At 49.2% G+C, this 71,009-nt stretch overlaps 3 protein-coding genes across 5 annotated transcripts; 1 reads left to right on the forward strand and 2 right to left on the reverse strand.

Moving 5' to 3' along the window:
- Nucleotides 1-371: 371 nt before the first annotated feature.
- On the reverse strand, nt 372-33,199 carry LOC131212207 (MICAL-like protein 1). Of its 2 annotated transcripts, XM_058205981.1 has the most exons (11): nt 33,161-33,199; nt 32,559-32,651; nt 26,107-26,304; nt 11,190-11,351; nt 9,816-10,000; nt 8,964-9,025; nt 1,820-4,572; nt 1,604-1,739; nt 1,465-1,536; nt 1,194-1,397; nt 372-1,105 (listed from the first exon to the last, which is right to left on the reverse strand). In XM_058205981.1, exons 4-11 carry the CDS (start codon nt 11,339-11,341, stop codon nt 1,040-1,042), a joined length of 3,630 nt encoding a protein of 1,209 aa, XP_058061964.1. In that variant the 5' UTR covers nt 11,342-11,351; nt 26,107-26,304; nt 32,559-32,651; nt 33,161-33,199; the 3' UTR covers nt 372-1,039. The 2 variants fall into 2 exon arrangements, with proteins under 2 accessions (XP_058061964.1, XP_058061965.1); XM_058205982.1 differs by lacking the exons at nt 8,964-9,025; nt 9,816-10,000; nt 11,190-11,351; ... (1 more) ...; nt 32,559-32,651; nt 33,161-33,199 and adding an exon at nt 5,400-6,224.
- A 615-nt stretch (nt 33,200-33,814) lies between these two features.
- On the forward strand, nt 33,815-36,684 carry LOC131211978 (protein-lysine N-methyltransferase EEF2KMT). The gene is made up of 4 exons (XM_058205680.1): nt 33,815-34,099; nt 34,390-34,826; nt 35,033-35,867; nt 35,943-36,684. The coding sequence occupies exons 2-4, from the start codon at nt 34,683-34,685 to the stop codon at nt 36,047-36,049; spliced, it is 1,086 nt and encodes a 361-aa protein (XP_058061663.1). The 5' UTR covers nt 33,815-34,099; nt 34,390-34,682; the 3' UTR covers nt 36,050-36,684.
- LOC131211977 (transcription initiation factor TFIID subunit 6) lies at nt 36,639-39,035 on the reverse strand. 2 transcript variants are annotated; one of them, XM_058205679.1, is made up of 3 exons: nt 38,144-39,035; nt 37,227-38,076; nt 36,639-37,094 (listed from the first exon to the last, which is right to left on the reverse strand). In XM_058205679.1, exons 1-3 carry the CDS (start codon nt 39,002-39,004, stop codon nt 36,772-36,774), a joined length of 2,034 nt encoding a protein of 677 aa, XP_058061662.1. In that variant the 5' UTR covers nt 39,005-39,035; the 3' UTR covers nt 36,639-36,771. The 2 variants fall into 2 exon arrangements, with proteins under 2 accessions (XP_058061662.1, XP_058061661.1); XM_058205678.1 differs by having other exon boundaries at nt 36,639-37,106.
- Between the last annotated feature and the right edge of the window lie 31,974 nt (nt 39,036-71,009).

Below are 71,009 nucleotides of genomic sequence, written 5' to 3' on the forward strand. Positions count from 1 at the left end.
CCGACGCGCTGCGGTTGGGTTTTTGTTGATTTAGAAAGGCGCAACCATAGCAAAAGTACATTGACGAGCGGCAGATGATGGAAAACGCGTACCTAATGCCACCCTGCGTGTTAGACGGTGATGTGTTTGACTCAACGACGAATTAGATTCGGTTGGTATATCAATGGCACGGGTTGGTGCAAATCCTAGGGGAATTGTGCAGATCGACCTACACTGCAAGAAATAATGTTGAAGCTGTTATTCCGATCGATAGCAATCGCATTATCGTTCTCAATAAATCCTGATGTGTATATTTGTTAGAAATCCACTCGTTTCAATCCCGGTGTCATCAGTCAAAAGAATGTTGAACACTGTTTTCTGCATCGGTAAGTCTGCTCTAATCTATAAGCTCTATTATCAATTTATTCCGTATCTTACTTGACAAAAAAAAAAATTCATACCCAATATACTTCTACTCACATGCCTTCCGTTAGAAAGTGCACTTTGCTTGTAACCTCTGTTGGTCGTTCAACAAACCCCTACGATTAGCGTAACAACTGCTAAGTGCAACCGGTAAATCTCAACATACACAACGAGAGCCGGTCGGAACACGACCAACTGCGAAGGAACTACTCACGACGTGGATTGATTGGCAAATGAACAGTAACGTAACGATTACAATGGTGGACTGGCTGGACCAAATGTTCAGCGGCGTGTATGCGTGCTGCCAACAACGGTATGAAACAACGATGATTTAAATGCGATAATTGAAATGAGTTTAACAACTAGAGTCACCGTGCGGGAGCGACGTAGCGACAATACGAGAATTATTAAAGGTTTCTCTGAAATTCATTTGAACGACGATCAATTTCTACTTCTCCGGCTGATACACGATACTTCTTCAGAAGAAGTCCCTACTGTATGTCTATTAAAAACAAAAACCATGCTTTCGTTACCGCATCTGGCAACGATGGACGGACAGAGCACAGGTTAACGCACAAGGGAATGTGTTGTGGCGGCCGCTCGGCTCGACTCGACGGGCTACGGCGGGCTATGGGGTTTAAAAGAGGAATTTTCTCTTCTTTTTTTTCTCCTTGGTCGAACCGCTCTCCGTTTCATCGGCATCCTGATAGGAAAACCACGCAAAATGCGACAGGAAACCGAGTGATTAGATTGTTGGATCATATCCCGTTAGCCGACGTGTCTCTACTCACCTTCTCTGAGTCAATTTTTTTCGATTTCACCAACTTTTTCGCTTCCTTCAGCTTCTTTTTCTCCTTCTTCGAAAGCTTCACCGTTGAATCCTGCTTCTCGGAGTCAGTGAGCGGCAACGTGGTAGCGGTGCAGCCCGTGGAGTCTTTCTTACCATGCTTTGACTGTTGGCTGGCCGCTCGTTCTTCGATGCTCTGCTTAATTGACTGCAATCGAAGGCGAAATGTGTGAATAGACGATAATTGGACGCACCCCGAACAACGGCTCTATTACCAAGTCTTCTTCTGCTTCACGAATACGATCCATCTCCAAGCATTCGACGACTTCATTACGCAATTGGACAATCTGGAGAAAAGGTAAAACAGTCCCCGTGAGTCATTACGGCGTCAGTCAATGCCTTAATCATACGCACCTCAACTAATCGGGCAATCAATGCTTCCTCTTTCTCCTTATCCGAATCGGTCTTGTTACGTTCCGGTTGCGCCATCAGCAGTCTAATTTCGTACTCCAAATCGGCTTGCTCCTGCTCCAGGCGATGCATTCGCCGTCTAAAGGTGTAAGTAATGGAAAGTATGTGAGCCGTGATCACCAAAAAGCGAAACTCTTATGGCCCAAAACCGATACTCACAAGTACATTAGCTCTGCCTGACGCCGGAACAATTCGTTCTTCTCGTTCACCAGCTCGAAAAGCTGCATGATCAAATCTTCCACTTCCTTCGAGTTCACCTGCAACCGTATGTCGAGGTCTATGTCCGCCTCGACGCCCTCACACCGCTCCCGGATCATCTTCTCCAGCACAATCCCCTGCTTCTCGAGGCCCTGCTGCTGCGTTTCGATGATCTGAAGCTCCTGGTGTATCTCCTTCAGGGGTAACATTTTAATGGGCTTGCGCTCGGGCAGTGGTAATGCCATCGGTAACGCCGGCGCCGGCCCCTTACGTCTTTTCCACTTTCCCTGCGAGGACTTGTTGGACAGAACGGACAGACCGTTACCGAAGCCATTCCCCTCAGCGATCGGTGAGCTCTGCGATTGGCGGTTCCGGTTCTGGGCCTCCTTGTTGTCTTTCATCTTTTCCCACTGCCGCTCGCTGGTGACGCTGGCCGTTGTTGTGCTGTCATCTAGTGGCGCTTCCGACCCATCATCATCCAGAGCCAATGGAACAATCAGCCGCCGGTAGACGACGGACTCGTTGCTTGTTGCGCGGCTCATCGATTCGGATCCCTCGGGTCGATCGTTACCAATCAGACTGGCATCGAGAGTGAGTAATCGTTGGCTGGCTGGCGCTTGCAGAGACGCCTGCTCTGGCTTAGGTGTCGACGTGAACGCAGGAGGAGGTGCCGGTGCATTTCGCTTCTTACGCGGCGTCGTTAGCGTTCCCTTGCCCGCGAGGCTGGCGGTGATTATGGCACCAGCGGTAGCAGTGGGAGCGCTTTCACCCGATGGCTTTGGCACGGGAATATCCGGTGCCTTTGACTTTCGGCGCCGAGGCACCGTCATCGAGGATGGACCACTGTCCAAGCTGGAGGCTAGCGAAACATTCGAACTGCTGAGCCTGCTGCTCGACATCAGTGAATTGTCCTGCGAGCTGATCGAATCGTTGTACGCATGGCCCGGCTTCCGTGGCGTCGGAACGGGCGTTCGACGGGGCGAGGGTTTCGACACGACTGGCACTATTTCGGCTTCCTGTTCCGTCGTCCCTGCGTCATCGTCATCCTCGTCGAAAGGATTCACCGGAACGGGTGTAGAATTCACGGCGGCAGCGGCACCACCTGCACCGGACTTCACCTTCGGCGGTGGCGGTCGTGGTGGTTTTGACGACGGTGATGACTGCGGTTGCTGTGCATCGTCGTCCTCATCTTCGCTCCCGAAAGGATTTGTGCTCACGCGACGCACGGATGGGGCGGGTTTTGTCGTTGGAGTTCCGGGCAGCTCAACGATCTTTGCGCCATTCTCATCCTCATCGCCGAACGGATTCAGATCGGATGGATACAATTCTTCATTTTTCAAAGCACCTTCCCCTGGTTGCGGTGATGTGACGGATTCCTCGGTAGCTTCCGTCTTGTCGTGCTCGGCGACGGATTTTGATTCCGTTGGGGTTTCCCCAGCGTCCGAAGTTGATAGTTTCCGCCCCACTATTGCTTCGCGGCCTTCACGACCATCTTCTTCCTCAGGCACTTCAGGTTCCTGTTCCGTTCGGCTGCTGCTCACTGCTTCTTTAGGTTCAGGTTCAGTACTTTCCTTTTCGTCAGGCACATTAAATGTTGTTTCACTTTCCACCAACGCTTCAGAAGGAACCTCACTGACTGGAACCGCGAGGCCCGAAGGGTCAGTTTCATCGCTAGCCGTGGTGAGAAGAGCAACGATGTCAGTCTTTGAAGCTTCATCAACTACCGTGGGCTCTTCCGTTTTGAGATTGCTCGGTTCATGGGACTCAACGACCGGTGCAGCTTCTTCAAGCACCACTTCTGTCGTCTTGTCATCAGCATCTTCTACAACTATCATAATCTCAGACTCATCAACTGCTTTCTGGGCATCTGCAAGCTCAGACACGTTTCTCGATTCTGAATTCTGATTTCGTGGTGAGTCCACCTGCTCGACGCTCGCGCTGTCAAATTGCCCTTGTTCAATCGCGGTTTGTGGTAAACGGTTGGTTGTATCGGTTGACAGCTCGTCGTTCGCTAGATCTCGTACGATCTTGTCGAACTGATCTTCAATGCTTTCGGAATCTTCCCGATTTGCCGAAACAGCAGCGGTTGCTTTGCTTTCACCGTTCGCCTCATCCCTCGCCGCCGGTGGAGCCGTTGCCGGCAGATCCGGTGGGACGTCATCGTGTGTTCCGTCTTCTTCCGTGTCCGATTTCCCATTCAGTTCCTGCAGCACCAACGGCGGGTGTGGAAGCTTGCGATCCGCCGATTCTTCGAGTGTCCCCTTCAGGAAGCTACTCATCTTTGCCTTCCGCTCGAGGTTCGACGTCTTCTCCTCATCGCTCAGCGGGGCCGACTCGAAGAACGATATACGATCGAGCAGTTTGCTGCTGCGGATGGTACGCGGCAATCCCACTAGCGCTGCGACCGGTGCTGCGCCCGACCCCGACGAGTGGTGGCTACCGTCGGACGACGACGAGGCGGACGATTTGCGTCGCTTGATCTCGAGCTGAATCTCCTCGTCCGGGCACGTTTCGCAACAGTATTCGCCATCCGTTTCCGTCTCGTAGAAGCTGCCCACCGTCAGCTGGGTGCCGCAGCGGGCGCATTTCAGGCACGAGCGATGGTAACTCTTCGCACCGAAGCTGATGCGTTCCGCCAGAAAAATGGGATTACTACACCGGGCACAGGTAGCACGCTTGGGAACGCCCACAAAGACCGGTATGTTGTTTGCCATCTGTCGATTAGTAAAAGCGCACGCATTAGTGTTTGGTTTTGAGCAGAGCGGTACAGCGGTCACTAACTAATGCGGCACGAGCGGTACACGATTTCAGCTTTACGTTGGATCGTTTGAAAGTTTTAAGTTCAAAAGTGGCCAAGAAACTAAAACCCAATTTAAAGTGCCAACGGACTGTGACTCTGTTAGAAAAACGACTCACAATTCCATCCTTTCGAGAAGAATTTTCTTTTCCTGAACATTTAACATAACAAGCAATAGAAAGACACACAAAGTACGTGGTGGGGTGGTAAAAGCATTAAATGAAAGCACACACGGACGGCAAACGGACACGAAAGAAAGCCAAAATAATGATAGTTATGCGCGCATCAATCGAAAAGTTAGTGGCACGAAGACGTGACGCCGAAACAACGCCAAACAACAGCCAACGAAAGGTGGATGAAGGTGAAGCATCGAAGCACTAAATGAGTACTATGCATTTATTAATTGCCGCATGCCCAGCGGGGGAACTGGCCGTGCGTGCGTGTACCAGCTGCAACGGACGTGATTGCGGCGCGAAAAGAAACTCTACAACTCTAATCACCAATGGAAAAGTGCCCAATCTTTAATTATTTTATTGACTTTTTATTATGCAGCGCAAGCAGCGCGAAAACGGAAAACTGCCCCGTTTTGGGGCGAAGAAGAGGGTCTAATATGCTTTGCCGGAGCCGATTGTCGAATCAGTGAATCGATTCGATTCGTGCAGGTGGCGAAAAGTAAAGCTGAACAGTAGTATACATCCTCTGTGTGCCGCTGGCTGGATATTTTAGCTGCGCATGAATTATTACCTGAACGAGAATGAGTTCCGAATCTGGGGGCGCTGTTTGTTGCTGGTTTGATGGTTTGTGTTTGTTGCGCAAAAGTTTGTCGCTTTCTCTACGGCACGATGCGCGGCCGGCCGGTCGGCCGGAAGATTGAGTATGGCTTGAGTATGGGAGATGACTTTCCTCTGCGTATGTTGCGCAACAGCGCTTGATTCGAATAATTTGGGACGCCCGGTTTACGCTTTTATTGTAGTGAACGTAACGGGCGCGCCAACGTGGTCTAGATAACGAGGGCCGACACGCCAGCAATCTGGGCCAGCAATAATATACGATCTCGTGTAACACACTCTTATAAATCTATGGTTTTACAAAAAACAAACTTGAGAGAAAAAACACACAAGTAACTATCATATACACACGCGCGCAACTGCGGAGAGATTTATGCTCTGTTTTGGTATTGATTGTTGTCGGTTTGTTCGATTCTCGTGGTGGCTGCACCGTGCTTCACGATAGCTATCGAGAAAAAATCATCTACATTCGGAAGGCCGGCACAAAAGATTGCCGCCACAAGTGCGAGATTCGCCGCTCTATGCTCCAATGTCCTTCCTTCTTCGGTGCAGGCAACGCGTGCCCTATAATTGACACAATTCCTCTCGTTATCCTCGTGTAGCTTTTCTCCGGTGGCGCTCGGCAGCTCGGCGACTGCGCTCTGCCAATAGTTGTTGTTTATAGGCCTTTTTGGTTTCACTGCTTCGCACGCGCGTTGATCACCGTATATCTATTGTTGTTACTGTTGCTGCTGCTGCTAACTTGTAGTGGCACTGGCGCATCCTCTGCCGGCGCGTTGTGGCTAGCAGAAGATTTCGGGTTTATACTGTCCGACTATATCCAAGCTGTTGCTATCGTCCTGCAGGACCAACCGCACCAGCGTGTGATTCACATTGTTTTTATTTCACACATTCCGCATCGAGTTTAAAATTTATGAATTTTGGGCATATTTTGGCATAGAAAGAACAGAGTGAGAAAGATGAAAAGAGAAAAAAGAGAAAGAAGAAAAACACACTGTGAGCAAACTGCTAATTGCTGGTTGATCGCGACGATCACTACCATGCGGCAGCAGCTTTGTTCCGAACGGAACAACCGAGAACGTTATACCACACGCGTGAGATTAGTAAGGTATTAGTCGTAAAACACCGCGACGGAGACAACAACTAACTATGCACCATGAGTTAGTGACAAATTCTCTTACAAATGATTAGCGTACGCACTTCTAGTTAAAGGCGCGAACACGACGATTCCAGAACCACGCTTTGACTGGCGTTTCAGGCGGATGCAACGCGGTGAGAGACCCTTATCGCGTACACGATCGTAATCAGGCCTATCTTCACGAACGCAGACTGCAGCGTTTCAGCGTGTCAGTGGCAACAATGTTGGACTTTCTTCGATGTTGGTTACAGCTGATCCAATAGACGGCAGTCCGCATTGGTTAGGCTTTGGTAGGCTGTCCCTTGACGTAGCAAACTGTTTACCAACCAACATGAAGCCTGGGCGCGTTATTTGAACACGTTGCGTGTAATTCTTGTGTCGTGTACCTTCTTCTCTTGATGTCAACGAACTGACGGGATGTTGTTCGACACGCACCACCATTCGTGGTTTTATGTAGGGCCAGATCAGGAAAAATGACTTTTTTGATCATGTTTCGCGCAATTATGGTCTTACACAGGAACACGCAATGCGCAACGTGTAAACAACGGGGAACAAAACTGGACTCTACACATAAGGCACCACCGTAAAGTGGAGGTGAAAGCCACACATCCGGGCAGTCCATCCATCGCGTGCAACGCGAAAAAATGTTACGAACTAATGTGTCAAATTTGACACATTACTCGTAAAACTCGTGCCCAGCTTATAGCACCGGACACCGGAGCGCATCTCATTCGCTTTCGTTTCGAACCATTCGGCGGCATGAGGCAAAAATAAATAAAATCAAGCTAAACACACCTTCCGAGCGGCGCAACAACATGTTGTCCAACATGCGTCCAGCGTGAAACGTGAGCCAAGCGGAAGAAGCGCACGAGTGCCACGGAAACTCTCCCCAACAAAATGGGGCGCGCCCTATTTGAACAATAGATTTTCCCGATCGTCCGAAGAGAAATGGCAATCGGAAGACATGCGTTCGATGCGTACTTCCGGCCCACGATGCCAGGCGCAGCCGATCGGTTGCGCCCGCTCGATTAAGGCGGAAACAGTTTGGTTTGACAACGATTCGAACACGGCACATGCCAACCATCAGGAGGCATGTGTTTTTGTGCACTGGGCGGCTTCACGCCGGACCGACCATTAGGTGTTTGATCTTAATGATCTAGGGGCAGCGACACTAACGCCCAGCCAGCCCATTTTGCGGGCTTGCACAGCAGAACGGAACAAAAGCCGGAAATGACCCGCTTTTGATGCATCCCGGTGCATCCGTTGGGGTGGGGTCATCGCTTATGACCGATCCAATGGCCAACGCGACCGCATTTGTTTCTGCTTCCATCCTCCGGGTCCCCCAACAATGGTGTGATGCAGATCGCCGGGATGGCCGGGCCATCCGCCAGGCAACACAAAAGATGGTCCCATTGCTCGCCATTGGCGCTGGGGGAGTTGGGAAAATTGTCGCGGACGGCCCCCGGGTGGGTGGTTGCTTTTCCCCCGGTGGAAATTGATACGGTGTCGGAAGGGAGCGTTGCGCCAGATGGTGGCTTGTAGTAAAAAGCGTTCGACATGAAATGCTTGCCCCCCAAAGTCATGCACACGGGCACACGCAACACAGATGATGCTGGAACTTCATATAATTTGCTATCATTACTATACATTTCATTCGTTCCATGTTAGGTTGGGAGGTATTCCACCCCCATTTGCTTTCTGAGAAGCAGGGAGTCGGCAAAGGGAGGCATATTTTGCAAAACGCTCCTCGACCGTACGGTACGTTCGGACGCTTAACCTAGAAAACCGAGCTCCATCGGTGTTGCCGGCCAAAGAAGAGCCCACACCGCCACCCATTCGATGAGATTATGTTAATGATGATATTATGAACCAACCGACGGCGGACAGGTAAGCACATACACATAAGACAACGACGACGACAAGGAACCCATACATACAGGCACGCGCTTGTTAACGGTGAGATTTGTGCAGCGATTTTCTTTTGGTTGCGTTCCCACAGACCGTGTGGCGTCCCGGCCTAACGTCACCCAACAGCGCCTTATGCTAGCTGGCGCTCACGAGGCGGTGGATTAAGAAGGAATAGACCACCGGGGGGGGCAGGGCTTTCGTAGAGAGATTTGTTAGCGAAAACGGAATTACATGCCGGTAAATAATTTCCGGGGATTTGTTAGACCAGCAACGAGGGGGGACGGGATTGGCGCAACACCTACGGGGACGACGACGTCGGCGATCGATTATCGGTGTCCGCGATTGGATAAAGCGTGACCTTTGCGCCATCACCAGAGGAGTGGGATCCCACTCCAAGAAACCACCGAACCCACCACCTTACGAAGGGCATCCGCGACCGGTCAATTTATGGACCATCCATTATTCCGCGCTTACCTTTGAGCTCAGATCGTCGGGCTTGGTGTCCTTATCGGAGGCCTTCTTGCTTGTGGCGGGTTCTTCAGGGCGAGCCAACCGGAACCGGCAAAGGAAGGGAGAAAGAGAAAGAGGGAAAGGCAACTTTTTTAATCAATGTTATGTGAAGGCTGCTCCTCGGAGGGTCGATAAATCGGCGACCCTGTGCTACTTTTGGTGTTATTGGTTCTGGATCGATGCTTTTGCTACGGGCGCCTAGGAACTGATTGTTGCGATTAATTCGGAAATTCTTTGTCTAAAAAATGGGGTCCAATGGAGTGTGGTTTGTAATAAACAAAAAAACGAATTAAATGATTCCTTCCGAAAGGACGCACAAAATTATAAAACAATTGATTGTCTTTGCAAAAATATTATTATTGGTTGTGCGCAGTTGAAAATGAAAAAAAGGAAACAGTACCAACGGCGAGCTCGGTCGCGAGTGCTGTACGAAGAATTAACCACCGAAGGTCGTGTGGTGCTAGCAGCAAGCTATCAGTGCACGGCGATCGGTCAAGCATTCAGCAACCGCAGCGGTCGATCAAAACTGTCAAATCCGCGGCAGCGATCGTTAATTGTTAGACACACCTGGTTTTCTACGAACGAGCACGTTGCAAATGCCGTTTAGCCGGGCCGCGACACAATCGCCGCTGCACTCTAAACCCCGGCCAGGCACGCTAGAATGCACCAATGCGGCAGGACTGTCAACAACTATTCAGTTAAATCCAACTCCAATTGAACTGTACATTGCGCAGCTGCACTCCGCGCCACAAGGCGGTGTAGGGTGGTTATGATCCCCGAGAGGCCCGGACAGCACACGACCGTTGGGGGACTTACCTTGATTGCTGAACACTCGGTAGTACTGCGACAGGTAGGTGAGGATTGAGAATCGATCCGGTACCTCGTACTTGACCATATCGGCCGGATCCAGCAGCGACGGGATGCCGAGACGTTGCTCCGCGATCGTGAACGCTAGTTCATTGTTGTAGTACACGTTGTCCTTGCTGAGGCTCGCGAAGTCACTACACGCCGGATGATGCACGATAGGGATGGATGAAACGTTAGCAAAGGGCGCCAAAAAGCAACTAACGAACGATGTGGTGTATTAAGAAGCATATGCCAAGGTGATATGATAAGGTGCTGGTGAGTGACGGGGGTGCAGTGATAACGATGATCCCGAATGATATGACGATGGGTTCTAAAGGGAGGTTACTCGCTTGGAAACTATCGTGGCAACAAACGTCGTGCAAACGATTGGATCTCAATCCGCCTAAACAGCGCAAAGAATGGAATGCAAAACAGTAACCCCCCAGCCCGGGGGATCGATTCATCAAACGGCCGCACTTTCTTTTTGAATTCAAACCAAAAACGACCGTTGCGCTCAGAACTCATTCGTATGCAGACGGTGCGGCAGTGCGCGGGAACCGATCACACATAACCGATTCCGCAGAAATACGTGCGCCAATGTACGGCTACGTCCGTGAGTCTGGGGTACGATTTGATGGACGGTGCTGGGCCCTTCTCGTGTTTCGTTCTCGCGCGCACTTCCGCCGCCCAACAACGGTTAGCAACAGGAATTTGATGGTCAGGATCTGACACAATAATGTCAAAGAAAGTGAAGATTTCTTTTAACGAACCTCACCGAATCATACCATTCGCTCACATTAAATGTCCTCTGAAACCATCTAAGCCATAGAACCACAGACAGGCACACAACTAGCACGCACTACTAAACAGTGTCCGAAACTCTAGCTACTGAGGCTGACATGAAACACACCACACAAAACTACTAAAGCCAAACGAAAACGCACACAGACAGGCGCAAACGAAAGCACACGCGTTCCCGTGGGGAACTTCTCGATACTTACTAGAGAGTGTGTGGCCACAACACACGCTTTAGTAGCTAAACGACAGGTCTGAAAGGTGCTTGTAGTTGATGGAGTTGGGATCAGATTTGGTTTCTGTTTTTTTTTTTAAGAATGTCCACCGGAAGCGAGAAGCGACCGGAAGCAGGGGCGTGGGTTCGATTAGAGAAAGCGTTAGTAGTTGGCGTGTACGAAGCGAGAAATATCACAGAGTAGTGTACGGAGTAGTGTGTGTCGTCAGGACTGTTAATGGGACTGCCCTTAGGGTTGGGTGTTTGTGGTGTATTGGTGTAGGAATGGAGGAGGCAAGGGGGCAGGGACCGTGGGCCGGTACGCCAATACTTACATCAAATCCGGCCGGAAGTAGTGGATGAGGGCACAGAATGCAAGACCGTCCCGCCAGGAGGTGCTCATGTTAGTGACCTTGACATCCTTGTAGCCATCGACGACCCGGCGGCACCATAGTTCTAGTGCCTTCGTTCCACGACGTTCGGACATGCTAGGTTATCTGCGCAGAAAAATGGAAACCGAACCGAATTAGTAACAGCAGCTCGGCGCGGGAATCAGAAGTTGAGATCGAACCGTTCGGACACTGGTTCACTAGCCGACTTCGAACTACAAGCTTGGTTGGTTTGGCGTGCGGGAAGTGTGAACGGGCGCGTCCGGTCCGGTAGGGCTCTCGGGAAACACTGACTGGCGCGGCGCGGATGTTTGAGTGACGCGCGCTGGGACGCACCGATGCGTGCCGGGCCAACCCAACTCTCCACTCGGCTCTCCTCCGCTCGGCCTGGTCAACAACGTGCGACGACAAACAACAACGTAATCGCCACACTCGGCTAGACACACAGCCCAGCCCCGACGAAGGTTCGTCGCTTCGTGTCGTGCGTCGTGTTATCCGTCCGTCAGGGTTCGTCGTCTGCAAGAGGGCAGCGCGATACCGCCGGGGCCAACATAAGGGGGACCCTCGGCACACCATTCGGCCCGTGTGGGGAGTTGTTTCTTTTTTTGTGGAGCGCGACCCTCCCTATACTTTCCACCACATGTTAGCGGCGCGGCGCTCATTTCGAATCATTACCCGTTGCTGCCCTGCTGACAGTGGCTAAAAAGGGCGTACAGCCCAGCCCAGGACGGTCGGCTTGTTAGTGTTTATTCACCTTCACTAGCCGCGACAAACGGAGATTTCCATAGCGGCAGCGGTACCGACAACAAAAAATCACAAAAAAATCACTTGACAGGACGCGGCCAAGTTGCGCCAAGGCTAGGAAAGGTCGCGCCGGACCGAGAGAGAGAGAGAGAGAGAGAGAGAGAGAGATAGAGAGAGGGAGAGAGAAGTGAAAACATGGACCCGGCGTGTTGCTTTATGGCGCTCGTTTTCTTCTCGTATTAGCCCCGCACGAAGCTCACGAGGCTCACGTCCAGGACGTGGCGCTAACTCATTACTACGTCCCGGTGGCCATCAGCGAGATTATTATTGCTTCTGTTACAACAAGGGACTGGCCCCTGTTAAGAGCCGGACTTCAAACTTCCAAAAAGAGACACTGCGCGGGGCATGGGTCGGAAGTCGGATCGTTATCTTTCCTCATCATCACCATCGGTCGGCAGAGCAACCGCAGAACGCGCGGAGCAAAGATCTTCCGTATTGCCCTTACCGGTCGCCACCAATCAACGCCAGGCACGGTGCGATCGAGATCCATTTATGGATATCGACCTCGGCTCACGTGGAGCTCCAGGCGATCCAAACGCCGAATCAACCGGAAACGGAAGTGGTTAACGAGTTCTGCCAGCAGCGCCTAGTCGCCGTGCTGCTGATGGAGTAATGGTTTTCAGCCCAATATGGTGCCAATAAAGATCGAAGGATAAATCGGTTTGTGGCGCGTTTGGCGGGTCTGTAATGTTTTATGAGCCATGGCTGGGAGAGAGAGACACAGAGAAGCTGAAGTTATGCTTCGTCAGCATGGGATGTGTACAACGAGACCCTGTTATGATTATGTGACGCATTAGAGTATTACTGTGTGGAACACGAATGCTAGCCCTGTCAGTGACAGCATCTTCTTCTAATCCTAAATTTCGTTGTTGCCATCAAGCTCTCACTCTTCTAAAGCTTGCTCAACTATTCAAGGCGTTGCTAGAGATATTGGAAAACTTACGGCTCGCCAAATTTTTTCATAATTTGTTGAGAAAATTTGGAAAACATTTGGCTTCTTCACGGAACAACGCCCAGACGATCTGTTATGGGCGATCGTGGCAACTTAAATAGTTGCATCCGGGGGCCGCATCCAGCAGTACTAATCCGCCATCGCCATCATCTAAGCCATTTGCCCAGCTCCGCAAACCTGCTGGCAACGCCCGGTTTGCCAAGCCAGCAGCAGCACACGATCGATTAACAATTTAAAACGGTAAAAATTAATTGCATGGCCGCACGCGGACGACACACGATCGCCCCCCGCTCGGAGAACGGGTGTTTCTGGTAAATCTTGTTCGCAGATGCGCACATGCAGATTGGCAATCTCTCGTGGCACCCGAGTGCGCCGATTGACGATAAGATTTGGCCTACACTGCGCCCGGACGGACGGTTCGGTCGCTCCGAGGAAAAGTGTGCTGGACAATTAACTGACCGCTGACCCACAGACAGCGAACAGCATCGAACGCGAGTGCCGCTCCGCTGCCCACACACGTGGGTTGCATAAAAATGAGCGGCGAAGAGAGCGAGAAATTTCTGCAATCTAATATACGGCCACACCGACCTCTCGACATCATTCCCCGCTACGCCAGGGGGTTGCGCATGTCAAGGTCTACTGGCTCTCTGGCGGGGGGTTACTTTCAAAAATCGAATTATTCAAACCTAAATCATCGCTCGGAACCTCCTCTTTTCACGTCTTTTTGAGCTCAGTCAATGACAGACCGTCGGGGGCGGTGGCCTTTCACCCGAAGATGGTAAACCCAAAACTAGCGAATTCAGAATAGAAATTACAGCAGACGGTATGCCACGACTCACGTGTACTGTGTTGGTCATGGTCATCATCATTGAACTGGATTGGCTTTAAGCTGGACAAAGTTACTCCATTTGACGGTCGACATTGGCAACTACCAGGGTACGTTCTATGCACAAGTTTAATTGATGGAAACAATCAAATATTATCTGTTAATGAATGTGGTTTATGTTTTGCACTGATTGAAAAAAACGTTTTACTTCTTGTTTTGTTATTCTCGAATGAAAATTTATATAGTAGCGTAACAGGAGATGGCGATCGAAAGGCGGAGAGTAGAACAACAATTTAGCTTCAATTCGTCAACCTTGGTTCCACGGTCTTTAGTTTCACCCATTTGCCGCAGAGCCGAAACCGATCGCACGCAAAAGTTCGATCATTAGTCTGTTCGAAGAGCCTGAACGGTCCACCATCCACCATCGACAAACGGAACGTCAATCCCACCCAAAAAAAAAAAGCGAAACACAGAGCTCGTGCCCCGAAAAGGCAGTGCTGATATTTATTAAATGTCCGAAAACCGTGTCACTATTGACAGGACGGAGCGGTACACACCTTGCTAAAAGCACCTTGCTTCCACAACAACGGACCGGAGGAGAGCCCCAACAAGGCGCGGTTGCTTTATTATTATTGCTATTATTTTGGCATCCGTCCGCTGTTGTCGTCCGCTTGTTGTGCTTGTTAATAAAAAACGACCTGACGAAGAAAGGCTTGAAATTGCCACACCAGCCAGCTCAATTGACTTTCAATCACGCCCGTAGCCCGGGACAGGGACAACAGTTATTGCCACACCAGCGTGTGACGACGCTGACGAGGAAGAAGTGAAATCGTCACCCTGCGACGGCCGCAACACATTTGATAATGGCCACGCCAACAGGCGAGGGCCGCGACACGGTACACCCGGAGACGGAAACAATCATTAAATTAATTACTTTATTACCATACACACAAACTGTGGCACGTAGAAAGTGCCGTGCGTGCGCGGGCCGATTGGCACGGCTCTAGGAGGGTCTCTGCCGTAGGATCTACCCGGTGGACCGACCCGGGGACCCGGGAGCAACGGGACGACGTCGTTGAAAGTGAGAAAAGCGCGAAACAAGAACGAACCCTGACTCCAGGGGGCCATCATCCCGCGCATATGCCGTGGTGTAGTTGTTGTTGTTGGGCAGCTTTTCCCAGGGATCGGCGGTCAACAACACGGCCGTAGCCGTAACGGATCGCGGTGTTATCTTAACACAACGGCCACGATGGCCACTTAATGGAGAAAGTAGCGTTAGTACTCCCGCAGAAGCTCAGTGGCCACTGTGTGGAACGGACGGCACGCACGGCACGGGACACGGCGCACTTCATTTATTATGCCATGGTTTTTGCTTTGTCCGCCAGATGGCGCCACGGGCGCCATTAGCATACGGCGACGACGACACACGCCCATTATTGCCTCATCTTGGAGAGCCCACTTCAGCGTACGGACACCGGACGGTGTCAGTGAACTTTCTGTTGCCGGGGACCGGGAGTACAAAAAAAATCTGGCCCCACCGAATGTCCCATTAGAGGCTAATCACGGGGAGACCTCTCACTACAGGAGAACAATCGCATCGTGTTTCTCATCGATCCAGCAGAACCTGACACCAACCTGATCTTCTACCACTGGGGCCCGGAAGTCAGGGATGCGTGGGTGCCATCGTGTGCTAATTTGCCCATTATATTGCGGCTCCCAACTCTCCCACAATCTCCCCACCGGGGGACTCAGCGATGCTTCTCACAGTTGCGACGCCACCGATTAATGGTATGATTTATTGTGTAATAAACTACCGAAAATTCTGTGGCACGACGCACCATTCACACAAGGTTGCTGACGCCGCCGAAACGGGCTGAAAGAACCCTTTCATTCAGCCCTTCAAGTTGAGGCCACTTTTATGTTCCAACGGAGGCCTGTCATTAGGCACAGCTCGCGGCAGCTCCGTTCGCTTAATTACAGCAACAGCAGCAATAGTAGGCACTGGCTCCCATAGCATCGCACCGCCTGGGTTGCTTAAGGAAAGAGATCGTTAAGGTTCTACCGTTGGCTACCTTTGGCTGCCCAATCATCAGAGTAGGCCAGAACTAAACCGCGCATCTGGTGAATGGACCTTCTCGGGGCCTTTTGGTTTGGTCTTGGTTTGACCGAGATCCAAGACTTGTTTAGGAAGACTGCAAAAGAGACAGTTTCTTGGAATTTTCCGTAGAGCTCTCAAGAGCCTTTTCTCTTCCGCACGTTGCACTCATTTGTCAAACCAATTGGTTTGAATCGTACCACATTCAGAATCATTTCTCATTTGGATCATTTGAATCATCATCCAATTTCCATGAACACTCATTGAAAATATTCGATTATAATAATAGCAAATCGAGTGAAGATAAGCCTAACCAGCAGCTCATTCATGAAGAGAAACCCGACGAAGGGGTGTAGAATGTTTTCAGCACTTCAGCACGAATTAGTTACACCAGTGTCCACAGCGCAACTGCCATATTCCATCAAGTTTTTCAATCACACTTACCGCACCACCAGAGACAAATTGAAAACCAACATGTCGACAACCATTTTCCAGCCCCGAGGAGCGCAAGGAACTATGATAATTGCGGTCAAAGTGTGTAATGCCACGCTTTCGCCACACCGCCGGTAATAACCTGCGGAGCACCTGGCAGACCACGACGACACACGGAGCCGGAGCGTGAAAGTTTTAAATGAAAACGCCATAATTTAATGACACATCGTCTCTGACGCCAGTGCGTTACCAACCACAGGGCACACGCCACTCCGGCGTGTGGAGCTTCACTCGTTTGCGGTCTACCAAATCGTACGGTAAGGCTTCTGGTATCGCCACAATGGAACGCGCTCCAGAGCCCCAATGTGACGGTGGGGTGTGTAAATGGCGTCGGCAGCATAATTTAACGCATATTAGAGAGAAACATTAAAATTTCTCGCGCACACGTGGGACCGCGGGGCTTGCGTTGCGTCAACAGCCAGCCAAGCCACACGCGCGGACACAATGACAAAGTATGATAAATATGGTAATGTACACAAATCGTACATCATAGAAAGTGCCGCCCGTCCGCCGGCGAGTGACCGCAGCACATTCGGCAGGTCTACCGAGACGGGGCGGATTTCCAACGCGGAACAGGAACACTGCGCAGTGCGTTGGGCCAAGTGCGAAGAAAAGACACTGCGCACCAAAGTGTAAAATAATGAAGCAGCACTGTGAGAGACTAGAGTATAGGCCCGAAAGCAGTAGAATAAGACCCGCAAAGAAACGACGAAACAAAACACAAAACGCCACCTTTTCGCTGGCGTGGGGAGCACGTCGCGCTTCGCCCGTCGCGGAAAGATAGACAGCATAAATAAACACACCAATATAAGGGATACAAAGACGACGACCTACTCTCCCCTGACCGCCGGGCGGTGGCGGCGGTGGTGGTTAGTTCACATCGGGCCGTGCGGGCTCCAGATGATGACTCATACACCGTAAGGCAGAAATCATGGCACCGCGACTGGTGCTGCTGCAAAAAGACCCAACGCGGGATGGAAAAAGGGGCGCTTTGAGAAAAGGCTTGGAGGGCTTAGAGAGCTGGATTGACACCAACCACCGCACGTCTCGAGGGTCCCCGGGACCCCCAAGAATGAGATGATGCTGAAGAAAACAAGCACCCCAAATGCGTCCATCGACCTCTCAAACGAAGCCCAAAAAACCACACCAATCAACAGTCTTCGGGGCTTCAACGGGAAAGAGAGAGAACGACCGAAAGAGAGAAAAAAGAATGGTTTCAACAGTTGGTCGAGACTTCGCGAATAGAAAGAACTTCAACGCGGCGGCGCTACGGCACCGACAAGCGACGAACCCGGGGTTACTAGCCCGCCATCGCGCGTCAATTGATTTTTGACGCCCCAAGACGGAGATGCTGTTGCTGCTACGAAGGGGACTCCTCACGTCCCCCCCTCAAACGGACACCACCGCTGACCACATCAGAACACGTTTCTCGGACACCGGTTGGCCTCGGGTGGCCTCGCGCTTTTTCAAGCGCACTGCCAACATCGTCTCGTTGCACCGAGATGAAATTGGATAATGAAGTACCCGACGGGCCCAACCACCCCATGGCCCCGTCCCCGTCCGTATGCAAATTGCAGAGATGCAGAACGCGTTTCGACGACGACGCGCGTTCCGATTCAAAGGATCGAAGGAGGCCGCAATTGAATTTGGCGTGATACCTTCAAAAGATCGGCGACTTTCGAGGTGACTTAATAAGAATCTCGCAACGGCCCCCTGGCGTGGTGTCCGAGGCCAGGCCGATACATACGCCACACTCTCTTCTGGGCGCGCGTCACGCTTGATCGATGATCGAGTGTGTTCGAGTGGGGTCACGACGGGTTGGCAATAAACGCCCGAGCGACCTATCACTTTTGCCCGGGGGCAGTCGTTGGAAAAGAGTTGCACGGCCGCCAAAAGCACGACCATTACGGCCAACGTCTTACGGGCTCGTAATACGTTGAACATGAATTAAACTTTTCCCATCGGACGGCGTTGCTTTTATCTCCCGGAGGATTTCGGGATTGAGACATAAACTGTCCCATGGGTAGCCTCGTAACAACATTAGCATTAGTGCGTCATGGGTCACGGAGCCACGGCACGGCCTTTCGGCGGACACACCGGTTTGGGGGGACCCAGCGTCCCAACATTCCCACGACACTAAACACCTCTAATGATCGCTGACGACGACGACGACGACGGGCACCCAACACGCCCCGCGTGGTCATTGCTCTCTGGCCAACGTCGTGTGGTCGCCACGTACAATTACTGCACCGACGACGGAGGACGGTAGATGAAGGGACGTATGCTCAGCACGCCCAGGCAGGCCGTTGTCGAAAACCAATAAACACGACACATGGCGGCGCAGCGCAAAGCCTTGGCCGCGATACTCCGTGGAGCGGAGGTTTGCGGGACGGGTGCGCGTGCAGGCGCGCTTGCGCAATCCACCGACTGCAACGGCGGCAACGTAAGACGCAACACGCCAGCCAGCGGATTAAGTTTGGTGCCCAAAAGGCCACCCTAGGGTCCCCCAACAAAACGGGGAAGATTTTGCACGAAACGAAAACGAAACCCCTGGGCCCCGGGAAGGGGAAAAAGGGAAGACCGTGGCTGTTACCTAGACGACTGTCCAGTCGTCCAGTCGGACGTCGTGTACCTCATTTATTGGCTGCACCGAGGCAAAACATCGGCTTCAGAAGTACCTTCACCACCGAGAACCCCTTTTTTGATTGATATCGCGAGCGGTCGTTATTAAATGCACTTAACCGTACCGAGCAGCATAATGATTGGTTTCTTGAAGCACGGTTCCCAACGCCGGAGAAAACCAGAACCGCCGACACAGCGCGGAAAAGAGGTCATGGCGGAAATCAGCGATTACAGTCCTTCGCATCAAATTACTCGTCGACCGCGCCGGCTGCAGAAAGCAGATCCAACCCGAGAGAGGTAATTCCTCGGTCGATGAGAGCAGCCGAAAGGGGCCACCAAGCGACCTGCGTGTCATGTTCGAAAGACCTTCCTCCGCCCGAGAGCGCAGAGTCCTCACCAGGGCCGAGAATCAGGTCAGCAAACTGGTTTACACGATGGCGGCTGCTGCTGGACCACGCTAACGAGATTAAGATGAAGACTTTCGCAGCCTCCCGAAGGACGAGAGGCACTCACACAGAGTCCCACAGGAGGTCAGAGAAGATCGGCGGCTGCCCGATGAAGAAGTGGGGCCCACTCTTTATGTGCCGTGCCGCACACACATCGTTCTTGCAGACAGCAGCCCTGTCGTATTCTAGGGAACTGCACCGACGAGCTGAGAGCTGAGAGACCTCCCTCGGTGGCGACCCGATTCTTGGAAACGGTCGAAAACCGGATAACCGGTTTCGGCACGGTCTCGACGGCCGGAACGGCAGACCCTTGACCACGGCGGCTTCGGTTCGGTTCGCGGTGACACGGTTACGGTTGCCGCCGGTGTGCTGTGTTTGCGAAACGAGGCATGTTGCTCGCCACAAATCATCGTTTCGACGCGACGATCCAGAACAGCACGTTTCGGTGGGCCGCGTTGGGAAGTTCGAGTTAATTCTCTGCCGCGCCAAACACCGAGCACCTCGTTGGCGGCAAGTCGGGAGTTGGAGTGTGATTTACCGGCATCATTAATCAACTGATAACTTTCAAATTTGCTGATCGTTAACACCAGATAATATGGGAGCCGGAGCCAGAGTTGAGGATCGCGCGTTGATCTGTGTTCATTTGCCCCCATTGACGCGACGAATTGTCGCCCACTTTGAATTCACTTATTTTATGCTTCGGTTTTCCTTTTTACGCCTCGTCCAAACTGTGAGTTTTTTTTGCTATGGTTTTTTGTTATGCTAGCGTCCACACTAGCAGCTTTTGCGCGAACAATCCGTGAACTCCAGTGAGTGAAATTCAATTCAAATGACAGTTCGTTTGTTTTTGCTTAGATTTTTCAGTTTCCGTTTCTTCTCCTTGCATTGGCATCTTTGTCAAAATCTGATCTGCTGTCAAAAAACTAGCCATATTTTTGGATAGCAAAAAAAATTTGCCGAAATTTGGCGTAAACTGTCAATTGAACTGGACGCCGGGTTAGACATCCAATTTGCTTACTCGGCGAGTTATTTATAAAGAGGATATCCTTATTATCAGTACGAAAGCGTGATGAGGGTGATTTTTGGAAATAAACCCAAAAGTGCATTACACCTAACCGTTATTATTTTATTAAAATAATGGGCCAGGTCCGCTAGTATGTTGATTTGGCCAACATCAGCGATTTGCTCCGTCTTAAAAATCAACTCTAGGCTGCGAAACTGCGCTCCAGTGCCGAAATTAACGTGCACCGAGTATTCAATTCCGACCTGGCACGTGTTCCATTTTAAAGCAAGTCTTCGCCACAATACAGACGAACAATAGAGTCACTGCAGACGGAATTCCTATTTTGAGGAGTAATTCTGTCCAAAAATAGTAAACGACCGTGATTCCTTTCGGTTGCTCTCTTGTTACCTCTGACTCACCGCATCAGGCGTCACCTTGGACACTGTGGACCGGTCGTGTTAAAAATAAAACTTTGCTGCAATTGCAGGGCGCCGCACGCTTCGGATCGATTCAGTCGACTCACCTAGACGGGAACTGGGGTTTCCCCCTGGTTCTTCGCTCCGGGGCTTTCGGTGTCCAGGCGATAATCTTAAAGAAACCCTTATTCCTTCCTCACGGATCTTTGCGGTGTAGCGCCCCAGAGCACTTCTACGATTGCCTTAAGGTTCTGGTTTTGTGACCGGTATTCTCAAAACTCCACAGAGAAGGAGTTCGAAAAAAGGGCAGCAAATCAAGGAAATCCCGTAGTAGTAGTGAGTAATGGAGAGAATATGACATTCCAGCAATCCAAGCGTCCCGTGGGAAGCCTAACGAACGTCTTCGAGAATCCTTACCAATCGCCGCTCTGGCCGTACTTTGTAAAGCCCCTGGCTAACTGGCAGAACCATCTCACAGCGGAGCGCAGCAGCGATCGGATCAGCACACGAAATGTGATCCTCCACCGTGGAGTTTGCGAAGAATTACCCCCGGGGGTAGCAACGTCGTGTCTTGGCTGTCTGGTTGCGCACTTCTAAACCGCACAGAGTGCACACGGCCGTGGGTAACGAGCAGCAATTCTGCGCCGTCATACAGAGGGACCGTCTTGGGATTCACTCGTGCGCTCGACGGTTCACGATGGACTCAAAAAATAGTAGAGAGTCGTGCTAGACACGTTCCTGGCGCGGTGTCGGCAGCCACTTCAATGGACGTGATTTATCCGATTTATGGAGGTTCGGTGTTATTCTTATAAACATAAATTGCCGTGCACCAAGATACAAGCGGGCACGGCGGCGGGCTGCTGCTGTTAATGGAGCACGTCGCAGGTGCACCGCAACGATAGCACCGCAACAACGTAGAAACCACTCGTTGGGTCTACTATGGAGGTTAGATTTAAATGTGTGTATTATTTAACATTTTGTAGCTTTTTTTTAAATATTTTATTCAAGAATAACTCCAGCCAACATAAATGATGTTTCATAAAGAAAGATTGAGTGGCATGAAGAGTTAAAGGGCCCATTACCTAACACCAAACAGCTAAAGGTTGGATTTCAATCAATCTCCACGAAGCTCGTCATTCGAATTGCACCATCTTCTTCGGGAGCATACCGTATTTCATAATTTAATGACCACCGGGGGGTGGGGCCCTGGCTTAATGATGCTTGCCGCCTTTTATCGAAAAAAAAGCGAAAATGCATTCGTTATAAATGGAAATTTCCTCATCATTCATCAGCCGAGTCGCAGAGAGCAGAGTGACAACGGCATAAAAGTGCTTTCCCGGACACTTCCTCGCAAACGATGGTTCCACTCTCGCTCTGTCCGGTCGGTCTCGTCACCGTTGCCATTTCGAGTCCTCCGCTGAACCACTTCTAATGTGCTCCCCCCACCCCGTTTCGCCGGCCTACTGACTGGTGCTGCCTGAGACGGGTGGTAAATTAATTAATTAAACTGATTAATTGAGCCCCCGTAATCGATTACGTGATAGCGTCGCTGCGCCGGCCGATACGTCCGTCGACAACAACATCCGGCCTTCCATCGGTTTGAAACTTGTTTGCAATCGACCGGGCCCCCGGTGGAAAATCAATTTTCCACACTTCGACGGCGCACGCCTTCGGAAGCGAAAGTGCGCCCAGCAGCTTCGAAGAGTTTACTTTTATTCTCTGCACAACTTTCTTTCAGGGCCACAACCGCGCTCGGACAACCGAGTCCTAGGCTAGGTCTCTGGAAGGCAATAAAAGTAGAAGTTGGAACGGTGGAACGTTTGTGGAAAATTTAAAATCTATCACCACAAAGTCACTCGAAATCAATCATTCGTCATCTGGGTGCGTTGGGCCAGATTGTATCCATTTCGGCAATGGCAATGTTTAACCCGGCCTCGCCTCACCGGTATCTCTATCTCATCGTAGCATAGCGGGGGCAGAAAAGACCCACAACTTCCATTCACTTCACGAAGCAACCATCAACGAGAGCCAGCCGCACCGCAAGATTGTTGTGCGCCTCGGCGGAAAGCGAAAACGGTCGTCGAGAAACGATCGCAGCCGCACCTTTTTGTGTTGGCCCCAAAAGCGCTAGGATCCATCACGTGCGCGCCACACACAGCATAGGGGGCGCATAAAATCGGTACAGCAAAAAAGCGGAGCCCAGCAAACAGTAAAAACAACACTAAACATTAGAAACGGCGCACAGATTGTTGCGGTGCGCGGCCACCGCGGGAGCTGCACCTTGTCTTCAGCGCAGCAGATCATTGATTTCTAGTGGTTTTTTTTGGTGCCGTTAGCGTTACCGTTCTCGTCGACGTTCGCCGCCGCCACCGCAGCAGCTGGAGCCCATTGGGAAAGCCGGCGTCCGGCGGCTGGCCGGAGTGGCTGCACGTGCACGAATTCGAAACGAACGAACGCCACGCTGCCTCGCGGCCTCTGAGAGCGCGCTACCTGTCAAACTATCTCATAAATCTCGAAAACTCTAACCGACCCCGTGGCTGCTGCAGTACGCTAAGGCCACTTTATCGGCAGGAGCGCTGCGGACTTTGGTTTGCTAGACAATTTCTACAACATGCGATGGAAGTGAGATTTAACAAAACCCACCCAAAACGGAACCTCCTCTCCCGCGGTAACGCGACGTACGCCTGTCAGGCGCTCCCACAATCGATCTGCCCGAAACGCCTTTATGTTGGCGACATGGCAACATCACTGGCAAGTGGCCGGAAAGTCACAATGTCTCACCGGGATGATGTGATCGCCCGGAGCAGCATTAAAAAGTCGCACTCGGGGCCCGACGGCGAACGGGTTGCCCGGAGGACTTTCTTCATTCTGTCGATCACCTTTCCCCATCGGCCCCCACCGTGATTTCATCGGCGAACCGGCTTTGCTTACTTTCTTTTCACTTTTATGCCTTTCTTCCGTGCGATCGCCGTTGCCGAAGCCTTGCGTTCGAAACCTCGCATGGTAGGAACCGGCCCCTAAGCTTTTGGAGACCTAACCGCCGAGATTTGGAGCGCTTTGAACGCGTAGCGTGAGCGATAAGTGCATGGAAGTGAGGAATGGAACTCCGACAGTTAATAATAATATTAATTGTTTATAATATTAGGTATCAACTGTTCTATTTTATTTAAACTGTTTTCGGTTAAAAGTGGCCCAAGCTGTTAGACGACTGTTCCAACCATTCCAGTAACTTACCCTCCAGTCCAGCCTACCGGCAATGTGTCACTGTGTATGCGAGAGCGACAGCGACCAAGCCTTATTCCCGCGCGTGGAAAGGACGGTCGGGACAGGAACTTTCTAAAAGCCAATGCCGTACTAGCGACCTCGGACTCGGGCCCGTGCCCGGCTGATCATTTCCTGTCTAACGTAGCAACAACAACAACCACCACCACCACTAACGTTCAGCGGCTGCAGACCCAGGGCATGCCGCGGCCATTATTATGCAGCATCATTGCACCACTCTCGCCCAAGACGGTGGAGTCCAGGCCGATGACCAAGACACCGGGGACCCACCGGACTGCAGTCGGGCACCCGAGCGCTAATAAACGATCACTAAGCACACTAACCGGCGGGGCCCGGGCCACGGTTAATGAGGCGAGCGCGTGCACGCGGCGCGTGTTACATCTCTCCGGACCCCGTTTTCTCGGATGGCTTTCCGGAGCAGAGCACGCCACCACGCGGCTCCGGCGGATGGCTTTACTTTTCTAATGTAATTTAAATTACCCTTTGCCGTGCAGCAGCAACCACGGAGAGGCCCCGGTGAGATGTGTGTAGTGGGCGCATTATGTAATTTGCAGTTTTAATTCCACCAACTTTTATTACAGCACTTTTATTACGTTACAATCAACCATCGGTCGCGGGCGCGATTTGTAAAGTGCACAAAGTGCACATATTAAAAAAAAGAAGGCGTAATCTTGGATTCAATCCAAAAAAAGGTGCGGAGAAATGGTATCTCCAACCCAACATAAACAGATGCCATCTGCTATGCCAGCGACAACACCACGCGCAGCCAAAGTGCACGAATGGGGGCTGCGACGGTCGGTTTCACTCATTTATTTGCCGTTTATCAATTTTTTGGTCAGCGAAATTTAACGCTTTCTTTAGTCCCGGGGGGGCCAGGACTAAAGACAGGAGGCCCACGGACACGAACGCAGAGCCTTTGCTTACATGATCACGCCGCCGCCGAACGGTGTTGTGTTTTGTTTACTTTAACATTTACACAGCGTCATCGCGATCATCGTCAGCAGCATCACCGGCGTCGTCGTCGTGTTTCGTTGCAGCATGCAAGCATCGTCGTAACCGCACTAAAAAGCATAAAACCTCGCGCTCGCCGGGTTGTTGGTGCAGCGAAAGTTGAGCCGCGCGCGCAACAATTTGCAGTCTGCAAGCAACGCAGGCAGACGGGCGGCCACACCCGAAGGCAGTAAGTTTTCCCCAGCACAAGCTAAAACACAGAAAAAAAGAGAGATCCGTGACAGATCCGTGCCTTAATGATACCGCGTTCGTTTACTCGCCGAGCAAACCCCGAACGGTGCGCGGCGCGCGTCTTTCAATTCGATACCACGGGTCCCGTGGACCGACGCACCTTAATTGAGCTTTTTGATATGCTCCTTCTTTAGTGCGCCTTTCTACTGAGAGCACGCCATAACGGGGGCTCTGCTGTGAAATGCCCAAATTTTTCGGATCAGTTAAATTCAGACGTTTCTCCGTTGGACAAATTTAATCTATAAACATAAACCCGTACCCGACGTGAATGCATGTACGGGGCGGCTCGACCTGCCTGCCTACCTGCCTTCGCGCGCCGCAATTAATTTTAATCTTTGGGTCTTAAATTTATTCCAACCGCCCGTCGAAGAAAGATCGCTAGGCGATCCACGGTCCAATTATGGCTAATCAACGATCCCGGAGCCAAATCTAGGCGAGCTGCACACGATCCGGCTTACGGAGGTTCAGTTTGCAACCATCTGGACCGACCCTCGCTTATCGCTGGGGCGGTCCGGACTGTCCGCTGTCCGGTGAGATCGAATCAATCAATTCCCATCCCTAATGAACTGACTAACGACAGCGGCACTGGCCGAGCGCCAACTGCTTCTGGGCCGCACCGGACCGACGAACTCCGCGCACCACAACAAACCGCTTCCTGCAAACCGGGAACCGGACGGACTTACCGAATACGGGATTAGCCAACATCAACTTTAATTTCGACACAACCACGAACACGACGACACGGATGGACGCGGCCGGTTCGATTCCACGGTTCTCCACGCAATGGTGCAACCCCGCTGCGATGCTGGGAGATTTCAGGGGTTTCGGAACCGTACTCGCCGCGAGTGGCCAGATTCGTCTTGCTAAACAGTAGACAATTTCTGAAACAAAAGCGAGAGAGCGAGAAAGAGAAGACGCAGATTAGTGGATGACGATTTCATGGATATATTTACAACATCCGTGAGTAATGCCAGAACGTCCACAACGGCACAAACAGCAACCCGCTGTTTGTCACAACTTTCTCCGAACAGAACGGAACTGAAGATATATCGTGGGGCTGGGTGCAAATAGTTTTTATCGCGGTCGGTGATACGACCGTCTGAGAGTGAGTGTTGTAGATAAGCTTGGGCGACAGGATACGATCTGGAGTGGTTCAACAGCGCGCTCCACTCAACAGCGGGTGCTCTCAAAGTAAGGCTAGTAATGTGTTTAATTGGGGCAATTTGATAATTTATAAGACCTTGGTGAAACAACTCCAACGGTGGTGAGCTTCAACCAGATTGGAGTACTCCAAAGACGTTGTTCTAATTGCAGTAACATAATTTAAAATGAAAGCATGATTAGGAAAACTAATATTTTGCTGCCATTAAACGATACTGCTAATGGAAAAGCAGAAAAGTCGATTTATGCAGTTTAACTGAAAACACATTGAATTCCCACGTTGCTCCATTGACACAATACACTGATTCGTTTTCTAAACAACTAGCCAAACACGGGTTGGGAGTTGGGAATCACGAAACGGCGAGAGGCCACTGTAAGCTATTAAGGCACTTCAGTTTGGAACGTGTAAACCATCGAAAAGGGTAAACATTTACGCTCGTGAACAGGTTCAGCAGCCGAGAGAAGATGGAAATGATACTTCACATCCGTGCCTCGGGCGGTCGGCTGCCCCACCAACGAGCGAGCCCCGCAAAGGATAAACCGATCACATCGAAGGGATCCCTCGCGGAGTCCAACGACCGAGGGTGCGTCAAGTGTCCAACGGCCAAAAGTGGTTTGCTGGCAACATCCATCCCATCCACTTTGCGGCTCGCTCGACTCATTCCGCCGCTTAGGATGGATCTTAAACCAAAACAACGCCCGGACCATAAACAGGCTGCCGTTTGTGAAAGTGGACCCTCGCCGAATCCCCTTCGTCCGGATGCCGGTCGACTGCGGCCACACGGGCCTAACGTTTAACAAACCTTTGGCCATCCGCCCCGTACGCCACTTGTTCGGGAGGGTGCGGCAGTAGCGATCCGAGTTCGCGATGCTCAACCCGTTGATCTAGTGTCTAGTGCCAAGCTTCAATTCAAGCCGATCGTGCAAACTATAAACAATAATCGATACAATGTAACTTGTAACTGACAAATCATTTGGAACTCATTTTTGGGAATTTAATTTGGTCGAAGATATTATTCAAAAATATAAATTTCTTTCCCAACATATCGGCAACTATCAACACACAAAAATGACTGTGTACATTAAAAAAATCATTTACAAAAAAGAAGTCAACAGTTGCATTACTTCTTAACATTGTAAAGGAAATAGAACACTAAAAATAAAGCAAACAGCGGCTTGCATGGCAAGAAGAAGGATCATAATACCCAAATATTACCAAATCGCCCAACGTGTTATGCGCAAGAGCCCGCACAACCGTCACCACCCTCCAGGCACAGACTGCCAATTTTAAGATAACATTATTTAGACCTTTCTTTAGATCCGTCCGCCCCATCAACCGCCCACCCGATGCGAAATAATCGCTTTGCGTAACGGTTGCGTGCGTGAAAGTAGCGAAAGGTTTTTGTTTTCTGCGGCCACTAGTCCGTACGCTAGTGGTCACGAGAGGGCAACGGAATCGATCGGAATCTAAGACGTCGGGGGGAAAGGGGTTGGACCAGTCATGGCCGCTGGCCCTTTTTTTATCGCTCCTCCCCGCAGGCCACCAACGGGGACGTTTAGCACGTCGGCGATCGCGGGTGTGAGCGCGGGCGGTGGGGCCGGTTGGCCAATTTGGTATCTCAACTTCAATCTCAAAATCGCGCCCCCGATCGCCGACCGGGAAAGGTGAGGTCAGGGCTGTAATTTCCAGAGAAATGTGAATTGTGTCGAATTGCGCCCCGATCACCCCGAGCGTAACGCCGCGATCCGATAGAGTGCGGCGGTAAAAGTGCATTTTCGTCATGTTTTAGGAGCGTGCTGGTGATCGGCGCTTAGTTATGAAACTTTCGCTCAATAATCGAGAGGTTAACGATAGTGCGCAGAAAGGCGCCACTACCTTTGTTATCTAACACAATTTAGCCGAAGAGGGAGATCTCGGAACGGACTCTAGAGGCTTTCGGGCTTCCAGCGAAACGCAAAAATAAATATTTAAAATTTCGCTAATCATAAACCTCTTTAAATGCAGCACTCAAGTGGTCTTTAGATCTGTAAACACATAATTACTGGAATTAATTAGAAGTAAACAAACCGCAAATCACTTTCAATTTAAACACGTTTTGGCTTAATGGCAATCAAGCGAGCGATTACGTGAAACTGCATTTTTCCTCCAATAAACGGATTGGTTTGGTGTAAATTATATTCTCTACCGGACGTTCTAAACAACTGTTTGTCTAACATCCGTCAAGAACGCACACACGTGCCGCCCCTAGAACTAAATTGGACTTAATTACCCACCGCCCATCGTTAGGTGTAATTCGATCCGAATGGAATCAATTACCGCCACCGCCAAATCCGGCAAAGCTATGGCCCAATAGTCAATAGCCCACATTTCCATAACACCTTCAACGAACGTGATTCGTAACTTATAAAATAACGCACATTCATTGCCGCGGAACCGAGCAGTGCCCAAAACAAAAGCGAAATCGAAAGGATAAATCGAACCGGCGCAAAAGCAAAAAAAAAACCTTAAACTGACCCAGGAAAAGCTGCTCGGTAATCATCACCAGGAAACGCCCTTCCCCTCTCGAAACCGACTATGGTCGGGTGCGGCCTTAGAACCTCCGTCCGTCTGGTCGAACACAGAAATTAGCCACCCGAATTCGGATACTGACCACTTGTGCCACAAATAACCTCTGACCGAGTCTAACTGAAACTCCCAGAATTCAACACCGGCGCCATTTGCCGCAATTAAAAATGCCAACAGAAACCGTTTACGCTCGAGCGGTGGTCAATCGAGTGTGGCAAACTAACGCCATTTGCCACTGAGCGTGGCCTGTCACATTTGGGTTTTTTGAAAAGCGAATGGCAAAAAACAGAAATTAGAATAAACTGTGCGTAAATGGGAGCCGCCAACATGAGACTCAAGCCGACTGTCCAGCACGTTACAATGACTAAAAGCGGAAAGCGCATTTTGCTGCAGCCATTGCTGGAGGGGTATGATAAGCATAGGGTCGGATTCTTTACTAGGTTCAAATAACGGCTCTCTGTTTCTCACGAAAAAAAAACGTCACAAAGATAAAATGTAGGTGACCCACGGTCGCCGTTTAAGATAGGAACGTTAGCACCGTGTCTTAAACGATTCAAGCCCAACAATCCTTTGATAAAGAGCAGCGAGGGTATTATCTAACACAGATTCATTCTACTTCTAGGTTTATGACTGCTTACTGTACAACATAAAATAAATTTCACGTAACATTTGGAAAGCAATTGCAATGCTGTGGGCTACCAATTTGATAAGACATTTTACTAAGAATTTTAATGATACGTTACGGGACGACTTTTTATGAACGTTATACAACGAACTGAAAGCCAAGTCGGAGCAGTTTGGGAACTGGGGGCCTGTTCCATTATTCATATCAGGGCAACGAAACCGTGGGCCAGCGCCGTCATGGAAACCGTGCAGGAAGGGCAAAAACAGCAATGAGACCTCTCAAGCTGTATGGTGGTAACCACTCGGCGGGGCAGCAGCGCAGGCCTTTCCACGACCGCCTCAAGTGGCCATCATCGCGGTGGCGGTGGCGAAGACGAAACCGGAGGCATTTATATGGCACATTTTGCTAACGATATGATAATTTCAAGTGCTACTGATTAGAGGGTTCGCTCTTTGGCGGCTTATTCGCCCGTTAGCGTCGGCCGCCGAGATAGAGTGCTTCTTCTCCGGGGCTTCATGTGCGTGTGCGTTGGTGGCTGGGTCGGCTGAAGAAAAGGCTGGAAACATCAGTCATCGACAACAATGAAAACAAACAGGCACACCGAAGCGAGGAAACAAAAACAAAGAAGCACTAGGAAACTGGATCAAGGGCCATTGGGCTAGGTTGTAGTGCAGGCCAGCGGGCCATGCCTTCGTGCGCGAGAAACGCCACCTGAAGACGGTGATACGGAGCTCTTTTGTTCGACGGCTTCATCGAGGAGATCGCTTCCATTTTTTCGGTTATCTGCCCGCGTTTCTCAAGATTCTTCTCCTCCGAACCGTTCGGTGTTTTGTTTTTCCGCGGCTTCACCATTTCGCTTTTTCTACGATTTCGATATGGCTGCGACGATGCAGCCGGATATCTTAGTTCGCTCTCTTCGTCTCCTCACATGGCGACCGTTAACTAGTTTACGCAGCGGAGGCTGGTGTTGTAGAAACAAGGGAAAAATATAGGAAATTGGATTACCATTGACACCGATCCGCGGCCGTTAGCGGTCAGTCGCAGCAGTTTGGTTAGCTCCGCATCCTAACGTTTTGATTTTTTATGCTACTTTACAATTCTCCTTTCCGACGAAATTTGTCCCACCGAACGTACGCGGACGTTCGGTTCCAAATTCCCACCGACCAAATGGCAGGCAGGAAATCGATTTCGTCCGCCTTTTCTTCTTCTGGTCCCCGGGGCGGAGGGGCCGAAAATCTTTCTCCGAAGTGCGGCCTTTTTCTGTCGGGCATTTGCCACAAAACGGCATTTCATAAAGCATCGTCTCACCGCCCCGCCATGGCGCTCGACCAGCAGGAGTAGCGGTACCAAAAATATCTCTCCTTGCCAAAAGCCGGATGTTTTGTGAGAAGATTGTGATGATGATGATGATGATGATGGTGAGCTTTCATTGTGTTTTTCCTCCCATCTCGAGCGTTCTCCATCAGCGAGCATGGAACATAATCGGTTTCGAAAGCGAATTCTCAGAACGGACCGAGAGCTGACGAGAATGATGATCTTGCAGTGGCCCCCCGGAGTCCGGTCCGGTTCCCAAACGTCTTCACTCCGAGGTGCCGTCGTCTCGGGTTCGGTTTGGTGCCAGAACGCTCATGTGCTGACCGATGTTGAAGGTCAGCTTTTTTTCTTTTTCATGGCGGGAGGAACAGTCCCTTTGTATTGCGCCGGTGGGTGAGAACCTGTTCGTGTTTCTGTATGCAACCATGCAATCGTACTGATCATGTGCTGCCCGCCCTCCCGCCAGGGGGTCTTATGAGCCGCCGGATATCGGACACCATCCCGCCAAGGTGGGTTCCGGCAGCAGCGATGCGCCGCAGTCTACAACAGCAAAGTCAACATAAAAGCAGAATTCGACCACAGCGTCGTCCGTATGCTCGACCTTTCGGTTGCAACGGCTAGATCGTGTTGACCCTTTTTCTACTTTCGACTTTGTTCTCGTCGTGGTTCCGCCCGAGGGGGGTCGCACATATGTGTATGTGAATGGTGTGGTGGAGAAAAGAAAGACAAAATTTTGTGTGGGAGCATTATGATTGCTCTGGTGTATTATTATTGACGAGATCCTCAACTACGAAGCGCGAGAAGATCGAGTTTACTTCAGCGTCTAGGTCTAGAATTTTATGCTAGAGAAGGAAAAATTAATTGAAACTCGTGTCTGCTCTAATGGTGCAACATTTTATAAAAACATCTCACATTTATGAGACAAAAACTCTTTAGTGATTTAATATGGAAACTATTCGCTTCGCGGAATGTCCATTTCTATTTCAAAAACAGAAAACACTTTAAAGTCTTATGGAAGTCGGTCGGCTAGAAACAGTTTATTCTCCTGCAATTAGCCTCACTTTCCAACGAAAGATCGCATCCAAAAGACGATCGTACGTACGTTCGCTCAGACCGCTCACCGCCTTGAAGGCGTGTCATCGTCTTAATTGATTCCGTGTGGCCTTCTCCGTGCCGGAAGTGCGCCGGGAGGGAGGCCTATTTCGAGAAATTAGCACGTATAGCGCTCGGGCCACCGCCAAACCCACGGTGTCCACCCGATGACCTATCAATTAATAGCGACCCAACTCGATTACGCTCCATCTTGTGGCCGTCTTTCAAGTGACATCTTTATACGGAACGATGAAACAAACAACTCCGGCGCCACAACACACCGTCAGGGGGTCGGTCGCCGCCACAAACGGTGGTTTAACGTTTACATGATGAGTCACCAACAAGTTGGCGCTCGTGCCAGAGGCTCGAGTACTCACCCCCTCTGCTGCCGGTCCGTATCAGGTCGTAATGTTTCTTCGTTGTCGCAGGCAAACACCTGAAGGATAACACTGCGTACACAATTTCTCACACTGCAAAAACAGGACCACACAGCACAGCAAAAGAAATCAAGGAAAAGGATAGCGTAAGAGAGTGAACGAGACCAGGGGTGCAAATGAGAAAGTGGACGTCACACGTCACACGGTAACGAAAAATTAAACCCAACGACGAACTAAAACAAGAACGGCCCGGATCGATCCGATCGATCGAAGGGCCACGGGTTACGATGCTGCCGCTAAGGGAAAGAATGCTTCGAATTTAAACGCAGCGAAGGAAAATAACACGCTGCACCAAACGTCGGTGATGTCTCGCGGCTCGGACCCGCGAAGATCAAACGAAAGGGGCAATATTCCGATGGGCAGGCAGCGAATGCAATGCGAAAAGAAAAACACGGCAGGAAAAGCGATAGTCCTGGCTGACTGTGAAGGTAGATACTTCAGTGCGCGCCCACTAAACTGTTGTCGTTGAAATTTGGCGTGAAAAACGCGACGATTTATCGACGAAACAAGTTACCGAAGAGAAAAAGGCTAACGAAACGTACCAAATTCACACAAAACTCAATGAGTCCGAACGTTCCGACGGTTTCTGACAAACTGATTAACTTTTTTGTTCGCGCAGCGCGAACTGTCAAACCTGTCAGCAGCTTCAAGCAAATTTAGCGATCGTCCTGAAGAGGGCGCTTGGATGACTAAGGAGATAAGTTTAAAAACTTGTTGCGGGTGCTGCTTCGCTTCGTAAAGTGTTTTTTCTTTCAGTTTCGATTGGTTTGAGGTCCTAGAAGCAGTCTTTAGCAGAAGCAGAATGTGAAATTTAATTTAGTATGGAGGTATATTAGGAAAATACTACCGTAGATGTCCTTGGCATTGATTGGGTGAACACCCCTAACGTTTGGTGGCCAAGCTTACTAGAAAACGGCATTAGAATAGCCAGCACCGTAACGCTGTCGGTAACAGGTGGTTTTACTTTTAAAAATTGAAACCAATTGAAACCTATTAAAACCAAAAGAACACACTAGACACCAGCTGCATAAGAAAGTGTTTTTCAGAACCTCAATAACATGCTTGAAAGTTCGCAAATTTAAGAGCCGTAATGTTCTCGCTACCTTGGGTTCCTTTTTTTCGTTTTTTTAAACCGACTGTCAAAGCAAAGAAATGTTTTTGTTTCGCGCTTTCCAGTTTCTCGTGACCCCCCCTTTGATTCGAGCGAGAGAAAAAATTGTTAGGAAAAGTTCGGCGCGCGCGGAAATCCGTCCTTCCCCGGGGAAAAGTTTTTGTGTTGTTGTCTGCTCGTGCACGAGAACCGGGCCCGGCTGCGAGGTGGTGCGTGGTGCGGTGCGCACCACGGCTGCAGTGAAAAGCGACTGCTCGGTTGGTGGCTAAAAAGGACAAAGACCAGCCACGCCAACGAAATAGTGCGCCAACCGCCGTAGGCCGAACAAGATTGACGGACGACTAGCCGCACCAGTGCGCCAGTTAGGGTGGTAAGGATTTTTATTTGGCTTTTAATTCATTCTGAAAAAATCACAATCGTCACCCAAGCGTCCAAAACCCCCTATTTTCCTGTAGTGCAAGCGACGAAACGATAAATCAAATCCACGAAAGAGCAAACCTGTGGGGGACATTAATTAAGTTCAATTTTGACAACGACTTGCAAATACCTTCCGTGTTGGCATGCCGGAGGTAGAGCGGCGACAGGATTTATTATTTTGCCTATTTACGATCGCAAAGCCGAATTAAAAATAACCGCATGATATTTGTCGCTTCGTCGCAGGAAAAATTCACAACAAACTTCGACACTTGGGCAAAAAACCAGAATCGCACACAGACACACACCGTGGGTCAGTAGAGCGGATTGCATCGGGTGCGGCTTGCAGCGTTGCTGCTGTTTGTTGCCACCGCCACCGCCGCCGTCGTCAGTGCCCTTTAGCTGATCGATTAAATCGCCCACCCGGCAGCATGCACGACGAGGTATGCAACCGTAAAAGTCATAAACAAATCGGCGAGACACCCAAGGACGATGGTGTGCAGTAGGAAAGCGGACGGAGTAAGGCGAAAAATAGAATAATGAAAACGGCAGAGCGCATAGTAGCGGTAGATCCATCATTAGCAGACGTAGCGGAACCATCCTCATCGACGGTGGACCGTCAGATCCAAGCAGTGGCCAAGCAATTCCTTTGCTGCACTCCGGTCCGAGCGATCCAGTGGAATGTGAGTAGCGTACCGAGGTCCTTCCAGTGAAGCGTCGAAAGAGAACGACACGTAATAACGACCAGCCCCCGGGTCGGGTGTGCCTCTAGTTCAGTGTGTTTGGCGCCTTAGACAAAATACACCGTTTTCAGTTTATTTTTCGCTCCTTTCTGTGCTCCTATTTTAATTTCTGACCTTCCCCTCCCGAACACGTGTCCTGCCACCAGGAGCTGTTGAAGGATCTTACTTGGGAGGCACAGGCACGGCTCCTGGACGCGACGATCGATCATCCGCTGGTGGTGCGCTACCCACTGAACACAGCGTACCAGGTGGCTTTCCTTAAGCGACTAATCGGTGATCTGACCAGCATGAACGTTGAGCATCACGATCGAATGTACGAACGGTATTGTGCGATGCTGTCACCTTCGGTCACCGACCTTCCCCTCGATGACCCGTCGATCGGGTTGAGCTACAAGCACTACGAACTGCCCCAGGGGCAGGGTGTTATCTCGCTGAAGGAATCCGGCGCGTTCGTTTCCGATGGTACGACCGGCCTTTGTAGCTGGCAGGCGGCGAAAGCGCTCTGCGAGCACATTTCTAACAATCGCGACGACTTTCACGGGCGCAACATTCTCGAGCTCGGCTGTGGCGTTGGATTGGTCGGTATCTATCTGGCCAAGTGCTACGAACCGTCCATCATCGTAATGTCGGACTGTCACGCGTCGGTGCTCGGGACGCTGCGGGAAAATGTGCTACTAAATTTCCCCAACGCGGCTCACGTGGACTGCGACAATCCGCTTGTCAGTTTGCTGCTGGACAGTGGCAACACTTTGATGGGCGTGATGGAGCTCGATTGGCAGTGTGTGAGTGCCTCGAACCTGGCACAGCTCATCGAACCGGACGTGATCGTGGCGGCCGACATCGTGTATGACCATGCGCTCTTTCCGGCCCTACTGTCGACGCTCAACTACATCTTCTGTCTGTCGAACAATCGGTGCAAGTTCGTGCTGGCGTGCACCGAGCGTAATCAGGACACGCTGAACGACTTTCTACAGCTGTTGAGTAAGTTAACACCGGTAAACCTGTCCGATATTTGCTAATCGTGAACTTGTCCCGCTCGCTTGTTTCCTGTCACAGTTACGGGCAAGTTTCGCATCAACGAGGAAACGGTTTCACCATCGCGCCACTTCCATTGGGACACCAGCGCAACCAACATTCGCATCTTCTCGATATCACGCGGCTAAACGGACCGCACCGAACGCTGATTCGCTAACCTATACACATCTTCTCTTCCTTCAACAAACAAGACTCTTTCTACGCTTACGTTACAATCGATCGGCTTTTTAGTCGTGAACTCTTTTTAATCGAACCTTTTCTAGCTTTCGAACGATATCATTCAACGGTGCTTTACGCTCTCCCGCTGTAGAGGACACTACTATATCAAAACTATTCCTTTTCCCCTACTAATACGGTTGTAGTAATGTCTATTTAGAAAACAAAACCCTTAAAAACGTATTTAACAGCTTGCTCTCCTTTTTCGCTATGCAAAACGAACTATATCTCATCGACCAAAATGCGGCCAGCAGTGAGAGACGGAGCTCGTGGTTCGCGCGTTTCAACACATATGATAGGAAGCCCCGACGGCAAAGCTTAACATTTCATATACCGTACTAAAATATCGGATAAGGTACAACCTCAGCGAAAGTAACAAAAGCAAAAAGACAAACCGAAAGTACACACCGAGCGAGCGGAACAATTTCAACCTTTTTACGTCCAGATAGTTTAGCACAACAAAATGAAACGACGATTGGCGGCGATATGCTGCGGCGAAGAAAATAAGTCAAATATATATTAGTTAATGCAATTATAGCCCTATACATGAAAATCGATTGTCTTTCGATTGGCGTTGGCCAAATTCTACTTCGTTTAGTTAGTTTCTGGTTACCCAACGAAAACGCGTGCAACGTTAAGCTAAGTGCGAGAGATCATCCAGTTCCGGCTTCGGTTCCATCAGTCCCGACGAGTTCGGACCACTGACGTTGCCAGTCGTCGCCCCACTGCCAGAAACGTACACTGGCTTTTGGGTGAGATTGGCGGTCAGTCCGCCACCGGTCTGTGGTGGGTTTATGATGAGCACCTTCTGGTGGTTGCCGGTGGAAGCGGTTGGGACCACACTGTTCGTACCAACTACGACGCTTGATGGTTCCAGCTTAACGGTGGCGTTCGTTGGTAGCGTGTGAATAACGTTGCTTGAGGCCGGTCCGCTGCCAGCCGGTCGCTGGATGATACCTACAAATTCGTCTACTCGTGAGCAAACGTCCCCAGAGGAGGAAAGGGAATTGGCGTGGGATTGTACTTTTTGTGAACCGAACATGTGCCGAATTTTGTAGGCGGAGGATTTCAGCCCCAAATACTACTTACCTTGCAATGGAGATGGACTTTTGGCCTGCTGCGGAACGATGACAAACTTTTGTGGCTGCTGTAAGGATGGAACAGAACCAGTGACCACTGTTCCCCCAATGCCTTGCGACGACTGTTGACGCTGGATGGAAGATGTAGCGGCTATGGTTTTCGATGCGGACACTATTTGCGGGGTTTGTGGTCGCGACACGGCACCCGTAATAACCACCGACGTTGGTACCGAGGACGAAAGCGACGAAACTGCGACCATCGTGCCACCACCACCGGAAGATGTTGATGAAGGTGTCGCTTGTGGTGCGCCTGTCGCCGTTGTTGTTGGTGCACTCGAACCGGACGGGGAAGCCGAACGAGCCTTCACGACGCCCTGGTGGAAGGTTGGCCCCAAGCATCCGTAATCGCGCTTATACTCGTCCACAATATCGGGTGGATTACGGAGCGTCTTCAAAACCGGAGGAACCGCCTTTTGTAGCATCGCCCGTATGTGACCGGCGGCGATCTTGTCCGTGTTGCTGATGGTTGTCGTGCCCTGCAGTAGCACCTCGACCCGCTCGGATATGAAGCGCAACCGAGGGACGATGAACACCTTGATCACTTCCGTGCCCAGTTCGGACAAGCCCTCGAGCGCGCCGTACATCGACGAGAGGTGCGTTTTGTCGTTTTGCAGCGCTGCGCTGAAAAGGCGTGTGACGCGCGTCTGAAGGTTGTTGGTGGAGGTGTTGAAGTTCTTGCAAATCTGCGCCATCAACCGGGCCGCGAAGTCACGCAACGCCCAATGGTTGTCGATTTCCGGTCTCATACAGAGTTGGCGGGATACGATACACGTGGACACACAGGGAATGAGTTCGTGCAGCTAAAACGTGAACGAGGATTAATGAACCGGTTATCACGGAGAGTGAGGGAAAAAGGGCGTGACATACGTATTTCTCCAGATAGAGTGCGGGATTGTCCAGCAAGGCGCGAACCATTCGCATCAAGTAGATCAGCAGCGCCAGATTGTTCTGTACCACGTTTACTTTCACACCCTCCGCGATGAAGGTGCACATACGGGGCAGCATCTCGTGCAATCCCGGATCGCAGGACAGTGAGGTGAGCGCCTCGGCACGGCGTGCCTCATCGGAGCCGACGCAAGCTTCCGTAATCTCTTTGTAGTAGAGCTGCTGCTCGACGGATAACTCGTGTGTGGCCAACTGTTTCACCTGCACCGTTTCAACGTTCTTCAGTTTGTGCGCTTTGCTGATGGCCGGCTTGCCAGTCGTGTCCTTGAGGTGCGATTTATCCAGTTTGTGCGCCGGATTGACCGAATCGAGTGCCTGTACGTCCTTCGACAAGGGCGGAGGATTTTCGGGCACCGTCGGCTGTACCCCGTCCACCGCTAGCCAGTGAGCACGCAGCGTCGTTTCGAGTGGAATTTTCGGTGGCGCTGCCTGCACGACGTCCGTTAGATCGACTTCTTTTTCCTCTACGAAGTGTAGTTCTCGGCCACCGCCCGAAGCAAAGCGGAACGGAACGAAGTCCGGGTTCACGAACCCATACTGTGGCTCGATGTTGCGCACCTTCAACGAGTGGTCAATATCGGCGATGGAGAGTTTTGCCCGCTTGGCATGGTGCATAAACTTGGCCGCATCCTGCACGATCTGCTTCAGCTTGAATGAAACGTCGTCCGCCAGCTCCTTGGCAGCGTCATCCGGTAGGCTGCCGACGCCGATGCTTTCGGCAATTACCTTCATCGATTCCAGCGAGAGCGTCGTCCCGTACATGGTTTTGTCCGCTTCGCTCATTGTGTCCGCCTGCGGTTTTTTGGAAAAGTTATTTCATTCAATTTCTGTAAATACACCGACACTGTACCGAATTCTTCGGCACACGATTTTTATGCAGCTTGCTGTCGTAAACAAGCCGAGTTTGACAGCGGAAGGCGCTCACGGAAGACCAAGAGTTCTTCAAGCGAAGGTGTGCGAGATTGTTGGCAGTGCGTGAGATCCTTTGGTCTCTCACCGTGGGCACAGTGTGTGGTTGATGTCGAACAAACATTTTAACATAATATTTTGACTAAACACAATTTGTGTCTAACTTTGGCATATTTTAAAAAGTATTTATAATCGTTAACTTTTTTCAGACTACATCGTTTACGCTTATTAACGATTTGTTTCGGGAAACATTGCACAATTCCCACGAGCCCAGTGCCGGCTTTTCCATCGGACGGCACCTGCACAAGAATTGCGTGTCCGCGAGGACGCGAACTCTGGGCGCACTGCGTCCTTCGGCTGTCAGGATCCTTGGCCAGTGAGTGGCCGCCGCGTGAGTGACCCAACGTCGCGAGGCGAGATCATCGCGCTTTTCTACAGCCGTCATTTTTCCGATCACCGCCGTCGTTTTGTGTTGTTTGGTCTCGCGGTCCCGGGACCCCGGAGAACCGTGTGCCGTTTTTGCGTTTTTCGGTGCTAATTATTCGTGGTGTGCCCGTTGTTTCTGGCTCTGTCCGTGGAGTAGAAAAGCACTACAAGGTTCGTCCGATAATATCCAGCAACGGTGCATACGCAACACTCACACATGCACGCGGTGCCGCCGACGGAACCGTGGGAAATCGATCGAACGGCAAATCTCTGTCCGGAAACCTTCCCCGGCAGCCACTAGCAGCAACTAGGCCTGGCGCCGGTTAGACCAGACGAATCCATCGGTCCGGGCGGTGCAGCATTCCGGGAGTTTTTTTTGCAACATCCGCCAACACGCCGCGGCGAGTGAGCGGCAGTGTGCGGACCGCGTGTACCAGAGTTGCTGCTGTGTGCTCCGTTTTGACGCGTGTGAGTGTCGCTGCCAGCGGTCAATTGCAGTGCGAAAAGTGTGCCTCGCAATCCGCAACACCCCGGAATCGCCACGATTGACGTCCAACGCTTCCAGCCCCGGGGATTAAGGTCAGTGATGCACGCAAACGAATGCGAAACGTGAAAATTCTAATGTCCTCGTCCTCGCTCCCGGATTTCCCACCAAAAACGTTCGCCCGATGTGGTAGAGGTTAGAATAGCGTGTCGGCGTGGATTGAAACCCACGCGCTGCCACGCGATTTGGATTCTCTAGTGTCGGCTCTGTCGCCATGGAATTAGGCTGTTAATCGTACCCGGGCAATGTTTGTTCAAACCAATTAGAAACGGTGCACTGATTATTGCCCAATCGATACAACGCAACAATCCTACGGAAGCAGTACAATAGTCCGTTATCCGTGACTAATTAAAAATCAGTGCCATCTAAGATATGATGGTTCGAGATAAAGATGCTACAAATATTGGGGCCAAAATGCCAAATGTGCCCATGAAAGTGTCAGCGAACAGTGAACTTTGGCGGTTTGACAACAGCTGTCCAGACAGGAGCATGTTCTTGGTATGCATTTTCCGGACATGTTGGACGTATGCTCTTTTAGGTGTATATTCTTTTCGGTGCAGTTGATGGCTTCACTTGTCCCGTTTCCGCCGGCACAGAGGGGTGAAAGTTTTGAGAAAGTTGCACAAGGTTCTTTTGTGGTTTTGATAAACGACAACAAGCGAGTAGGCGCACGTTGCTAGTGCCGCACGTTTCCAGCGCACAACACAGCGTGTCTCGCTCTCTCTCGCTCTATCGCTCGGTGAGTTTCTTGCGGTGATACACTTCTTTGACGTTTGACGTTGTTGTTTTTGCTCTCCGTTGAAGGCCACAAAATGTTTCCTTTTTCGCCACGAAAAACCATTGTTCCGGTTGACATGTTGCGGGTGTACCTTCCCCGTCTCATTGCAGCACACACAACATGGCAAACGCTGAATGGCGACAAATTTTCGGCACACTGGCTGAAAACGCACCCAACATTACGCAACTGGTGAAAACGAGACCGTGAGCGCAAGGAGCCCGGTTTGATGAACCCGAAAAGAACCAAAATGATACAATAACTATTTAGGAGCCGAGTTTCTCAACCCAAGAAGGGAATATAAAGGAACTCTATGGAATGTCTGTTGCAGATCTCAACCGCATTTTCATCGATTACCGGTCTCCAACGACCAAACAAACTGCCGAAGACGCGGCACGAGTTCCGATAATTTCTTCAACCGCCACTCATAATCCGTTTGCACGATGATTCACTTCTCCGCTTCCGTTTCCGCTCGTTCGTAATTGAAGTGGTCGCGCAATGAAAATGGAAGTAAAAATGATTGAGTTGAGATTTCGAAATGACTACCTTCTGGTCATTGTTGAGTTTTCTTTCTGCCTACGCTCGAAACTAGAAAGCCTGGATTCTGAAATGACGCAATGGCATTTGCGTCATTGGCCCTTTTTTCGGGGGGTTGAAAACGATTCGTGAATGTTTGGAATTTCCACCCGACGGGACCCGGGTGCCGAAGAGGGTATCCTTTGCTCCTCCGGCAGATGACACGTGAGTCAACATAATGTCGATAATGGTTGTCGGGGCTTTTCCGGCTTTTCGGTCAACGCAACTGGTGGTTCCGGGAGCTGCTGGGCTTTATGACGAGCATTTTGAGCGAATTTGAAGGTATTTCGAGTAGTACGGTAAATTGTTGTGATAATTCTGTTTCGTGATATCGGTGTATTTACCGAAACTTTGGTTCGAAATAAATTCGTTTTAAAATCAAATTCGTTGCAAATTCGTTCAAATTCGATACGACGAACAACTTACGACACCACTCCCGACAGTACACCTTAATTACTGAAATTCATTGCAGCTAGGTGTGTATGGTCCAATAACATCGCATCGGATGTAGTAAACACGGACAATGCGAGGGGAATGCCGGCAATAAATAATGCTACTGTCCGAAAAACGGAAAAAGGCAAACTTCCGCCCGTCATCGTTGTCGTCGTTGGGGTGGTCACTTAATTAGGCGACCAGAAATAGGCAGCTTCAGTCGTGTGCTTGGCGGAGCCAACATTTTGCGGTAAAAATACATCCCTCTGGGGGAAAACACGAGCCACACGTACAGGATGAATTGCCATTTTTTACCAAAGCCGGCACGCGAAAACAGATATTCTTACAATCGGTACCGAACGTGAAACATTAGGGGCACGTGAGCAAATGCTAGAGTTCAGGATGAACGAAACGTTTTTCACTTGGAGTAGAGTTGCTCATGAACAGCAGAACAGGGAACAATTCGTCGGTTGTCCGTCTTATCAATGAGCTTGAGATACAAACTCATTTTAAAAAAGCGATGATCGCCGTCGTTTGGGGCAGTACCGCAGAAAGGTGCAATCTGGCAGCATTTTCACCATTAGCAACGCAGACTCTAAGAACAGAATTCAAACAGAAACAGCCTTTGTCCCATACATAAAATGATGGCTAGCCCTTTGCGGGGATTAACATTAAGTATTCGTGGATTCAATTTCATCATCCATCGAAAAAGACGCGGAGTCGACCAACCCACGTTCATGAAGGAAAAAAGAATGACCCGCAACCAGCGGATTGGCACCCGAAAGCGTGTTGGCTGTGTTAACTGCGAAATTAACCACACCATTGCTCTGTTGGATTGTTGGACATTTTTGGCTAATTTCGACACTTACTCAAATTGCGTTCGAATATCTCGGCCTGTCACGGAATTAAACACGTGCCCACCGATGGCCATTAGGCGGGGTTTGCTGTCAAACCAGAACCGGGAAAAAGTCGTCCAAACTAATTGCCTGGCCGGTCTCCAAGATCGATTAATAATGCTATGTCCTTGAAAGTTAAAACCGCGACGCGACCAGTGCAGCAAGAGGTCCAGAATAATCAGTTGCTGAATTAATTCAATGCTGATAATACAAACCGAATGAAAAAACTTTTTTTTAAATGTAAAACGATATCGTCGTGTCAATGTTTGTGTAGCACCGTTGTTGTGTTGTGAAACAGTTCCGTGGCTTACCGGATTTGGATGTGCTATTAATTTGCGATCGTAGCGATGAGTATTTGGCTAAATGAGGCGTGAAATTTGAACAGACAGCACTCAGTAGACTTTGGTAGGAGCCATGGGAGCCAAACAATGGACCAGGGGTGGCTTTCGACCCACCGTTATTGACGGGGCGTAATGGAAAACTCCTCCTCGATGGAGACGCCAGGTGGCGCTCGGTAGTTTGTGGGGCGAGGGAATAGAGCCCGCACGTGTGCCGTGTGCCAAGTTGTAAACAAATCCTTTTCGATCTCTGCCATTGCATAGTTCCACGGTGCGACGTGTCATTACGTCCATTTGAGCATAACAGCGAAACCACAGGTACTGTTACGGAGGCACCTTGCCTCATGTGGAACTTTCGTGGGCCCAACCCTGTAGTGTTTATTGTTAGTTCGATTTATTGAAGGAAACTCCAAACCTTTTTAAAAACGTCCTTCTTTACCATTTTTTACAAAAATGAAGTCTTTAGGGAATCAGCATCTGAGTATGTTTACTCAGATTAACGGTTCTCCGACAACGTTTTTGGCGGCGTCCAGCCACTGATATACGAATAGCAATTATTTTTCCACTTCTCTATCACACTTTGGCGCCATATAAACCGATATGTTACGATAACAGATTTTGGTACTGTGATGTTCGTTGAAAAGATTGGCCACAAGAAAAGAAGTATGGCCACTGTAGAAAGTAGAATCATATTCTTTTGCAGCATTGCAAATGAAGTTCGTTACGTTTTTTCGATAGGAAAAAGTAATCGACTTGTAAAAAACATTCATTCAAAAGGAACGAATATGTTTCTCCTGCATCACCAACAACATGAGAGGCTTCGTGAACTTTGAAACCTTTTTTATGCAACATTTCAAACGAAACGTAGACGAAAGGAATGTTATTAATATGTGAGTTCTACGAATTCATGTTCACTCATATTTTCAATTTGAAACTCTTTTATTATTGTGAAGTTGTCGAATGTTGGAAAAAGAGAGAAAGACAGCTGTTGCCAATGGAAAATGAATGCCTCAGTCTGTGCCCTTTGGATTCCCGCGTGCTGCGGGACCCTACAGCCAGGGTGGGCGTTGTGAATTTGAACTCACCATGAAAAAGCACGGTAAAAATAGCATAATGTTCGGTGTCGTTACGCTACTCGGAAAATTGCACATAATTCATTGACGTTTGAATTGCTTCATTGGAATTGAAGTACTGTTGATGCTTTAAATATATTATTTAGTTTTTGAGTTTTAATTAGTTCTGGTGCTTTGATGCGTTGTGCGAAGTTTCATGGACCTTCGTTGGATAGTCGTTGGACAAACTCTTTCAATTGGATTAACTGTGGCTCTATGAAAATGTATGCCACCGACTTTGTTGATGACTTTTGCGGGATTCGGTTTCCAACGCAGCATCATCGGCTCGGGCGTATGGGCAGCATAAAGTCTGTAGAGTGCCGAGTTCAAGGTCAAAGGTCCCCAGGTGGATCTGTAGCCGGCTGAGCATGTGCACGATACGGGTTTGCCAACACAATTAACACAGATTGGAGTCGCTTCAGCGAAATCCGTTTCCTGTTCTGAAGCCTACGCCGGCAGGATTTGCCACCGAACTGCGGCTGCATCCAGTACTGCGTCTAGCTGTCGGCTTGCTTACCGCTGGATATGCGGCCTGAACGCGCTTCGCCTTGCTCCTTTTCCGCATTCGGTGTCTGTTGAAAGTGGAAGTTCGTTTGTATTGGCCTTAGCATTTGCCTGCAGTACGCGTGGGTTGCCACTGCTTGGAGCAGAGTGAAATATGCTCCATACTGGCGCACTGGACGTGGAATAGGGTCAGCCACGTGCTGCAGCTGCGTTCAGCCACCTTCACACGCGAACGGGGATTTCGACAAAAACATTCAGTTTCGAGCGATTCGAAGGGACGTGTCATGCGATGGCGAATGACCGTACTGCAGATCAGGGTTATGTCTCTAATACCCAACTGCAATCCCCAATAACCTGCATCGAATGAAACACAGCTTCCCAGCACAATGTCAGGAAGCCACACACGCTGGCAACCGATGCCGCTAGTTTTGTCAGCTTTATCCTTTTGCATCCAACCAAACCATTTCAAACTAAATCAGAAACAGAAAAACCCACCGACGTGGCCTGCAGTAGATGCGCGCTTGGATTGGAGCTCACGACGTCTGCCACTCCAACGCGTCGTTGACGTGCTTTGCAATTAGAGTACTTTCTGATAAGATTAATCGAAAGGAGTAGATTTGAGCAAAAAATTTGTATGTGTGGTAGTGGACGCTGGGGAAGCTGGCGTGCGTTGGTGGTCCATTTTATGTCCCCTGAATGTCGGCAATCGTTTGCACCGGAGCAGAACGATGCGAATTCCCAGTCCCTGGATTGGATGTTGAGACATGTGATGTGTTCTTCACCATCGGGTTCGTTTGGCCGAGAAGTAATTTTCTCGTGCATCGATTTCGAACCCCGATTGCTATAGTGCTTGTGAGTTTCATTTTCCTTATTCGAAAGCGGCGTGCACATTCATCACCGAGGGTCTTCTTCATGTCGGTGCAGAAGCATAATGTCCTTTTCCTTGCGCTGGGGGAATAATATGCATTAACAGCGTGAACATTTGTATCAACATACACGATATCGAATATATCGATAGACGGCGGCGCGGGTTTTCCTGGTGATTGGCCCTGATGATGGCATTTCCGTTCCTTCGCTTTGACGTAGGGCACACTTTAAATTTTTTAAACTTAAATCTCGGCTTCTACGACTTTGAATCGCACTGCACACCGAGGACGAACCGAGCAGCATTCCTCCCATGATCATTCCGGCAATGACCGCCGCAAGGATTAGTACGAGCTAACATTGTAGTCGCGTCGTTAAATAATAATGTGTGCAAACGGTCAGCTCTAGGTTGTGTCCACCTTGACAAGATGTTTAGCTTGCCCGAGCCAACCGGGGCGCTAATTGATGCTGATGAATGCTAATTGCTCTCCTAAAACCAATCGAAACCCAAAATCGGAACACACAGTGTACTGTGCCAGCCGACAATCTTTTGCGGACGTGTTAAAAGCTGGCTTTACCGTAGTCCGAAATCTCCGATCTGATCGATTTGTCGATTCGTTGGAAAAGTCGCGCTACTCGAAAAATGATTCACAATTTCATGGTTCTTTGCTCTCAACGTGCCGGGTATTGGCAGCGTATCAAATCGATCACCGCCGTTTGGTTCGGTTCCTCGTTGCGATTTGTGATGCGAGCGCGCCGATAATCAGCCATAAATTGGTGGTGGCCAGACGTCTCGTTAGCTTTCCCCGCCAGAGATTGGCTTGGTAATTAATGCCGTTGGCCTGGGAATTGGTTTCTCGCGATACATGGTTCAATGTCGCAGATACGACGACGACGGTGTGGTCACCTCTTTCTGGTAGAAGGCTTGTGTATGTGGCGCGAAATGCTCAGGAAGCAAATCAAAGCTCAAGTTTTATGGCTCATAAATTAATTGGTGGGCACTTGAGGTTCCTCGAGCAGAAGCAACCACCGTATCGAAGGCGAGGTGGTTTTTTGATTAGATGTTGTGTTTTACGATAGAGCCATATCGAGAATCTTTTACAGCCGGGAATTGTGTCGTACGGCCTTACTGGTTAAAGGAGGTTAGGTGAGGTGTATTTTTTACTGATCGTGCTATCGCTCTTGAATTGCGAAAAATTGATTTTACTAGTTGTTGAATATTTTCAGTAATTATTTCTATTTAGTTTTGTGGCAGAAAGTTTTGGAATTGAATGAAAGCTAAATAAATAGCTTAAACGACCGATGGAATTGCCGTTTCTTGCGTGAAAATCGAGGAATGTCATTATGCCTTGCATTGCGCTTTCAATCGCATTAATCATTGACTGCACAATTTCTTACGATATCTATCAAGCGAAAAGTTTATCTATCCGGTGCATGTGTGCGTACGTGTGGAAAGGTTCTTCGAGGCTGCCGCCGGGTTTCGAGAAATTTAATGAACGAAGTTTGCAATAAGTTATGCTTGCGTTACGGACGTTCTGCTGAAGGAGCCATTCGTCCAACTGATATGTGGCTATGAGGTGTGTGCCCTGGTAAACCCAGAACCCTGAGCTATCGTCAATAGTTCGCTCGCATCGCATGGTAATAACCTCACCCAGTGTACCTTGGTTCCGAACCGAATGGGTAAAGGTCAGCACTATGCCGCTCTATAATTCTGTCGATTAACATATCCGGTCCAAAGTGAATTTCCCTCAGGAATAGAGTCGAATAGTACTGAGTGAAAGAGAGAACTCTTGGAATTCACATCCTAACTTCTGCCCCTTTTCAACAAGTGTAACACTTTGACCACAGAAGAAGCTTCGCCTAATGGACGCTCCGAATTTATGTGCTTCAAATTTCCTACGTCAAATGAAATTCCAACGACAAACATTTAATGTTCGAAGGAGCACGCACCTGCATCATCCAGGTTGTGATTGAAAAGGGGTGCAACCTGAACAAACTCACCGTCGCATCGTCAAGGGAGATGTACAGCCGAGCAAAAAGGGCCAGTTTATTGACTAGGTCACAAATAAAACGAAGCCTGTCACTCGTTTCTTCCAACAATCGGAATGATGCATTCCATCGTCTCGATATGCTATTTTAGGGATGTTTATGACGTTCGATGCTTGCCGTATCATAGACTGGCCAATGCTCACCAACCATCAGCTTAGTTTTTAACAAAACCCAAACATTTTAGTATTACGTTGGAGGAAAGCATGTAAATATTTAATGACAACTTAAATGAAGTTTAATTCAAAAACAATCATCACAAAGAAGATGCATTAAAAGTGTAGTAGTTCAAATACTGTCGTTAACATAATCATACATCTTAGACATTGTTCGGGAAATTTCCACCCTCTTCCAAGATTTGTGTGTGGTCATTTCCCCACAAAAAGCTTCCCGATGGGTCAGTTCGAATTGCAGAAAATAAGCGGACAGGCACCTTAAGGCGGTGACCTTCGGTACGCAGCCACATGTGACGCAAGTGAGCACCCCTTGATGGATGTAACCGGAGCAACCCCCACCATGCGAAGTCGCCTTGGAAGTAAGCAATGCTCCGGATGGGGTCAGTAGAGAGAACAAACGAAGCTAGACACTCACCATCCGGAAAAGGAGGAGCAAGGTATGGTTGCTTTCGTTGCGAAGCATCCCCGAAGGGAAGGCTGCGTTACGCGGCACGAGACGGAAGTGGTACATTAACCACCCAACCGCAGCAGCAACCACTTCCAGATCCACTTCAGCCGGATATATGGTGTGTGCCTTCATTTCTTAAGCTCCACATTCGTCGTCAATTAACGTCCATTGGCTTTGGTAACAATTTTATCCATTCAAGGACACCAGGCAACCAACCGAAACCCGTCGCCCTCTGGCCGTGGTCGTTGGCCATTTTCTTCGCAGCGAATGATGAAACGTTAATTTGGTTCGGCTTCGGCTAATACGCAAAACCTGGATGGAATCCTTCCAGCGACGACTGGCCTTCACTGCGTCAGCGATGCAACGATTGAAATGTGGCTCCCATTCGCCGCTATTTGTCACTGGCCGGCGGCGGCGCGCCGTGCATTGGGAAACAGGGAGGGAGCAGCTAATAATGTCCTTGTTGCTTAGCGCCTTGTAACGAACGAGTTTCTCGGCGAAAGGCTTTTGATGAACGGGCCTGTTGCGGTATGGGTGAGATTGAGGGGCGCTTCGGCGGCTATTAATAGAGGCAAAACTTTCCTCTGGTCGATCCGGCAAATTTCCATGCCGTCACCGCCAACCACCTGGCACCATTCGGATGCCGAATGTTTGGCAGGTGATGGATGATGTTGGCGATGATGCTTTTTGCTCGCTGCCAGCCACGTAGGACAGGATATGGGAAGCAACTCGCCGGTCGGTATCGCTGGCCGCGAATACAATCGGTTATGGCACACCCATCAAGCGGAGAGCGCATGGCTATAACCTTGCTTGAAGGGTTTTGTTTGCCTCAAGGATACTACAGCCGGCCTAACGTCTTCTAACGGCAGCTACATATCATCATCCGGTATCGACATGTGCCGAGATTCGTTGGCAGTTTTGAAGCAGTCTACCGAAAACGGACAAGATGTGTATTACTCTCTCTCTTACGTTTTCGACTTTCCACACGGAGATTCTACAATGTCGACGTGCTCATGATTTGGCATAATTTCACATCGTTTCCTGTTTATTTTTTCTGAACGCTGTCACAAAAGCCATTTGCATCAGACTAAGAGAGAAGGCTAGTAAAAGGATAATGGCATAGACGCACCGCACAGAAACATGATTACGATGGGTGGCGTCGTGTTTTGGTTCCAGAAGGGTATTTCATAATGGACCTTGCTCTGGCTGAGCTCCGGATCAGATCGGTTGAAGCTTGTGAGGCTCGTCAAGAAGAGCTTGTATAGAAGGCTTGTGATATTTCGGGACCAGTCAAGTGCACTAAGGACCGTTGCTTATCTTTCATCCCTTGCTTTCGCCTTTTTGTAAGCACACTCAGGTGCGAACTGAAGAAGAGCACCTCACACAGCAAACGTATAATTTGATATCGACAACCATATGTTCACGTGAGGGTCCCATATTTGACACCACATCGTTGGGAATACATTGAATAGTCTCTCTGTTATTAATTTAATCCTATAAAGCGTGTCCGTGAATTTAATGTTGAATACAACATATATGTTTTTGATTGCAGACCTTCTTATTAATTCTTTTACCATTTCGTATCTAACGATGTTTTTTTCTTTGTATATTTCCAGGTGAGTGCGGCGGAAAAATTGATATGACTACGAATCTAAGCCTGACATCTGCCTCATTTAAAGTAAGGTTACTGATGCACTTAAAATTACTCGAGTTTTCCGTCAAGTTAAGCAAAATAGCAGGTTCATCACGGGTAGGCTCTCCTAATTAAAAAACCTTTTTCTTAAAACTTTCAAATTGTTATTTTAGCATAATTTACATCGTGTTTGGGTACTTTTTGGAGTTCATGTCATGTCGCATTCGCTTATCGCTCGAAAACACCCACGTTGCAATCTGAAAACTAAATATTCCTCTGGCACGATATAGATCCTGGGAGTGATAAGGTGCGCACATAGAAAGCATCAAAAACATTCAATCCGCCTTATTTATCCAGCAGCTGTGTGTTTGACGGTGACATGACGGTCCATCGTCGGTGTCGGATGCGAATAACGACTCCTCCGTGCAATAGGCCGGGCAAATATTAACATGTAGCTGCAGCGGTGCAATGCATATTGTTAGACGCGGCAAATTCCTGTAAAGAATTTCGGAATTGAATAACGAAATTTAGCTTCGTTCGTTATCTGTAACCTTCTTCTGTCCTAAAGCGCCCTAGGTTTGGTTTGCCTTTGGGATTTGGGATTTGTATGATGTGGCTTCGCTCGAGAAAAAAAAACTTACAGTTTGCGGAAGACTAAGTAAGTTTGTCGACCGTAAATTTAAAAATTTGTTCTTTTTTTCATTCATTCACTACGATGCTCCTTATGCTCATGCTTATCAAAAAAGTGTTTACGTATTTAGGCTTAAAAGCAATCGGTCCGATCTTTTGTGCGAGAGCATATAGCATTGAGTTGTTGCAGCCTGGAAAAGGGCGAAAGTCTGATTGGCTGCTTTTAAGTCTGACGAATGATTGCAGGTAGATTAAGCCGATTTCGCAATTTATTATGGTATCACCCATTGACCGTTTCGCCTCTCCGGTTAATGCTAAAACCGGTAACATCGGTGTTACGCACGCTGCAGTGACCCATCGGAATGATAGCGTTTTTTTCGAGATGACTCCTCTGCGGACTGCTAACATATTAATGAGCAAAGTCAGCCCATCATATTTGGCCATCAGCTAAAAGCCGGCATAAATATTTAATTCCCTGGAATCTGTTCCACATCGGCGGCCGGAACTTTTTGTAACGCTTGCAATCCGAGCTACCAGTATTTTTTTAAACTTAACTGACCTTCAGTGTTCTGCTGGTAGAGGTATTCTGTCCATTTTTAAGTTAAAATGCTGCTGATAATGCGACTGATTTCTGCATACATGGTAATCGATAGCATAACGTGATAATAGAAAAAGTATGTTTCAAATTCTTTACTAAATAATTTTGTTACGATTTCACAAAACCGCACTTTGTTTCGAGCAGCACTTGACACCAAATCAATACGGAGCTCCAATTGTGCATTTTTTCGCTGCAATGTTGGTTGTATTATGTACGGTGTGCTTTCCGCGCGATGACCAAAAATGGCCAAAGCCCCTTTCGTACTGTGAAGCTCACCGGTGAACTTTTATTGTACATGATTTTCGTAGATCGTATGGTGTCTTAAGTTTCCATTTTCACTATGTACATTAGAGCTTTCATTTTCAGATCGACGGTACGGACTTCGGCAAAAATGTGACACCGTTTATAGGAAGACCTATCATATATCTTTCGAAGCACTTGAAAGTGTGTTATTTAAAATCTAAACAAGAAAAACCCTGAAAAAATCATGCGCCAGCTGTTGTACCACTGCGCCAACGACGGAAGAGCGTCGTCCCGACAGCAAGGGGTAAAGGTTAACCCGAGTGTCGGTGTGTCAATTGACCGGTACGCATCACATTCCTTCGCGCTTGGTGGCACGAAACGTGACGATAAATTGACAATCACCCGTCGGTGGTGTGATACATTTTTCGTTTTCTTCATTGCGCTGGAAAGATCGTTCGCCGGGCTCGATGTATCCAGAAAACGGAAGCCTGGGTGGATGGTTTTCAATAGAAAACTTTATTTATTTTTCACAACACCACCGCCGCTCTTCTGGTCCGTGAAATGACACTTAAACAGACGCTTGCCACGTGATCCGAGTGCTTCCTTTGCTCGTTTTTCCGTTGGCCGCTTTCGGCGTTTCGCCAAGCACTCACTCCGGTAGAGGTAATTGATGTAGCATCTCCAAGTCCATCAGTGGTGAGGTGTTTTAGAAGTAGAGTGCCGTGTAGAGCATCTGCCATTCTTACTTTTCTTATGTACAGCAGATAGAAAAGGTTCTTTTTGGAGAAGCTGCACTTCCAGTGATTACAAAAGCAGCGGAGGCGAAGCCAGCCAGCAAACCAAGGACCGAAGAAGTCAGTTCTCGAGTTAGTACACAGGACCTTCGATGGCGCTTTTGGGGTTTATTAATTCATTTTCATATTTTAAGTACATTCTCGTGACAAGAATCCTTTCCATAGATTACGGCAATTATAATAACTTGGCGCTCTCAAGTCTTGTATGTTAAGTGATAATTATTGTTTGCAAAATGGCTCCGTGGCGTTTAGCAAATATTCCTCGAGGCGTGGTTCCATTGAAGGATTAGGATACTGGAGAAGAAAATCTCAATCTCTATCCTGCCAAGAGCCAAGGCCCGTTTAGTTTCGTGAAGTTTTAATTTATGCATCATCAATTTGTGGCAGTGGCATCGATGAATCGCATCGCCAGGGGAGGGCTCAGGAAATTGTGCTTCGTGGGTTTCATGCCCGGAAGTGTTGATTTAAGCACGTGAATTTGGCAAATTCATTAACTGGCTATTGTAATAGCATTGAAACCTGGAGGTGCTTGGTAAACGTTTAATCAAGGCCGAACTTGTTAGTCAATGATGAACTTGCAAATCTGGAAAAGTATGATAACACTTCGCTAGATCAATATAAATCATCGTTTTACTTGGCATCCTCTTCAACTGATCCATCGTAACTCATACAGCCCTTATTTTTTTCGTTGATCGGAACAACGTTGAAAGTTGAAGCATAAACTTGTCTGCCTGCTAACTTTACTAATGAAACGGGCAGAGTATTTTCGGCGTCCATACCTAACACATGTGAACCCACGCCCGATTGCTTCTCCATACCCACGATGTGTGCGAATTTCAGTCAAAAAGCTATCGGTATTCAGTAGAATCCTCTTTCCTTGAAGAGTCGTCGTGCAGGAGTCGTTTCAATTACGCTAAACGCGCAAATCTGCCACCACCGATTGGTTGAGGTGTAAAAAAATGTGATGCTGCTTTCTTCAACCTACGCACGCCGTAAACTGATCTTGGCGCTCGTTTCGGGCGTCGGACGTAGAAGAGGGCCGCATGGTGATTTATTTCGAAACTGGGGAATTTTTGGCATTTATCCCGGCACCCGTTGTTCGACCGTTTCCCCGACGATTGGACGGCCTTCGCTGGTTGGCGCAGAAGCTTTTAAGGTATTCTTTTGCTTGTTTTTTTGTGCTGTTCCCTTTTTCGTGTGATTCTGGTCGGATTCGTGCGCAAGTTGTGTGGCGAACGAGAGGAATGTATTACGGTGTAGTGGGGAAGGTTTGATGTCATTCAACATAAGAAATGAACCGATCCCCTGATTGGGACCATATTTTACAATCCCAATCGCGAGATCGGATACGCGGGTTTGGTTAAATTCTGTGAAATTCGTGAAAAAGAAGGAGTTCGTTAAGGACGGTATCGTCGGCTGTCTGAAGGCTGATTAGGCGAAGTGTCGCACTGCCTAAAGTCATTATGAATTAGCTCTTTAATTTGCTTTAAATCCCCGCTGAGTTCAGTGGGGGTTCTGCTGCTGGTGCTGCTGCGCCTACAGTGAAGCGGATGTTACTTCAACGTTCTGCAGTAGTCGTGTCATAAATATCGCTTTGCCAAGAATGATTTCGTTTACTTTTATGATCAATGTTTATGGAGCATTATTTGGAATCGATGCGCACGGACATGAATTTCGTTCTTAAAAGCCCGGCAATATTTATGCAACGTTTATGGTGCTCCTTTCACGTGACGGGCCTTATATTTAAAACTTGTACATTAACACAGCTGAAGCGTGTTGATTACGCCAAAAGTGTTGAAATCGTCGAAATTTATAATTCTACTTCTTAACATTTAGTGATTGTTTATTGGTTTATCGAACTTAAACAATTCATCAGGTCCTTGCGATATCGACCCTATTAAGTGGGCTTATCTTCCACTGGAACTGCATGATCTAGTTTCTATTGGTCCCTGTTTTAAGCTTTAATCCATCGGTACTTCGTGACTGCGCTCTATAAAGCTATAAACAATGGGATGGATAGAGATAGGGCTTAGGAAATGTGACCTGCGGACAGTGGCTGTCGACCACCACGTCTTGCGGCTGGCAAGATCCAAGGCAACGTGTGTCCCGTTTTCATCACGCCAACCGACAGGGCGTGTCGTCGATCCGGTTATCGGGGGCCAATGTTGACCAGGAGCAATAAATTTATCGGTCCCTCAACATCGGCTGGGAATAAACTTGCGGAAAGGTGGTGTCTACATGATTAATGACAGCGCGTGGGGCCCGGTTGTCAAATGCCCCGGGCCCCCGGTCACATTCTGCATCCGGTTGGTAAGGTCCAAGCAGCACCGCTTCTACTGTGGCCAACACTGGTAAACACTGTTACTGTTGAAATGCTTGGAATGAGGATGAATGTTTTTACTCCGTCCTCCTGCACCACTAGCTTCACTTTCAAATGGCCTGCCCAACTCTCTCAGCATGCCCCAGACCTAATACCTGAAACGATAACAACAATCGGCCAGCCGGCCGGGCCGACAAGGTGAACTAGCACCACTCGGTTTATGATACGAATCGCATATCTCCTTCGCCCCTGAAGGCGCATTGCAATGCATTATTCTAAACTCAACTTCCGAGCCGCGACCTTCCGTGCTAAGTCGTCCTAAGTCGAGATCGGTCGAATGACTGTAGGTAAGACAAACAATAATATTTGCCCGAAGGTTGTATGTGTGTTGAGCTGCATTTAATTATCCCTTGCCTCTCTTATCCACAGTGCCCCTATCAGGCCCGCTTCATTGCATACGGCTGCATTTACTTTGAATTAACGGTTTGATTGTGCGTCGTTCTAGCAAGAAATGCATTAACAACGCCGAGCATTCGAGGACCACCTTTAACGGGCCTGACAGACGCCATGGTCTCATGATTCATGATCTTGGGCCATGAACGCCACTCAGCTGAGGTTCAATGGCGCCCGTGGCAGGTTAATGTGTTTGGAAAATACTTTCTCTTTAAAAGGTTCTTCGGATGCTGCAGCGCAATCTTTTTTCTTTCTCTCTCTTTCTTCCTCTCTTTCCACTCGGCCATGATTAATTTTGTCCGGTAAAGGAAGTCATCATCGTGCACCGGAAAGGCGACGAGAACCGTGTCAATCCGGGCCAAAACATCGGCTGACCTGGGTGGAAAAATCCGAACCCACCCATCCGAGCGTTATTGACCGTTTCTAGGCCAGTGGGGTGCCTGAGGAGTTTTTAAATTTAGAACCGTGTCCGGGTACGGTCAAGGTTGGAGGATGGAAAGCGCTGTTGGAGCGAAGTTGGGGAACGGTTCCGCAATTCGAACCGTGATGGTGCTGGGTGCTCGGTTGAAAATTGAACATTTTCATTTTCCTAGAAAGTTTGCTTTGCTCCGGCGAAATCGGTGCCACTCGCGTGATGGATGGTGATTGCCACTCGATGGCCGCGTTTCCTGGGATCCCCCTCGCCGAAGGTTAAAAATGCTATCCGCGAAGGACGATGAAAAGTCGTGTTCGAAGAAGCGACAGAATGAATGTCCAGCATCCTGTGTCCGATGTCCAACGGGTGAAGGATTCGAAAAATTTCATTTCTGCCGATGCCGGATGGCCCCACAGCTTCGCCTCCTTCATGATTGCTCGGTTGACGGTTACAAGTTCGAGAATTTCGTTGCACCCGCGCAGATAAAGTGCAGCAAAAGGTGTCCCGTAATGTTTTTAAAGTCACATTGCAATGCGATGACATATCTAAGTGGCGAGCGCGAATGGAATGTCACCTGTTTCTGTCCGGTTGAGAGCAATCATCAAAACGTCGCACAGTTCCAGGAATGCATTTGGCAACGGACTGCCGTGCTATTTATACTGAAATCATCAATGATTCACTGTTTTTTTTTGGAAATCTTTACAAAATATGTACATCATTTTCCGAAGCTCTGATTCGTAATCGTTCTGGTCATCTCAGATTGTCTATGACGCATGTTGATATGCGACGCAATGCAGCAATAACAGGAGTTGCAGATTTGTGGCAACCCACGATAGATTGCAGGAGCTGAGTTGCAATTCACAATGGTGGCCTTTTTTGTCGCTTCAATGTGCAGATAACCTGCTGTACTTTAACCATTTGTAACACAATGATTAATGATACTGCAATCTTCGATCGTCAGCCAATGCTTCATCACACCCAATACGAATTGATGCATTTCGTCAGCATTAGCTGTTGATAAGATTCAGCAACAGTGTGATACTAAGAGACGGTTTGTAGGATTATTAAGAATACATTCTATCAGTATGTTAAACAAATTTTATCTAATAATAAAACAAAAAAAGGATTTTAATACAAACCTTAAAGTCTAACAACTGTCACGAGTGAAACCCGATAAGAATTGCTCTGATGGACACTGCTTTGGGTGCATGATGTAATTAATGGTCAAGACGAATTTGGGGAATGTGAGGATCAAAAGCTCATTCTTCTTTAAGGAACAAACATAAGATAGCGTTTATTATATGCACTCTTGTTTTAGATTGTAAGTGCAACAACCTTTTGCACGCTGAACGAAGATAATGACCTCACAACAATGTATGTGAAACAATGTATGCCAAATCACGACCAGAGTAAATTTTGCACTCCTTTCCCGAGAATCTTTCGTGATCCGTGCTCGCCTTTTTTTGTTTTCACACTTGGCGACGTAACATGCGAGGTGCATATTTACTCTTCAATGTCTTGCAGCCGAAATCCTGCCACAAAGCAGTACAATGAAGGACGCGGAAGGAAACTTTTCGCTTATAGCCCTTATTTTGTAATATCTAATCAATTTTCCGTTTTGCGGGATCTCGATATTCGTCACAAAATGGCACGTGAAAAAAACAAAATGTTCGTCCCTCCGGCTGATACATTTATGGTCACATTTGCGGAGGTGGTGTCGACAAACTAAGCCGCCACAACTCATTCGACGGATCGCCTCCACGGCCCGATGACGGATCGGTATTTGATTGCTGGTGAGTGAAGGTTTGGCACTTGCCTGTCCCATAAATGTCGGACCGTGGTTTCTCCTTGCGCTGAACAAGATACGGTTGTGCCACATCTACCGAAACGGATGGCTGCTGATGGGCATCGCGTTGCCAGTGGAAGAATCCTGCACCGAATTCTGGTGAATGATTCCGGCTTGCCAAACGGCATGACGAGAATGCCCGGTCTGAAATGGGAACAAATTGCCTCATGAATCATAAATTGCCATCAAATCGCTTGGTTCGCACTGTAATGTGTTGTGTTCCGGTGCTTTTTCCTCGTTCGAAAACGAGAACGGCGCGGTTGAGCTAAACGTAGGACAATTAAATGGTTCAACCATCCGTAACTCATTAAAGGGAAAATAAAAAAATAATTACACCATTGGAATTTATTTTTTATTGATGCAAAACATAATAAACAAGATAGTTCGAGGAAAACGCGAATAATCGAAATTACGCCGTTGAGATGAAAATGGAAACGTGTTAATGAAATACTTTACAACGAAGATAGTATTTAAATGTTGTATTTTATTAAAGAATGTTTTCTTTACAACAATAATTATAAATAACTAAACACACATAAATAAATTAACATGAAATAAAACATGATAATTGATAAAGTCCAAAGATTGAATCGGAGGCGTCTCCATCGTGATTGCGAACATCCCGAAACATCACGAGATATGATACGGCTACGAACCGCCTCACGCTTCGTTGGCTTCCGAAACGTGAACTAACCATTCACCGATAATCGAAACCATTCATTCATTCATCGGAAAGAGAACCGCCGCATATTGGGAGGCGACCATCCCCGATCCGCATACCATCGGCAACCGGACTGTCCGATCGTGGCCACGCTCTTTCGGTGTGCTAGTGCCGCCGGCGAGCGTACGCTGAGCTGACGCACGCATGCCGCACGTGATCCGTGCGATTGGAATTGGCGCGTGGATGGTGGTCACGCACGCAGATTACGACACTGGCGCGCGGTGTGGCGCACCACACACGTCATCGGCGGACCACCGACTTCTGCGAACTCGGATGAACCTCGGCGAAGCTGTGACCTTCACGGGCGGGCCGGCTGTCTTCCCGCCGAGGAGGGCTGATACAGGTTTTCGCGCAGCGAGCTGAAATCTCCAAAGGAGGTGATAGTAAACGCCTCGGAGAGTGATGCCTTCGCGGAGGCTCGCGACTCGTCGTGGCTGATGTAACTTGACACCGGTTGGTGCCTTCCCAACAACTCGTCGACGTCATGCTGTGTGCGGCGATGGATTCCCGCGCGTACCGGACAACCTTCAACTGACTTTATGGTCTATGCGACCGGCCGGCCACGTCGAACGGAAGACGTCGCGGTTGGGTGCGGGTCGTTGATAAGACCCTACATTGGTGGCATAGTCTGTGTGATGGCGATTGCGTTTAAGAGTTCTTGCGCCCGTTGCTAACCGGGCTGCAATCGTGCAGGCGTGATGGCAATTGCCGAGGGGTGCTACGAGCACAGGGTAAAGTCTAGAGTTGAATGCCTCACCGGTGAGCACCGGGGGGTGCGCCGCGGACTGATTTGAGGCTCGCTTAGTTGGCGCATTTTTCGATAAAGTTGTGAAATGGCTCAACCAACTCACTCACATGGAGCGACTAGTTCCGTGAATGGGCGAGACGCGACCGACGAGTCAGCAAAGCGGTGACCAAACGTGTATCGTGCAATCGACGGCCGCAGTGGCGGCTTGGGATTTCGTTTTCTACAGAGACAAGATGTCGAGGGGGTCGAGGGGCTCGAGTCGGTTATCTGTTGAGGTGCGAAATGGTACGAAGTGGGGTGCTTATTGCAATTCCAAATCGTTTTAGCTTCAGCGCTATCGAAGATGATGTGTTACAATGTGCTTCAAAACAAAAGCTTCAAGTCACGTGACGAGGCACGATCGTCGGACATGTCAAACCAAAACTCCTAGAGCTCTTTCTGATAACATTAGCAACAATCTTCTGTTCGTGATAAAACCAAGCGATGTAATAAGTAGCGCAAAATTTTATCCAAATGATTGTTAGAAGAAAAAAACAATATAGGCAACAAGATTTGGGACAATCATTTTAAAGGGATCGTAATGAAATGAAAAAAATCCAATATTTACCGATTTTTATTTAGCAGAGCGTGTACAAAGTACACGCCATCTTGCAGTTCTATTTATAGTTATTCTTGATATGGCAAGGCTCTATCTTACGATGAACTCAATCGTCGAACTTTTCCGCTGGCCCTGCCTACAACATGTCTGGTGTTCGATGTTGGAAGGTGCGAGATGATCATGAATGTGTTTCTGTTGTTGTTGTTGTTGAAAATGGTGAACAGTTTCGTCACCCGGCCCGGCCTGCAACTCACTCCGAAGGGCACCTTTTCTGCCAACTCATGCAGCCTCAGCGATATCCTCTACATTGATTGGTGGTCGATCTTTAAAAAAACATTTTAGAAATTGAAACAGTGAGAGTGGCAAATTTGTGTTTACAATTCGCATACGACTATCGGCCATGGCTCTCGAGAACCACTATCTCCGGAGGCGGCCACGTGCATCGGAACCGGTCAGCAGAAAGAGAAAGACAGAGAGTGAGAGAGAAAGAAAGGGGGCAGTCTCGTGTGTTTACTCTGTCATTTTCATTTTCGCGGGAACTCAAGTGGCATCATATTGACATCTGTCAACGGGAGACCTCCACAGTATAAGTGGTAACCGTCGGCCGCTCGTGCGGTGATTCAATTCCAACTAATTGGGCCGCCGGCGCGCACTGATCGATTAAAGTGTCGATCTTTGGCTGTTGCGACCGGCAGAATGTGCCCATGTTCGGTTGATGGGGTGTCATATTTTTAGCCGCACGTTCCGCGGCCAACAAACGCGACCGAAACGTGACGGGGACGAAGATGCCGTCGCCGGCCGTTCGGTCCGTCGTCTTCGGAGAATTGACAGCATCCGACACACTGCCAATTGCTGCAAGCTATCGAATCTGGCAAGTGGCTTCGGATCAAAGTCGACATTGGGGCTCGGCGGTGGTAAACATCGTTTTAGCGTCCTTTTTTTTGGACCCAAATGTTCTCGGTGTTTGAGTACATAATTCAAATGTTTGAATCTCAAACAATCTAGTTCACGTCAGCCCCACTAACCAGTAATCAGGCCGCGTGTGAGCCTTTGCCTGAGTTCGTTGTTCTCGCATCTATTTCCTTCTCCATCACCGTGTCATTGGACGCCGGCTGTCACTAGAACGCCGCCATTCTTGCTGGCATTGAATTGCGTGCCGTGAAAGAGTCGTTAGCAACACACAAACTAACTGTCTTGGCTGTGTCCGGCATGCAGCCGCCGATCGGTGATGGCGGTCTAAATTTAGCCGCGTTCGTAAGCGTCTCGTCCGCGCCGGATCGCGATCAGTTCGCGCGCTTTATTGGCACAATTCACTTGCGACCGTTTTTGTCTCCGCTAATGAACGATAATGGACGTCAATTGAGTTGGAGGCTGATTTTCTTTCGCCGTGCCAACTGGACCAGGAAATACAGCCAAAGCTGCGGTCCATCTTTCCAAGTGTGAATTCAAATGTATGTCTGTTTACTTTCCGCTAGGCGCGAGGTGGCTTCTATTTGGCTTCTCGTGCATGACACAGTCGGCTCCTTGTTGCACCATTTGATTGGCACGTTGCATCGAGTGATTGCGCGCCCCGGTGCAGTGTTTGATTGTTGATCACTTTTTGCTGTCGGACCCGTGACTCAGTGAGCACCGCGCACAATGATAATTACCACGATGGGTGATTGTTTCGAATAGAGCGATTCTGCCGTGTCATCGTGGGTCTATGTTGAAGCTAATGTTCGAATTGTTGACGGGGTGTACCCTAGAGTACTTAACCTGTTCCATCCTGTCATGTTCTCCTCCAGCTTGACGAGCCAGGCAAACGTATGCACGTGTAACCGTCGTTTGTTGATAATTTGATTTTCATTTTGAAAACTGTTGCAACATTCCTTTAATTTTATTACAGTGTTCTCAATTTTTCGTCATCTTTAATGTATTGATCAAAAGACTGTTGTTGTTGTCTTTAAAATTCGAAAAAATCGATGATCGAATATTACTGTTGTTGAAACGATCAATAGCACTTCTTTACCCTTTGAACATTTTTCATCTTTCTTATTTGTAATTTAAATTGAATTTTAATCAATCAATTCTTTTATTTCGGTTTCTATGAATAATTACCACCAGTGTCTAATTCTTAGGGTAAAATTATCTCGTGCAGCTTTGAATGAATAAGCAAACGAAATAGTGATCCTCTAAACTATTCTTCTTAATTATAATAATGCTGCAAGCTAATCTTAAGGTTGTCACACTCCCTCCCTTCAAGCGAGAATTGAAGAACTCGTGCAAGAATTGTTAGCAAGAACGAATTGTTCTGTAACTTCGGGAATTTTCGAAATGTGATATCATGCAGCCATTAACCATTACGATTAAGTAGCTAAGGGGCTGCCATATATCCGCCAGCGCGGGCGTCAAATCACTCGCGGTCGCCCCGGTTTATGATTCACGCCAGGCTTACGCAGCCAATTCGCGAAGTCTCCTGTCTGTATGTGTCTGTGTACGGGGTGGCGAACCTTCGTATCTTCGTATCTTCCCGCCCAACGTTCGCGCGCTCTTTGGCCTGGTCCAACGGTCCCGCCTCCGCTAGCATGCGAGCCGCACGTGAGCTGTGCTCTTGAGTTTTGTGTGCGGAGGCCTATGGTCAGGATCTTTCTCTCACTGCCGCTCCCGGTCGGTCGGCCTACTTCCGCCATGGCGTGACGGTACCTCTTCCGCTACCGGTAGATGTCATCCGTTTGCCGGTTTTATGCTCTCACCACCCCGCTTGGTGAGAATCGCGACCTGCACGGGGGATTGCCGCCGTGGATTAGCTAAGGCCCCTGAGCTCAAGGGCTTGCGCTGCTGCACGCGGGATGGGTCCGGTTGTTGCGTATGTTGGCAAATATTTGTGCCGCTGTCTGCGGGAGGTTGCGGCGACCCCGCCGCTGCGTCGCTCATAAACAACTTCTGCTGCTTGAATGGCTGGGCGGCGGCGTCTGGGGCACGTTTCGGAAACCCACAGAGCGGGTGGAGTTGTAAAAGAGGGCACCCAAAACGATCGTCTCACTCGCTCTGCGAGCGCTCGCGTGTGCTGTCCATCTTTGTTTTCGACCAAAAAAATGCGGTGAACCTTGCCACCACCGTCGTCCGTTGTTCTACCGCAAGAACCGTCTCGCGTCTTACTTCGTAAAGTGCGCGCGGTCGCTGCTTGCGCGGGTCTCTCTCGCTTTCGCTTTATTTGCTGCGCCGGTCTTTGGGAGTGCGCGACTGTGCGATTCGCTTACGCGGCGCCATCGCGCACACAGAAACGAACACGGCCACACGGCGCTTAACCGGCTTTCGGCCCCGAACACCGACACGCACACTGAGCCCGGTTGGTACCACCAACACTCCCGGCCGGACTCGCGAATACCACCTTCGCGTGCGCGCCGCGTTGTGCCGTTACGACCAGCGACATGTGTGACGGTATGCGGAGGGCGGCCGCGGAGGGCGGGCCCGAGGAGTCGAGCAGATTCTTAAATAAAACCAAAAATACACTGCTCGAATAACTCAGTCTTCCACGGTGGCGCTGATAGATTAGAGCGGGTTGCAGCAGCAACAGCAAGAGCTACTACAAAGTTATCTCGACGCAAACGGCCGCGAGTGCGCTTCGAAGCAGGACGCGCATCAGACAGCGGAGTGCCTACCGATCGCGTGTTGCACGTGTTGTTCGATTCCCTGTGCTCTGTGACACGATTCGTCGCGGGATCCAGCGCAGCGTTCTTATCGCGTAAGTGTCACACTTTAGTCAGCTTCTGTCTAGGGTTTGGAGCATTGCAGCCTTCGGTTTCGATTCCGCCTTGCGGTGCATTCGAGCTGCCGGTGTTCCTCCCCGGTGTTGTGTAAGCGAGCGTTGTGCGTGGGCTGCTGTTCCGAATGGCCCCAAAATACGCATGACGGTGGCGGGACGCGCGCGCACACGTGGTTTCTCGCTGTAAGTGCGTGCCACTTACGCCTTCCGGCAGTGAGCAGACGTTCGTTAGGTTTCGGTATATTTTTTGTGGCCCCGTCTATTTGGCACTCCTTGTTGCGAAGGTACGTGACGCGTACACGCGGCCATGTGGCAAAAAAAAATTCGCGAGCCACACTCACACTCAGACGAAGAAAAGAAAACACGCAAATAGGGTTGGCTGTTTTTGGGCCGGACCGGGTTTCGCTGCTGACTGTTTCGCAACAGCCGAAACGATCGCTCCGGATCCGTTCGGGCAGGGGAGAGTGATCAGTGAAGTGTATCGGAAACGTAAACTGGAAACCGTGCACCGAATTAAGTGCCGATCGTTAGGCGGGACCGGCACCACCTTATCGGACGCTGGGGGGGCCTGTTCGGGGAGCTCTGCGCTTGTGAATCGAATCTCGATTGCATCGCTAGATCTGGAAGGAATTCTCCTCCCAGCCTGCGGCTAGTGATCCACCCGGTGATCCCCCATGGTGACGACAATGGCGCAATAGAGCGCGATTGACGTGAACGAACTATGAACGCGGCACAGCTCGGCTGCCCAATAGTGAAAAACCATACCCGTGCGGGGAACGCACTGGATGACGGGTGTCATTTTGTTGATGATGCCACCCGCCGGATGAGTCGTTCTGAAGCCCCGGTTTTGTCCCCCTCGATTGTTGTGGTTACAATGGCGTGGTTGTTGCATAAACATAATGAAAAAGTGCGATCGCACGGTATACAGCACAGTGCTGATCGGTAGTGACACGCGATTGGGATGAGATTCTGGGGTTTTCCGGGTTGTTGTCCTTGTCGCAGCTGCTGTTCCAAGAATTGGGCGACATTCGTCGTTCGCCGAAGCTTCTACGGTTGTTGGACAATGTTCATTGACGTGCTATCCCGCAGCGACAGGCGCAAGATGACGACGGCAAGCGAGAAGATAGTGCTGCCTGGCTTTTTTTTTTCTTGGCGTGCATTATCAAGCGCCGGCATGTGATAATGTTTTACGGTTTCGTAAACATGTGCCCCTCGGTGGCTCTCGACGGTCCCTTTTTTCCACTCTCCGTTTAATGAAAACGGATCCGACACCGACACCCCAGCGATCTCCGGTACTTTGTGATTACAATTAACAAGTTTCGTGCGCGCCGATTGCAACAGCAATGGAAAATCACCCGCCGGAGCTAGATAGGTGTGCCTTTCTGACGGAAGCACCCAGACCCACCGGACACACTCCTTGCCAGCAACGTTTCCACCGGTGAAATTGGTGGCGTGGATTTTGTGGAGCACTGTGGAACGGAGGTCGAAAACACCTTTGAAACACAGCAGAGAAAAAACGACCCGAAAACGGGTGACTTTTCCGCTTCTAATATTCACCGGGAGCCGGGAGCGCTGACGCAAAACGCTTCAGTTAGCACATTCACCCGGCCCGGCGTGTTGCGTTTGCAATAAAACCCAAGCTCCCAAGAAAAACACCACCACCGGCAGTCCGGCACTGTTCGGGTTGATCCACTGAGGGAAGGCGTCGCCGCCGGGACTTCGCGTTGCGTCCATCAATCACGCGAATGTCGCGTGAAACGGCGGCTTCTTCCCGGTGCGGGCTAACCCCCACGCTCTTGTGTCCGTCCGCCAACGCTCTGAACGGAACGGGGTTGGCCCGAAAAATTCGGGAAGAAAGCGGAAATTCGAACTGTCTCATGGCATGGGCCCCGGTGGGCGGTGGTGTGGCCGCTTGGTGGCCGTCGAGTGCGGTGCACATTCGTGTGACCCTTCGTGCTTTCAATTGCCGTGTCATGTTCAGCTGCCGCGAGCGCAACAGGAGCGCGCCGCCACAGGTTCTGCGCCAACTGACCGCGCCCTGGCTCATTTTTGGGCGGCTGTTTCAGCGTAATTTGGATGGACTCTTTTTGCGCCGACTTTGCCGGCCCGTTTCGCTGTCGCCGTGATATATCGACCGCTTGATACTGATTTATCGTATTTCGCTTAACTCTATAAAGCACGAGAGACATGGGGGGGTTATTTGGCGCCCCTACCGATGTTCGGGTGGTGTGTTACTTTATTAAGTACTGCCACGGGGTGTATATTTTTGGCGGTGATGATCGTAATGAACGATTGAAATTTATTTTGCTATTACGAGCCATCAAGCAGTGTCCATTTTCTCATTATTAAAAAGCAATTGTTTTGGGTCGATTATAAAACCATTGTTGAAACCCTCTTGTTCTTCATCAAGCTAAGTGGGTTAATCTTAACTGAATCCAAACTCGAATAATCTACACTGAAAACTTCCGGTTCTCCCATCACTGCGAAATTCTTTTCGTCTGACTCGTCACAGCAGATAATGGTATACCGTCGAGTACCTCCCGAGTACGATGGGAGCTGAACTTGTTCCTGTTCCTTCCTGACAGGGCGAACCCACTGTGCCCCGCCATTCTTACCTTAGGCGATTCCGGCATCGTTACTACTGGGCTTGTAACCTTGAAAACGCGACATAGAAAGTGATTCTTGGTTTATAGCGAGAGTTCGCCGTTGAGCCCACGTTGGGCGGTAATCAATTTGCACACGATTGAAGGGCGGTCAGGACTGACTAAGGCAGACCCTACTAAACCTGTTCGGTTCGTTCTGTGCGGCTCCCGCAGCGGGGACTCGTTGGGATGGTGTGACCGGTTGGCTGGCTGGAATCTGGTCTTGATCTTGGTTCACATTTGCATTCGTGTCATGACACTGCCCGCACGCCACACGCAAAACGGGACACCGTATAAAGGCTGGAACAATGTTGATGTCCACGGTCGCAGACTGCTGGTAGCGCCCCGTTATCGCCAACACTGATCGTGGGGGGCACGCCACAAGTTGCTCCAAGATCCGCCTTCGGCTTCGTGGCCGAATACAGGAAGTTCGACGGAGTGTTCAGAGAGAGAAAGAGCGAGCGAGGGGATCGCCCGACATGCTTATCGCCGTCGTATCTCACGCTGACCAGCACCCTTCCCAAACATGGGCAGGGAGTTGAAACCCTTTAAACGATCACACCACGTTGTGTGAGCTGCACGGAACGCGGGCGTGCAGATAAATATCGGTAGCAAATAAATCGATGTATCAGCAGCACAGTGGGGCCCGCCCATCTGACCAGCATTAGGCGGCAGATGTCGTGCAGTCATACACGTTTGATGTTTTAATGTGCAGTCATTGCGCGATAACTGCGATTGTAATGACGTCCGCGTAAAATCCCTGCCACGGTATGGTAATGCTCACGCTCTGGTGTCCTGCGTGTTTGATATGGTCACACTCCTGCGGCTCGATTACGTTGCCCCTGTTTTCGATATCTCGTCGATATCTCTCCCCGATATCGGTATCTTCGATGTTTGCCTTCGATAAGAAGCAACGCTATTCGGGTTACACAGCACCAAAAACGTGCTCCAAATCGAATTCTGTTCCGCCAATGGCGATGTGTCATTCCTCGTTGTCCACTAGACCGAAAAACGCACATTCATCTAGCTAATTGGAAATGGGATGGAATATTTTTTGTGTACATTTTTTGAGAACCGACATGCCCGTCTGCCCATCGATAGCTTCACTCAAGGTTGTCCACTGGAGTACTAGATTGCTGGTTTGTTTCACTCCAGTTCGAAGACAATAGCCGCATAATGAAAGTAGGCTGTAATATTGGCACTAATTATGAAAGATGTCTATCGCACCCGTCTACGCTCTGTCCCGTTAGCACACTTTCGGTTCGACGACAAACAAATCTGTGGCCCGCAGTTATCTGCTCCGTCGGTCAACACACGCGGCAGTGTGCAATTGATGGGTGAGGTGTGTTTGACAGATGCAAAGAAACCAAAACTTGAATCCTTCAGGTGTTTGCTTTAACACGTTTTCTCGTAGTACAGCAGGCTTTGCTTCTGTTTGACAGTTGAAGTTAAACAAAACAAGTTCAAGTTGTATTTTTTCCACCTCTGTGACCAGCACGCTCTGGGCTGATTGAAGGTCTCTACTTCTGAAACGACCGATTGGTGTTATCCGTTGTCGATAAGACATCACGATAATGGCTGGTATGCCGAAACCATACGATAGAAGATCCTTGATTTCAGCTAAAGGTATCCCCGGCAAGGTAACAAACGAATGAAATTTAGTGTCCATCCATCCTTGACCCCGCATCAATCTCGTTACGGGTAGCCAACGGGTCGGGTCGTTAGCGCCAACTGTTGATGAACTCAACGGTTAATTTGCAAGTTGCCTGGTTTACTGTATAGTATTTCACAGTACCACAGTTCCACAGTATTGGACAACTGGTTGGTCCTGCAGTGCAGAAAACGAACGAAACCGTGATATACATCCGGTCTCTTGTGATCCTATCGATGAAATGGGATCTCTGCATCTGGAACGAACGTCCAATACTCTTGACGTCAACTCAGGTTGTTTAATAGGAAACCGTCAGTCGGTCACGGTCATTACATGGTTCGTACGACGAGTGTCGTTTCTGCCGTTGCCCACATGACAGGCGTCCTCTTGGTCACGGAATACGACAACATTCATGGCATCGGATGACGGACGTGTCGACGGGAGAACCATGTCATGATCAAAACTTTGTCTCCACCGGTAACCGATGTGATGATGCCCGCCGCCGTGGATGTGTAAGGAGGGTTCATTCAATCAGCCCATTCAAACGGTTGTCCTGGTCTGTCCTGGATCCGACAATAAACATATGCTCACCAGGGTTACCCATTCCCCGGGAGTGCCGAGAAAAAGCGGCAAAGGCGCGATTTATGTGTGCAAATTAATTGACAACAATAACACTGCAAGAGAGCACGGAGAGACACTAGGTGTCGGTGGGTCGCTTAGTTGGGAGCGCACCGTCTATCGCGTGACACGACAGAAGCTACATTAACGCCAAGACGGTCTCGGACGCGGCTACGTATGATAAGAACTGTTTCTTAAAATAGTCATCATAACCCGCAGTCGCGTCTAGCCGTGTTCTGTTCGGCCTCTGCCGATCGGCGGAACCTTAGAGGAAGGTTATAGCGATCGTACGGTGCTGACGGATGCGCGTATGGATGCAGAGTAAACAGACAGAGGAAGCCGAACCGAGAAGCGTGACCGACTGGTGTGAGGGTAATGAAGCGAATCTTCAGTATTTTATGTTTTTTTTTTATATTTCTTTGCTTGATCCACGAATATCGTGACCGTAGGAAATCCAAGCTGTGGAGTTGTTGTTTTTTGAACTAGAGTGCTGTGGAGGATTGGCAAGAAGCAGTTTGGGTTGAGAGAGGAACAGTCGAGGGGTGGCCAGCTAAGGTTATGCTGCTTCGGTTGGACACTCACTATCCGTGAGCTATCAGGAGAGTGTCTAATTGTAATCAAATGTTTGTCACAAGCCCTGAAGGGCACCATCGAAGGAAGTTAGGTTTGAGTCAAATCGGATTTGGCTGATAGACAGGAAGTGAAGATCTCGTTTCGAGTTTATATTTAAACCACTTTTTATCGCTGGGTCCAACTTGAGGGTCCAATCGACCGGTTGAGTGTTGCGGGCAGACGGACCCTCGAAGAACCACAACTCTCTCTTAACGCCACAATGAAAGAGAATATGCGAATAATCCACATTGACCCAAAACGTGTGCAAAATAGACGCCCAAAGCATGAATTCGCAAAAACATGGAGTTGTTGGTGGTCTCGCTCGCTGCGTCGTATCCTCGCAAGATGACCAGGTGGCGCGCCGATTCGTGTTTCCGTTTTATTTTTGTTTCGCCCTCCAAAAGAAAGATACGAAACGGCAGAGAGAAGACGAAACCTAAGAGCAACGGCAAAGAGTTGAACTAAAAGTGTTTCCCGGAAGCAGATTTGCTTGCGCGTTTCGTGTTATGCTTCTGAGGCATCCACGAAGTGTGGACATTTCTTTGTAATCAGGTCATATATTTTTAAAAAGCGCTTCTCTCGGGGGTGACTTCGAAATGCTCGAATACCCCCACGTTCGCGTTGATGTTGTTGAAGGATACTATTTATTTTGATCTAAACATCACGGATCGGTCAGCTGTTGTTGGCTGCCGGTTTCGCAGAACGGATCGTTTTTTTGTTTCAAAAGGAAATGAAACGAACCAAACGGGCATGTACCGATGGTTGAGTAACATCAATCGGGAATCGCAAAGCAATAACCAAAGCAAAGACCCTTCACAAGTGATATATGTTTGAATCATAAACCAGAAATAGGTTTATGAATGGGGCCGACTGTCAGAAGGTCAGAAAAATTTCCTCGTGGCGGACACACAGTTCGAATTCGAACCCAATAGTGGCTGTTGCCGCACTGGTTGGGGGGCTTTAACGCCGCGCCGACGACAGCGTTCGAATCGCCTTCGCTATCTTGTTTGGTCAAATTTGGGAATAACATCACGGTACGGGACCGTGACGGGAATGATTTTGGGACCATGCATTGCATATGGATTGCGTTTGTTGAGACAGACAATCAAAACAAATTACAGGAGGCAAAAACAAAATCCCGAAATGGCGAAGGAATTATCTCAGCAGCGAAGAAGTTGTATTACGTGAGCATGTTAGTAAACAAATGATGTTAACACAGTCCTTGAATGTGCGCAGCAAAGTTGCAATCGATAGTCGAGAGCAGGGAGTACCTATCGCTGTTTAATGAACTGCACTCGCAAAATATTCTTGCCTCAGTCGAAGGTCGGTAGTAATCAGTCTACTGATAGCATGGGAAGTCTGGCATACAACAGCTAAGTGGCTTCTGCCGTCCGTCAGGCGACCGAAGGTTCGTCTTGATCGTCGTCGCCGACCGCCGTAGATCATCGAAAGTGATCGCGTGTGTGTAGAAAGGTCAAATGTGCGCAAAAAAGGGCCGCACGAGGGATATTTTAAGAAACGGCCATCGCGTTCACCAACACACCGTGGCAAGGACGCGGCACATACACGCTTCACGCACATTGACGCCGTTGTCGCGGCAGTTGGTCCGGCTGAGGTCTGCTGGTCGCGATTTTTTTCATTAGACTGCGGCAATCATCGCTTCTTCAAGACGTCATGGAAGACCAATTCAATCGGATCCGGTTCGTAGCGACTGCAAATCGTTCTATCATCTCAAGAGAGTGCGAAGCCTTGACCCCTCTCTCCGAGATAGCCATTGGAAACTTTTCACTCGTTTCTGGAAATTTCGCAAAATCTCCGAATGGAACAAAGAACAACTATGAAGGGGTCCAGTACTACACTTGTTTTATAAATGTATGGAAAAGATATGTGACTTACTAATTAATATCAACTAAAAGGCACACATCCTTGGAAGAATAGAGTCCTCTCGTCTCCTGCCTCATTGCCTCTCCTAGGGAAGAGATAGTCGCTAAGATTATGAAAGGAAAGGGTTTCACGATAGTTTGCCACTCCGACCGACGTTTCCTATAAGTTCCATTTTGAACTTGACCTTCAGAGAACAGCTCCTCGTGTCATGGTCCGTTGAGTGCGATGCACCACCCTGCGGCCTGGTGCAACAGCTGCTTTGCTGGTGTACCGGATGTTGCAAGTGCGCGGTAGTTCGGTTTTCTTCTTCAGCCAGAGCGTGCTTTTGCTGGTGATGAAGATAAATGGGCAACACCTTCAGCAACCCATCGTCATGAAGGAGTGACGAAAAATGAAATGACCAGCAGCCGGCCGGCAGCAGCTAATGGTAACATGCTAATAGGGAATTAATGTGCCGGGTGGTGTGATTCGGTCTTCTTTGTGCTGTTTATGGGCTGCTACCGAGCAAAACCGGATGCATCTGTCCCTTGACTGAGGTTACCTATGCACCAACGTCTATATTTAAGTTCCACGGATGGGTAAAAGATGCAT

Source organism: Anopheles bellator, chromosome 2 (assembly GCF_943735745.2).
Source record: "Anopheles bellator chromosome 2, idAnoBellAS_SP24_06.2, whole genome shotgun sequence".
In the NCBI taxonomy this organism is placed as follows: domain Eukaryota; kingdom Metazoa; phylum Arthropoda; class Insecta; order Diptera; family Culicidae; genus Anopheles; species Anopheles bellator.

Coding starts and splice junctions, on each gene's coding strand:
- LOC131212207 (XM_058205981.1), bottom strand. CDS start 11,341: ATGTCCGAACGTCGTGGAACGAAGGCACTAGAACTATGGTGCCGCCGG. Junction 10,001..11,189: donor TACTTCCGGCCGGATTTGAT/GTAAGTATTGGC, acceptor TCCGGCGTGTAG/TGACTTCGCGAGCCTCAGCA. Junction 1,740..1,819: donor CAGGCAGAGCTAATGTACTT/GTGAGTATCGGT, acceptor TTACACCTTTAG/ACGGCGAATGCATCGCCTGG.
- LOC131211978 (XM_058205680.1), top strand. CDS start 34,683: ATGAAAACGGCAGAGCGCATAGTAGCGGTAGATCCATCATTAGCAGAC. Junction 34,827..35,032: donor TCCGAGCGATCCAGTGGAAT/GTGAGTAGCGTA, acceptor TCCTGCCACCAG/GAGCTGTTGAAGGATCTTAC. Junction 35,868..35,942: donor CGACTTTCTACAGCTGTTGA/GTAAGTTAACAC, acceptor TTCCTGTCACAG/TTACGGGCAAGTTTCGCATC.
- LOC131211977 (XM_058205678.1), bottom strand. CDS start 39,004: ATGAGCGAAGCGGACAAAACCATGTACGGGACGACGCTCTCGCTGGAA. Junction 38,077..38,143: donor CACTCTATCTGGAGAAATAC/GTATGTCACGCC, acceptor TTCACGTTTTAG/CTGCACGAACTCATTCCCTG. Junction 37,107..37,226: donor AAGTCCATCTCCATTGCAAG/GTAAGTAGTATT, acceptor GCTCACGAGTAG/ACGAATTTGTAGGTATCATC.